Below are 59,585 nucleotides of genomic sequence, written 5' to 3' on the forward strand. Positions count from 1 at the left end.
TGTGTCAGTGCAACATGCAAACAAGCCTATTGATTTGCGATGCCCACTCTCACTATTCTTCTAGGACACCCTTCCAAGGGTAAAAAGTTAGAGTAGAGGCCTGGTGTGTCAGAAAAACAACAAGGTGACCACTTTCCCCATCTCTTCCTGCCACTCACCACTGCGCCATCTTGCTTCGGGGAAAGGCCTGCAGGCAGCTCAGCAAGAGAGTCGCTGCCTTGATGTGGGTCAGGACAAGAGAGTATTCTCCTCCTTTCATCGCTCAGCTTGCAGTACATCTCTCACCATGGCAACACCTCTTGACCAAGCTATTGGTCTGCTGGTTGTCACCTTCCATAAATACGCGGGCAAGGATGGCGATAAGAGCAGCCTATGTAAGAAGGAGTTGAAGGAGCTGATCAAGAACAAGCTGGCCATTGGACTGAAACTGCAGGACGGAGAGATACAGGCACTGCTATTTATCATATGTGGTGGGATTGTAGCAAAATTAAAAATTTTGGGAAATGATATATAAGGAATTGAAGAAAATGTTCCAACTAACATTTGTTTAAAAACCTGAAGCATTTTTGTTAGGGATTGTAGGGAAAGACCTGCCAAGGAAACTGCAAAATATCTTCATGTATGCGACAATGGCGGCAAGAGTTTTAATAGCACAAGGATGGAAGAATGAAGAAATCCCGACCAAAGAACTGAGGAACTGATGGACTACGCAGAATTGGCAAAACTGACACATAAATTACATGACAAGGATAACTGTGACTTTAAAGATGAATGGGAACCCTTTACAAAGTACTTAGAGAAACAACAAAATGAACTGGACTCCTTGGCAGGTTTTGAATAAACATACACAAACTTTTTACTGATAACATTTAGATAGATAAATTAAGGATCTGTACCATTCTGTAACATGCAGAGAATAACAAATGCTGAAAAAACAGAGAGAGGAACTGGGGGAAGTCTGGGGGGAGGGGAGGGGAGGTAGGGTTTCCTGTTTTTCAGGGAGGGGGAGAAATGAGGATGATGTATCTTTGAAAAACTGTTAATTTGAAATTCCTAGTAAAAAAATTTTTTTTAAAAAAAGAGAGACAGAGAGATACAGGCACTGAATAAATATCTGAGCCACAATGGGGATGAACTGTTGAACTTCCAGGAATATGTCACTTTCCTGGGTGCCTTGGCAATGATTTACAATGAAACTTTGGCTTTGTAAATGTACCCCCCAGTGGGGTGAGGTGCTGTGGTTTGGAATCATACCTCTGTAGGCGGTTTCACATCCAATAAAATTTAAGTTTTGTAAAGAAAAGAAAAGAAAAGCAATAAGGCAATACTTTTCCTACTGCTAACCCTGCTCAAACAACCCAGTGAATGTAGCCTAGACCACCAATACATTGTGGTTGACACATATTTCTGGCATAGTCTTTAGGTGTTCCCGCTAAAGTGTTAGCAGGAATGGAGCTGTCCTTGGTGCTATAGGTTTGAGACAGAGGGAACGCTGCACCCTAATTCAGTAACAGACAAGCTTGTGTGCAGCGAGAACTCAAGCAAGTCACGAGAGATCTGCTAATGTGCATTGAGACATAAACAGATCAAAGTGCCCACTGGCAAGAGGTGCTGCCCGCTGTCTCTCTGCATAATCTATTGCTTTGCCTTTTGCCTTTACACGGTGACGTTCTTCCACATCAGGTCGTGTGGCTCATTCAATCCCTCCTCTTGCAAAGATGCAGTAGAACAACCTACCCTCTGAGAAGGCAGCCTAGTATTAGCAGGGGGCACTGGGATCTAAACCACTGAGCCTCTTGGGCTTGCTGATCAGAAGGTTGGCAGTTCGAATCCGTGCGACGGCGGTGAGCTCCTGCTGCTCTGCCCCAGCTCCTGCCAACCTAGCAGTTCGAAAGCATGCCAGTGCAAGTAGATAAATAGGTACCACTGTGGCAGGAAGGTATACAGCATTTCTGTGCACTCTGGTTTCCATCACGGTGTTTCTGTTGTGCCAGAAGCAGTTTAGTCCTGCTGGCCACATGACCCGGAAAGCTGTCTGTGGACAAACGCCGGCTCCCTCGGCCTGAAAGCAGCATGAGCGCCGAACCCCATAGTCGCCTTTGACTGGACTTAACCATCCAGGGGTCCTTTACCTTTTATCTTAATGCAATTAAATTTATATCCTTGCCTACAGCTGGCTTACAGGAATAAAGACAACAAACTGGCAACCTAGTGAAGCCACAGCTTCAGAAACAAGTCCCAGCGGCCTGTCTCAGTGAAGCATTGTCATATTCCTCCATTATATTCTGTGCCTCTTTTTACAGAAATTTCTTGCCTTACACAGAAAACAGCTTCCAAAATGGGGCTTTAAAAACTTGCTTCCTGGTCCTCACTAGCAAACTTCTCTCTCTTTTTGTGAACAGATCCACTCCCGCATAAAGCATTATTCCTTCGTGTGTTATGCAAACACTGTACCACCTGAGAATATGACATTGAGATCTCAGATGGTGACTTGGCCTCTGGGCTTAATTCAGCTGTTCCCATGACAGTCCCCTCCCTTATCACATTTCTCTGCACTGACATAATTTACATTACCTTTAGCACCCTTGATCGGCCACGGGCAATGTGCCAGGGAATTTAGACCTCATTTCTGAGAACAAGAAAAACAGGACCTGTGCGGTTCATGAAAAGCAAACTACTACAATCTCCTAAGTCTCTTCATGCCAAAGTAGAACTCAGAAAAACAAGCCAGTTCCATGCTGTTAGAATCATAGAATTCCTGCAATGCAGGAATATGCAGCTGTCCCATTGGGGGTTTGAACTTGCAATCTTGGCATCATCAGCACCAAGCTCTAACCAGTGGTGAAGCTTTTCCCAGCACAGAGCAAAAGTTTGCCATCTTCCAGTTGCTCAATGCAGTTGCACCAGCTGCAGTGAGAAGTGGCAGACATACAGTCTGCTTCAAAAATTGGCAAAATGTACCGCAAGGGAAATTTCCACATACAGGCAGGCGTTGACAGTGATATCAGGTGAGTATCTCCCCAAAGGAGGGGGAGCTGGGCTGAGACAAAATGGAAAACACCGGTGACACAGCACTCTTTTGTTCTTGCCAACTCCTGATGAGCATGTAAAGACGGGAGCCGTCTGTTGCAATGATTTCCTGTATGTTTTTCATGTCTTCAAAAGCACCAGGAGGCTTGGCTATGTGCACCATCCTCACAGAAGCCTGGCTGCAGTAACCAGTGGCAAGCCAGTTGACCTCCTGTGCGGCTGCCATCATTATCTCCTAGCACTGGGATGTGGAACCTGAAGCTCTCCAGAAGTTGCTGCACTACACCCCCTCCGGGTCATCCCTGGCTGTTGACCATACTGGCTGGGGCTGAGATGGTTGCTGGGAGTCCAATAACATCAGGTTCCCCATCCCTGTTCTAGCAAGCTTCTGATGTCTCTGAAAGCAATTACATCAGCCTGCCTCAAGTTGCCCAATGGAAGGGCTAGCTCTCCTCACACGGATGGGATCTTGAAGCACCTGCCTTATTTCCTATCACAGTGGGGGGTTTTCCCCTCAGGTAATTCATGAGCTCACCTCCTGTGAGCCTGATGTTAGAGCTTCATTCTTTCTTTTTACAGTGGTACCTCGGGTTAAGTACTTAATTCGTTCCGGAGGTCCGTTCTTCACCTGAAACTGTTCTTAACCTGAAGCACCACTTTAGCTAATGGGGCCTCCCGCTGCTGCCGTGCCACTGCCGCGCGATTTCTCTTCTCATCCTGAAGCAAAGTTCTTAACCTGAAGCACTATTTTTGGGTTAGCGGAGTCTGTAACCTGAAGCGTATGTAACCCGAGGTACCACTGTATTAGTATTTTATTATTTATACCCAGCCCATCTGGCTGGGTTTCCCAGGTGGGTGCCTTTCATTGTAAAAAGCCTATCCCTCTTCTGTGCTCTTTTGAAGAGTCATACAATCGTAGCTTTGGAAGGGACCCCAACGGTCATCTAGTCCAACCCTCTGCAATGCAGGAATATCCGCTCAAGCTTCCATGACAGATGGCCATCCAACCTCTGAGGAAGGAGAGTCCACCACATCTTGTGGGAGTCTGTTCCACTGTCTAACAGCTCTTACTGTCAGAAAGTTTTTCCGTATGTTTAGTTGGAATCTTCTTTCTTGGAACTTGAAGCCATGGGTTCGAGTCCTACCCTCCAGAGCAGGACAAAACAAGCTTAGTCCCTCTTCCATGTGACAGCCCTTGAGATATTTGAAGATGGCTCTCATATCTCCTCTCAGCCTCCTCTTTTCCAGGCTAAACATCCTCAGCTCCTTCAACCATTCCTCATCAGGTTTGGTTTCCAGACCCTTGATCATCTTGGCTGCCCTCCTCTGCACACCTTCCAGCTTGTCAACATCCGTATTAAATTGTGGTGCCCAGAACTGGACACAGTATTCCAGTCCTTACCCTGTCACCATTAAGGATCACTTTGTAAAGTCGTGTGACTTGTCGAAAAGCATGCTTAAGCTGGCAGGTGTAAAGGCTGTGTACAATTAAAGCACACTTCTTCCTCCAGAGAAGACGGGAACTGTAATTTATCACTCAGAGAGCTACAATTCCCAGCAGCCTAAATGAACTATAGGATTGTTTCATGGGTGTCGTGTGCTTTAAATGTAGGGCGTGTAGCTGCTTAAGTCTGAAGAAAAAGCACCTGTGAGTCCACATGCCAGTTTCCTTCTTAAAAAACCGTATTCTTGCCCTTATAGCTGTTTTTATTGTAGGGGTGCCACAGCAGTGGAGAATTCTACCTGTGATACTACTGAGTGAAGCGCTGCCAGCTGCCAGTTTCTAAATGAGTTCCCCTAGGGCAGGCATGGACAAGTAGAGCGGAGGACAAGTACAAGTATATTCAGAGCTGATGAAATGGCTGGGCCAAAGCTGAAACGTCGCTCAGTTGCGGATATGCCTGGAAGCGAAAGGAAAGAAAATTCTTTACAATGCTGTAAAGAAAAATATTGCATAGGAACCTGGAATGTAAGATCCATGTACAATGGTAAGCTGGGTGTGGTCAAAAATGAGATGGCAAGAATAAATATTGACATCCTGGGCATCAGTGAACTAAAATGGAAGGGAATGGGCGAATTCAGTTTGGATGACCATCATATCTACTACTGTGGGCAAGAATCCCATAGAAGAAATGGAGTGGCCCTCATAGTCAACAAAAGAGTGGCGAAAGCCATACTGGGATGCAATCTCAAAAATGATAGAATGATCTCGATACGAATCCAAGGCAGACCTTTTAACATCACAGTAATCCAAGTTTATGCACCAACTACCAGTGCTGAAGAAACTGAAATTGACCAGTTCTATGAAGACTTACAACACCTTCTAGAAATGACACCAAAGAAGGATGTTCTTCTCATTACAGGGGATTGGAATGCTAAAGTAGGGAGTCAAGAAATAAAAGGAATAACTGGCAAGTTTGGCCTTGGAGTTCAAAACGAAGCAGGGCAAAGGCTAATAGAGTTCTGCCTAGAGAACAAGCTGGTCATCACAAACACTCTTTTCCAACAACACAAGAGACAACTCTACACATGGACATCACCAGATGGGCAGCATCGAAATCAGATTGATTATATTCTCTGCAGCCAAAGATGGAGAAGCTCTATGCAGTCAGCAAAAACAAGACCTGGAGCTGACTGTGGCTCAGATCATCAGCTTCTTATAGCAAAATTCAAGCTTAAACTGAAGAAAGTAGGAAAAACCACTGAGCCAGTACGATACAATCTAAATCAAATCCCTTATGAATACACAGTAGAAGTGAGGAACAGGTTTAAGGATTTAGATTTGGTGGACAGAGTGCCTGAAGAACTATGGATGGAGGCTCGTGACATTATACAGGAAGCAGCAATGAAAACCATCCCAATGAAAAGGAAATGCAAGAAAGCAAAGTGGCTGTTCAACGATGCCTTACAAATAGCGGGGGAGAGAAGGCAAGCAAAATGTAAGGGAGACAGTGAAAGATACAGGAAATTGAATGCAGGTTTCCAAAGAATAGCAAGGAGAGACAAGAGGGCCTTCTTAAACGAGCAATGCAAAGAAATAGAGGAAAACAATAGAATGGGAAAAATGGGAAAAACCAGAGATCTGTTCAAGAAAGTTGGAGATATTAAAGGAACATTTTGTACAAAGGTTACCACAACAAAGGACAAAAGTGGAAAGGACCTAACAGAAGCAGGTTGGCAATAAGAGGTGGCAAGAATACACAGAGGAATTATACCAGATAGATATGGAGGTCTCGGACACTCCAAGTAGTGTGGTTGCTGACCTTGAGCCAGACATCCTGGAGAGTGAAGTCAAATGGGCCTTAGAAAGCACTGCTAATAACAAGGCCAGTGGAAGTGATGATATTCCAGCTGAACTATTTAAAATTTTAAAAGATGATGCTGTTAAGGTGCTACACTCAATATGCCAGCAAGTTTGGAAAACTCAGCAGTGGCCAGAGGATTGGAGAAGATCAGTCTACATCCCAATCCCAAAGAAGAGTAATGCCAAAGAATGCTCCAACTACCGCACAATTGCGCTCATTTCACATGCTAGCAAGGTTATGCTTAAAATTCTACAAGGCAGGCTTAAGCAGTATTTGGACTGAGAACTCCCAGAAGTGCAAGCTGGATTTAGAAGAGGCAGAGGAACCAGAGACCAAATTGCAAACATGCGCTGGATTATGGAGAAAGCTAGAGAGTTCCAGAAAGACATCTACTTCTGCTTCATTGACTATGCAAAAGCCTTTGACTGTGTTGACCACAGCAAACTATGGCAAGTTCTTAAAGAAATGGGAGTGCCTGATCACCTCATCTGTCTCCTGAGAAATCTCTATGTGGGACAAGAAGCTACAGTTAGAACTGGATATGGAACAACGGATTGGTTCAAAATTGGGAAAGGAGTACAACAAGGCTGTATATTGTCTCCCTGCTTATTTAACTTATATGCAGAATTCATCATGCGAAAGGCTGAACTGGATGAATCCCAAGCCAGAATTAAGATTGCCGGAAGAAATATCAACAACCTCAGATATGCAGATGACACAACATTGATGGCAGAAAGTGAGGAGGATTTAAAGAACCTTTTAATGAGGGTGAAAGAGGAGAGCGCAAAATATGGTCTGAAGCTCAACATCAAAAAAACTAAGATCATGGCCACTGGGCCCATCACCTCCTGGCAAATAGAAGGGGAAGAAATGGAGGCAGTGAGAGATTTTACTTTCTTGGGTTCCATGATCACCGCAGGTGGTGACAGCAGTCACGAAATTAAAAGACGCCTGCTTCTGGGAAGAAAAGCAATGACAAACATAGACAGCATCTTAAAAAGCAGAGACATCCCCTTGCCAACAAAGGTCCGTATTGTTAAAGCTACGGTTTTCCCAGTACTGATGTATGGAAGTGAGAGCTGGACCATAAAGAAGGCTGATCGCCAAAGAATTGATGTTTTTGAATTCTGGTGCTGGAGGAGACTCTTGAGAGTCCCATGGACTGCAAGAAAATCAAACCTATCCATTCTGAAGGAAATCAGCCCTGAGTGCTCAATGAAGGGACAGATCCTGAAACTGAGGCTCCAATACTTTGGTCACATCATGAGAAGAGAAGACTCCCTGGAAAAGACCCTGATGCTGGGAAAGATTGAGGGCACAAGGAGAAGAGGACGACCGAGGACGAGATGGCTGGACAGTGTTCTTGAAGCGACTAACATGAGTTTGACCAAACTGCGGGAGGCAGTGGAAGACAGGAGTGCCTGGCATGCTCTGGTCCATGGGGTCACAAAGAGTCGGACACGACTAAATGACTAAACAACAACAACAGGGCAGGCATAGGCAAACTCAGCCCTCCAGATGTTTTGAGACTACAACTCCCATCATCCCTGACCACTGGTCCTGTTGGCTAGGGATGATGGGAGTTGTAGTCCAAAAACATCTGGAGGGGCGAGTTTGCCTATGCCTGCCCTAGGGCAGGAGCAGCCAACATGGTGCCTTTCAGATATTCCAGCGATGGGGCACCTGTCGTCCTCCAGATGTTCTTGGACTACAACTCCCATCATCCCTGACTATGGACCAGCCCATCTGGAACTGATGGGAGCTGTAGGCCTCAACCTCTGGAAGGCAATTCCCAGTAAACTGGCTGAGAAAACAAATGCATGAGACAAAATCAGATAAGTTAGAGCAGGGGTAAGCAAACCTTTCCAGCAGGGGGCCGGTCCACTGTCCCTCAGACCTTGTGGGGGATCAGACTATATTTTTTGGGGGGGGAGGAACAAATTCCTATGCACCACAAATAATCCAGAGATGCATTTTAAATAAAAGCACACATTGTACTCATGTAAAAACACGCTGATTCCTGGACTGTCTGCGGGCCAGATTTATAAGGTCATTGGGCCGGATCCAGCCCCCCGGGCCTTAGTTTGCCTACCCATGAGATAGCACCTTCTCACCACCACCAATGTCAGAAAACACAGGCTTACTTAAGTGAAGCATCAGGTTTGTAAACAAATAAACAAACACAAAGAAACAGAATCACAAGACAGGCCTGCAGCCGAATATTGCAGTATGGAGTACTCCTGAATAGAATGTTTCATTCTGTTCCTTGTCTCCCCTCCTTTTCTGTCCTTTGCCTTCCCCTTCTGTGGCCAACTGAGCACAGCTCTTGGGCTATTTTTATTTATGTATTTCTGCACACCTTGGGATTTGCTGATACTTCTGCCATTTTTGTGTGGGTAGTACTGTTTTGGCTGCTTAAACAACAGCACTCTGAACGCTGGAAAGAGAAGGAATGATTCTGCCCCATCTTATGGGCAAAGGCAGCAGCTCTGAGTAAAAAGCCCAAGTCCCCGTCTGTTGTCCTGGAAGAAGATGGAGTTCAGAGAGCACAGCTTTTGCTGCAGCCCTAACAAAAGAGTCAGCTGTATATTTATAGGAGTCTAGAAACTGACTGCTCAGCACAAGTCAGTTTCTGGGAATGAATCTGTAGCATATGACAGGACAAGTCTAGGCTTGTTCTGAGAGGGTTCCCTGTTACGGAACATACTAAATGGAGGCAAGTCTAGGCTTGTCTAGTGAATACATATTCTCTGTCTGGAGTGAAACAGATGACAAGGAGCTTTGCCACTTACAAATGGTTCAGAGGCTTCAAACGCAGGTGACATCTCCCAAAGAATTCTGGGGATTTTAGTGGACCCTTCACAGAGAGCTACAACGCCAGGTGAGCACCCTTAACAAACTTCAGTTCCCAGGATCCTCTGGGGGAAATCGTGTACTCCAAACATATGGCGCCTACGCAGCCAGGTTTGCAGAGAAAGTGGGGTGTCGCAGGAGTCAGAAAGTAGAGAAGGAAGGGAAAGAAAAGAAGAGTCTGAGCGCACACATCTTGCCCAGATCTTTTTTCTTTTTTTTTTTTTGGAAACAAGATACTTTCTTCACGGGTTCCCTCCCCGCGCCCCAACCACCATCAAATCACAGAGCACGTCTCTCTCCATCGCTCTGAACCGGTCTTGCGCTGCCCAGCCGGGCTATGGTGCAAAAGCATAGATCGAAGTCCTTGTGGGTCCCCATTTATTTATTTTTTTAACAAACTGCCTCCTCAAAACCACCATCAAGTCACCGGTCACCCGCTACGGCCAGAGATGGGTTGTGCGCTTTGCAGCCATGCTGCGTAAAAATCGTACCTCCGATCAGTCTTTTTGTGGTGCTTGCCAGCAGCGGATCTTTGAATTATTATTATTTTTTGCTATTAATGTAAATCAACTTGCTTCTGACTTTTGGGGCGGCGGGGTGTAAAATCAGAGGGATTCAACATCACAGCAAACGTTTTGCCAGACCCTTGTGGAAAAGCAAACAATGACTGCATAAAAACTATACATTTAGAGCACATCCTTTCCCACAACGTATCCCGGGAACTGCAGTTTGTTAAGGGTGCTGGGAATTGTAGCTTTGCGGGGGGCAAACTACAATGTGATGCGTGCACAGCTAATCTGTGTGTGTGTGTGAGAGAGAGTGGTGTTCTTATGAAGACTTTCTTGTATGTTTGTATGTAAAGAATGCCAGAACGGGATGTGGGGGGAGGAGAGAGAGGCCGTGGGGGGGACGATGCTGCGCAGAGCACTCTCAAAATGCCAGATACGCCCACAGCTTGGCGACCCCCTGGACTGTGCATGCAGAAAAGCAGCACCTCAGGGTGGCAGGCTTTATGCTAGCTTGCTACAGGCGAGGACCTCTTCCCAGAGAGCCCTTAAGGGGGAGCGGATGCACAGACCGGTCGAAAGTCCAGCTGTTGTTCTCGGAGTGACCCACTTTTGATGGGGAAGTTCCTGCACATTCGCCTCCGCTGTCCCGGTCCTACGCTTGTTCCTCATCGTGACGTCGGGCCGCCGAGAGAGGGAGCCAGCGGGCCTGGATAGAGACCTGCGGATCCGTGGGAAAGGAGGAAGGGAGACGCAGCCCAGCGCAGGAAAAGAGTGGACTGGACGGCTCCGCCCGCCGGGGAAGGTCTGCTCGAAGGGCGTCCGCGCCGTCGGGAAGCGGGCAACGTCGACCGAGAACCGAGTCCTGGTCACAGGTGAAGGAGGGGAGATCGCTGCTGCGTCCTTGCGCGGGCGCCGGGAGGGATACCTCTGATGATCTGACGGATCCTGGAGGGAGCCCGGCAGCAGGGCACCAAGGGGCCCGGCTGCATAGATGCCCTACTGACTCCCCGTGAGCTCTTCGGCTACGTGGGATGGATCCTGCCCTCGGCTCGGACATGGATGGAGGGGGCGGCCGCGGCGAGGCGGATGAGCTGGCCAACGCCGCGGCCCGGGGAGACCTGGAGACCTTGAGGCGGCTGCTGGATGGCGGCGCGGACCCCAACGCGGTGAATCGCTTCGGCAGGGCCCCGATCCAGGTAGGTCCGTCCGGGGACAGCAGGAGGAAGGCCGGAGAGCCATAGATAGGTGGGTGAGAGACTGCCGGGGGGGGGGGAGTAGCCACCCACCTGTCGCCATTCTCTGTCGACCAAATTCGGAATGAAATGTCTCCACACCAATTGACTTGCTTTTCACTCTAAGTGGCCAGGAAATAAATGGTCAAAACTTTTCAAATATTCTGATCATTTCTACTTTAAGTTAAGTATTTTTTATTATTATTTGATTTAGGTCAGGGCAGCTGACCCCCTGATCCCGCCCATGGCTGAAATTTTAAACGTGAGGTTTAGAGGTGCGGAGTATGAGTACCACTCGGGGGCTAAACTAGATTTATTGGGGGCTTTGCGGAGAGGGGCTTATTTTGGGGAGGGGGTTAGTTTTAACAACCCATAGTCAACCCGTGTCCAGTGAGAGTCAGATCCTAGTAGCTGTTCATTCCTAGCTATGCGCACGCCATACATTTAACGCGCATCCATCCCTCTCAAAGAAACTTGGGAACTGTAGTTTAAGGGTGCTGAGGACCCCGCATAGTACCGTGGTTAGAGTGCTGGACTTGGACCTTCGAGTCCAGGGTTCAAATCTTCACTCAGCCCTGAAGCTCACTCGTAGTGACCTTGGAGTTAGTCACTGCCTTCTGTCGACCTAACCTACCTCACAGAGTCCTTGTGAAGATTAAACAAGGAGGGGCAGAACCACAGAGGCCGTTTGAACTCCTTGGAGGAAAAAGGTGGGATTTAGCTGCAGTAAATAAATACACAAACTGAAGCTCTGGGAGGGGGTGAATTAAGGTTCCCAGGATTTGGAAGGGGTATGTGTGCTTTGAACTGTATGGCGTGCACGCAGTAACCCAGGTGTGCTTTAAAATCACCTTCCTGGAAGTAGAAGGCTTATCGGCTCGATGCAGGGCCCTGATCCAAAACACGTTTGCTCGGAAGTCCCCTCGATGGCACTGGAATTTACCTTCCTAGGCTCAGCCCACGATGGATCCTATAAACTTGGCCCGTTCCAAAACCCAGGGCTGATCATCCCCCCACCCAAAAAATAACCACACCCAAACTCAGGTGGAAGAGGAGGAGTCAAACCAGATTACACCCAGATCCGAAATACAGCAATTAATCACAGTTTGTGTGTGCTGCTGACTGACCTAGCGAGCGAGTAGCTTGTTTAAAATTGGGGGGGGGGGGAGCAGGATTTAACGTCCACCCTTTTAACGTCCATCAGTGGCAAATGGATCCATGAAAAGTTAGAAAAGTTGTTCGGATGAACCCTAAACGCTGGAGGATTGGCTTCGAGCCACCCCCAAGTTTGGGTCCATGTTGCGCAGCTTGCCCTGTCCGAGGAAACTAAAAATAAATAAAATAAAACAGAAAGGTGAACAAAATGATTGGAGAATAAAATTATTGGAGCAATCGCTGCCCCAGGTTCGGACTCTCATCCCCGCGCCCACCGCCAAACAACAGCAACCACAGTGTCGTCTTTGGAAAATACTATATTTAAATAAGGATCTTGTTTCAGTTTATGTTTATGTGATAGAAGTACAGTGATACCTGTGGTTAAGAACTTAATTCGTTCTGGAGGTCTGTTCTTAACCTGAAACTGTTCTTAACCTGAAGCACCACTTTAGCTAATGGGGCCTCCTGCTGCCGCTGCACGATTTCTGTTCTCATCCTGAAGCAAAGTTCTTAACCAGAGGTAATATTTCTGAGTCAGAGGAGTCTGTAACCTGAAGCGTATGTAACCCGAGGTACCACTTTACTGTATAGAACAGATCCCCACTTCGGAAACAGATTTCAATACCAAATATTAACATTTCAAGTGAGGGGAACCAGCCCTCTAATAATACATTCAGTTACCAGAATGTGTCCTGTTTTATTCTCAAAACGATTTGAGACCCTCCCAAAGTCCGTCTTCTCAGCCTTATAAAACGCAACCATTTAAAACACATGACATCCCCAACCCCCGCCCAAGAATCCTGAGATGTGTGGTTTACCCCTCACACGAAACTACAGACTGGGGGTGGGGGGTGGGCTGGAGTCGTGTGCTTCAAATATATGGTGCCTGCCTAGACTGAGAAGAGAGAATGAAAAATCACTGCAACCCCGAAATGACTGAAGACATTAGACTAAAATCTAGAATTAATCATCAACCATATACATATTCATCTCACTCTTATTCATAAGCTGTCAACTTTTCCCCTTTTTTCAGGGAAATTCCCTTATTCCGAATAGGATTCCTCGCAAGCAAAGGGAAAAGATGACAGCTGTACTCTTATTTAATCTCACTGGGGTTTGTTTGTTTTTCACAATGGGAAAAGCTGCTTTTAAAAGCCACCTGGGGGGGTCACACATCTCTCGAAAACTACCTCCCCTTTTCTGTTCTGGGTTTTATTCTAACTTTTTGATTCCGTAGCTGGAGATCGAGAAATCCAGCTCAGATTTCGACCGATGGCGGCAACTCGGCCACACTGACCGATTAATTTAAAGTTCTCTGCAGGAACACACACGAAAGCTCATACCAATAACTAAATTAGTTGGTCTCTGAGGTGCTACTGGAAGGAATTATTTCATTTTATTTCATTTCGACTACGGCAGACCAACACGGCTACCTACCTGCCTGAAAAGAGCTAGCGAAACAGAGAAAAGACTTCGGGTATGAAATGCCATTCGTGCCTACTCAGAAGTAAGCCCCATTGAGGTTAACAGAAGCCCTGCGCTCATGTAAAGTGAGTATTACATGCAATCATGAGAGCCAACTCCTAGGGGCCGAGGTCCCTTCGGGGCCCCCCATAAAATATTGAGGGGCCCAGGCTGCCATGGACGTAGGCAGGGGGAGGCAGCGAGGGGCCAATTAAGTAAATAAATAAAAATACTTAACTGACCAATTGTGTCACAGATAACTGGGTTCTGCCCCCCCCAATAAATCGTTGCTACGCCCATGGACGACACCCCCCCAAGTTGAGGGAAATTCTCATTCAAATGGTGTGTGTCACTTGTGATCGATTATGCGGGGCAGGGCTTAGTTGCCCCCCCCCGCAAATATTTTAATCAAGTTGCCCCCCCCCCGCGATCCTAACCGCATTAACCTGGGAGTAAGCCCCGCGCTGGATTTTGTAAGGCTCCCTTCCAGCCTTGCGTGTTTTTTAAACTGAGGCTTGCAAGCCCATCTTCGGCAACCTGAGTTGCCCCCAAACTTCCAGCGTTTTTAAGCTCAATGGAGCTTACTTTCGAGTGATCACGGATGATACGTTCGCGCTCTTAAGCCGCTGCACTTAATCGTAACTCTTCGATTTTATTAAATCAAGCAGAGAACGGAATTGTCAAGCAGAAAACGGGTATGACATTTCGAAGCAGAGGGAGGCAAAAAGAGGACCAGAGATATCAGTCCAGATTTGGGTATAATTAGAATTACAATAAGTCTGTTTTAAAATAAAAACACAACCCGCACGGATATCCTTTCTTTTACAGCGGAGTGAGCAATAGGTCCTGCTTTTTCATTTTAAAAACAAATGCGTTGTTTTTAAAATGGTGCCGTTTTAGCACAATCAGGCGGTTAACTCCGTGCAAGAACCGGAGTTCCCATCATCCCTAGCTAACAGGACCAGTGTTCAGGGATGATGGGAATTGTAGTCCCAAACATCTGGAGGGCCAGAGTTTGCCTATGCCTGGTTTAAAGCCTCTGCTGAGACGCGTCTTCACTTTTCCTCCTCGCGTCTATAGTTTGATCCGGCTTCCGGGAAGAAAAGTGAATTCTGGTAGACTTCTATTTCACTGCGCCTCTTTTGGAAATAATACCTTTGTTACTAATGCCAGTCAGTCCTTGTATTAAACTGAAGTGGGGTGGCCCACATTTCCTTGATGATGCTAGCCCGACTGAATGAAAAAGGGCAGCTTTCATGTTTCCAATTGTAGCAGCTCGTTCCCTCTCCAAATCATGACCACGCATCACCGCGAGTTATTGCATTGCGTTTGTGAATCGATTTGCTCTACCTACTCCGCCTCAGCTGGGCTGTGAACAGAGAGCAACGCGGAAGGATGCAAAAAATAAAATAAAATAATACTGCTTTTTAGTCCTTTTAGGGTCTGAGGCAAAATTGTTCGTCAAGCAGAGGTTTCGTTTGCGTCCGTCCAGCTTCGCACTCGTCCCTAGAGATGGCTGCAGCTTTTAATTTAGCATTAGATTCAAACGTCAACCTTGCAGACATAAAGAGCCCTATTTTATTTTATTTTTTTAAAAAGACTCCGACTTCCCTCCAAGAATACCACCACTTGAAGATCCAGGCCTTTGGTAAACATTTATTTCTTATAACATTAAAAATGTCAATATTTGGCATTTGATAAGAGTGGCTGCGCTCAAACCCCGCTGCTAGTTCAGGTTTCCTTTCTTCGCTTGGTTTCCTCGCTCGTTTCGTCTCTCCGGTTTTCCTTGCTGCTCAAGAACTGCCCCTCTCACTACAGCCCATCTGGAGAGTTTGCAGACCCGCCTTTCCGAAGCAAGCGCAACGTGCGCGCCAGTTTGGGCTGAGATTGATTCCGTGGGAGCCGTCCTTCTCGATTGGAAAGAAGCGGCAGAAGCGAATACATTCGCCTCGGTGGAGAGAGAAGACATGTACCCTGTTATCTCCAGCTGGGATCCTTCTGAATAACTCCCTCGAAAGAAAGAAAACTAATAATAATAATAATAATAATAATAATAATAATAATAATAATAATAATTTATACCCCGCCCATCTGGCTGGGTTTCCCCAGCCACTCTGGGTGGCTTTCAACAAAGTATTAAAATAAAGCCGAGCGTGCTTTATTATGTATTATTATTATTATTATTATTATTATTATTATTATTCGGAAGCATGTCCCACCATTTTCAGTTTTATGGGACGCGTTTCCACCCCCCAAAATTGAATGGTATGCACCGTTCGTCTTTCTGGGTGTCACGCTATGAATGACTCAACCGGATACCACCCTTAAAAATCTTATTACTGTTATTAAACTTATTAAAACTACTACTACTACTTACTCCATCCCTGAGAGAGAAAGGTCTATCAGAAACATTTCCGTTTCTTGAGATTTGCCCAGTTCCAACAAAGAGGCTCTTGCCAATTTCTCCGAAATGGTCCCTTCGAAGGGCGCGGAGTAAACGGAGCTTTGGCCGGATAAAGTCTAGCGGTGTCCTCACCAGACTTTCCGAGGCGTTTGTGGGATGCTTCGCCTCAAGGAAACACTCTTTACCCCTAGCTTCTGAAACTTGACGTGTGTACTTTTAGGACTCGCCTTATTTTGTGTTTGTAAGTTATTTTAAACTCTCTTTAATATCGCTTTAATGTTGGAACCCCCCTGGGACCTTAGACGGAGGGGCGGGCAAATAATAATAATAATATGATCGTATGACTGACTTTTCAACTTTTACCCTTTGACACTGCGCCTTTTAAAGTTCAGATCCAATTTAGGGTACAACAATTCAGGATAAAATAGGGGGGAGGCAAGCCCCGCCCCAATAATCAGTCACATAATCCTATGACGCGGTGCGCACACACCATTTGAATGGCAATACCCATCAACTTTAGGGGGCGGCCCCCTCAAATATTTTATTGGTGGGACAAAGCCGCCTCGACCCATAGGAGTTGGCTCCTATGAACAGTACACAGATTAGCCCCCCCAAAAAAAATTAATCAGAATTATTATGAGCTAATTAATGCAGAGTGGTGGTCAGGATCTTGGCCATTTCAGCCCGCAGAACATGGCCGCTCCAAGCGCCTAGACGGAAAGCGTAAAGATGCACAAACCTTGACTTTCCTCTCCTCTTTTCCCTCCAGGTTATGATGATGGGGAACCCCGGGGTAGCTCAGTTGCTTCTGCAGAGAGGAGCGGATCCCAACCGCCCCGACCCGTCCACGGGCACGTTCCCGGTCCACGACGCGGCCCGCGGGGGCTTCCTGGACACGCTGCGGGTCCTGCGCCGAGGGAGCGCTCGCTTCGACGTGCGGGACCGCTGGGGACGCCGCCCGCTGGACTTAGCTGAAGAAAGTGGCCAGAGCCGGGTGGTCGCTTACCTCCAGGCGCCATCGGGCTGAAACTGTCTTGACTTGAGATCCGGGATGAAGTCAGAGGACCACGCGGAGAGCTCCCCACCCCGCCGCCGCCGCCAGAGGAGAATCGCGGGTGCGTAAACTTAAGACCCTTTGGCTTGGCTCTTGAACGCCACCCGTCAGAGACAAGGGAGATGGAGCTACAATTTCGACGCCAGCATACTCTACGATTCTGCTTCGTTTGAAATGTGGCTTGTTAGATGTTTACATGCTTCCACTACGCATGGAGAATGGGTATGTCGGTTCGTGGGACAGTGTCTCCTGGTCTCTCACCCATGCCAGTCTCCCATGTACAATGATGTTCTAAAAGGAAACTGAGACAATAGTCCAGGGGTTGGAGATTCATGGCTGCCCAGATTTTGCGGGATGAACAATTTCCATTTATCCTTGACCGTGATTCCCCACAGTGGATGGGGTTGGTGTAGCAGTGCTGGATTTAGGGCAGTGTGGGCAGGAGACACACACACCCCCACTCCACCCACAGGGCACTGAGCCAAGGGGGTGAAAAATTGAGAAGATCCATTTCAGGGTGCCTTGCACAGGGTGCCATAGAACCATAGAATTGTCGAGTTGGAAGCGACCACAAAGGCTCACTTAGTCCAACTGCCTGCACTGCAGAAATCTTTTTGCCTAATGTGGGGCTCCAACTCAGGAGCCTGAGATGAAGAGTCAAGACACACACACCCCATCTGCAAGAGCCCCAGTCTCAGATTATGAAGCTCTGCTCTGGTTTGTGTTATGGATGTTAACAGTGTTCCTTGTGTGAAATGTAAATAGCACTTTGAAATGTAGTATTGGGGAGTATTGGGGACGCGGGTGGTGCTGTGGGTTAAACCACAGAACCTAGGGCTTGCTGAGTGGAAGGTCGGCGGTTTGAATCCCTGCGACGGGGTGAGCTCCCGTTGCTCAGTCCCTGCTCCTGCCAACCTAGCAGTTCGAAAGCACGTCAAAGTGCAAGTAGATAAATAGGTACCGCTCCGGTGGGAAGGTAAACAGCGTTTCCGTGCGCTGCTCTGGTTCACCAGAAGCAGCTTAGTCATGCTGGCCACATGCCCCGGAAGCTGTATGCCGGCTCCCTCGGCCAATAAAGCGAGATGAGCACCGCATCCCCAGAGTCGGTCACGACTGGACCTAATGGTCAGGGGTCCCTTTACCTTTACCTTATTGGGGAGAATGAAGATTGTGCCAACCTGTCACCTCTTGCCTAAATGCACTCTGCTTCGTTGCCATGGTTTTTCATTTGCACAAGTTATGCCTGTTAGTTTTTCCTTGAAGGCCCCAAGGGAAAAATTAACGGAGGAAGGAAAGGATGCATCGCCTTTGCAATATAATTGTGAGGCTAATGCTAATAACACACACATCACCCTTTTTTTTAAATTCATCTGCCAATTTCTTTTTAAGAAGATCACACAAACACTTTCGAATTCTTAAAATGTCAGAATGAATCCTTCAATCTGACTATATGAGATAGATAATCCATATTAACGCCATGCAATCAGGTTTCAAGGAAGCAATGCCTGGATAAACGTGTGACCCTGAAAATGTTAAATATGCAGTCGGGGTGCTTCCAGACAGAAATTGAATACATTGCAAATGGGTCATTGGCAACAAGTTTTAGTTCTTTCCTTTTCACTTATCTGGTTTTTCCTGGAAAAATCTGGATTAAATGTGAGCGAAGATAGAGATTGCCATTTGTATGCCAACAGCATTGTGTTTCGGGACGCGGGCGGCGCTGTGGGTAAAACCTCAGTGCCTAGGGCTCGCCGATCGCATGGTCGGTGGTTCGAATCCCTGCGGTGGGGTGAGCTCCCGTCTTTCGGTCCCAGCTCCTGCCCACCTAGCAGTTTGAAAGCACCTTAAGTGCAAGTAGATAAATAGGTACCGCTTTATAGCAGGAAGGTAAATGGCGTTTCCGTGTGCTGCGCTGGTGCTGGCTCACCAGAGCAGCTTCGTCATGCTGGCCATGTGACCCGGAAGTGTCTCTGGACAGCGCTGGCCCATGGCCTCTTAAGTGAGATGGGTGCACAACCCTAGAGTCGGACACGACTGGCCCGTACGGGCAGGGGTACCTCTACCTTTTACTAGCGTTGTGTGACCACTATAAAAAAACATGCATACTCAATAGGTATTCTGGAATACCTTAGTCAAACCGGCTGAAATGGGAGAGAGTAATTCATTTTATTTGCATTTGTACTGCTTAACTGCTTAAATTGTAATTCATTTAAGCAGATAACTTTATTAGCATAGTGTGGAATCCAGAGAAAGTTCAGGACTGCATTGAAGCTATGGACAAAGTTAGACATTTAATTCCCAGTTGTTTAATAAAGATTGGTACACACCTAACTTGCACTGGGCTTTGTCTAGGAAAGCAAATCATTGTACCCTAAGCCTTCCCTGTAAAAGGAAATCACCGCTAACAACTATTTAAGGCAACCTTTTGATTCAGGAAGTGTAAGTTAGTTGTTAAGGAGATATCTAGGAATAATAATAAATTAATAATTTTTTTAAAAAAATCTATACCCTGCCCTTCCCGGTTCAGAAAACCGGGCTCAGGGCAGCTAACAACAAATTTAAAACACTTAATTGTAGAAGCAGCATAAAATACAGTATAAAAACATGAATAACAATAAAATTCAAAGTTCAAAAATTAATTTGGGGAAAATCCATCCAATAAGCATTAGATAGTCACCAGGGCTAGCTGGCTGAATTAGTCCTACTTGTGCCTGCGAGAAGGCCAGGGGAGAATTAGCTGTGGGGTCTCAGAACGGGTAATCTTCATAAAAGGGGAGGGGGAGGGAAGAGAAGGGAAATAAAAGATCAGGCTGAATTCAAATTAAAGGCCAGATGGAATAGCTCTGTCTTACAGGCCCAACAGAAGGAGGTTAAATCCAGAAGAGCCCTAGTCTTATGGGACAGAGCATTCTACCAGGTCGGAGCCATCACTGAAAAGGCCCTGGCCTTGGTGGAGGATAGAGCTAATCTCTCAGGTACACTTCAAAGGGAAGCCCCACAAAAACTAAATTAATATATAAGCAGCTTTTGATACCATTGGCCATGGTATTCTTCTGGAGCAGCTGTTAACAGGTACATGAAACTGGTGAATGGGTTATCTGGAGTTTTTATGTATAGTGCCAGCAATAAGCTGGTGACACACACCTCTACTTCTCTGTTAGATCTGCAGATGTAGCAACAGTTGTGTCTCTAGGTCAGGCTTCCTCAACCTTGGCCCTACAGATGTTTTTGGCCTACAACTCCCATGATCCCTAGCTAGCAGGACCAGTGGTCAGGGATGATGGGAACTGTAGTCTCAAAACATCTGGAGGCCTGCGGTTGAGGAAGCCTGCTCTAGACCAATATCTGGCCTTGGTAATAGATTGGATAAGAACTAATGAACTGAAGCTTAATCCAGACAAGGTGGTTCCCTAGACCAGGTAGAGGGGATGTCACCTGTTCTGGGTGGAGAACTACACTTCCTTGGAAGTAGCAGGTACATAGCTTGGTGGTACTCCTGGATCTGTTACTTGAAGCTCAAATGACCTTGGTGGCATCAAGGGCCACCCAACAGCTTTGAGTGGTGGCCCATCTGTACAGAGACAGCCTAACTTCTGTAGTCTATGCTCTGGTAACCTCTAGGCTAGATTACTGCATGGGGCTGCCTCTGGGGACTGTTTGAAATCTTTAGCTGGTGCAGAATTCAACAGCCAGACTGCTGAACAGGACAAGATGGGTCTGAGCATATAAAACCAATCCTGGCACAAATGTAATAGCTACCAAATAGCTTCTGGGTTTGACTCAAACTGCTGGTTTTGACCTATAAAACCTTAATCAGGATCCAACTACCTAAAAGACATGAACCAGTACATGAACCAAACAGGATCCTACATTCAGCATCTATGTGCCCCCTTCAAGGAAACTGTGGAGGGTGGGAACATGAAAATGGGCCTTTTCATGGTGGCTCCCCACTTACGGATATATATATCACAGATATGTATGAATGAAAATGGTTTTTTCCCATGTTTTGTGTTGTGCTTTTAATCTTTGCACTGTTTTGTATATTGCTTTGGGTTACATGTTGCAAAAGAAAGCAACTAATAAGTGCAATTACTAATAATATTCTGGGAATATTGAAGTGTTGTACCAGCCAGGGAGAGGCAGGCCCTCACAGACGTCTACAGAGGCCTGGGCCTCTTCCAGATTTTGAGGCCTTCAGTCATAATAACAATTAAAAATGATGACACATTGAAACATAACAAGGCCTCCCCCAAAACAGTGAGTTGCTTGCTTATATATAATCAGCTAATTATATGTCAAGGGAGCCCCACTAATTACAGTCTAATCTTGTGCCACCATAACCAATATATATTTATGAGTATTTATGCAAAAAATTAAGTTATTTAATATGAAATTATTCTTTATAAGTTAAGAAACCAAGTCTTCTACCAAATCACATCTCTTATTAGCTTAAATTTGCAGCTCTACCCTGAGTGGGTATGTCTCATTTTCATCTGATGTGCACAAAAACAAGTTATGAAACTTATCACGTGCCAAAAAATCTTCAAAGTGGCGCCTTTGAGCTTGAAGCCCAGGTCAAATGGCTTTCCTGGCTCCCTTTCAAATTGGCCCTGGGTAGGAGTATGTCATCTGTAGTCAGAGAGCTACTGCAGGTTCTGCTTGCTGAATAAGGAAGAGTGAGATTTCTTCAGCCTCCTTGCTTAGAACCAAAACACACACACTCTCTCTTTCTTTCACTGGCCATGAACCAGAAATAGTGAAATTTCCATTCACAGGTTATGATCCACAGAATGTGCCGTGTACATGATTGACAGAGACATCCATGGGTGACGGCTGAGAAATTCAGACATATGAGGTGGTACTATATTCGAGTAAGTTGGACTCAGAGTAGACCTGCTCCAATTAATGAACCTAACTTAGCCATGCCCATTGATTTCAGTGTATCTGATAAAAACTTACTTGAATATCTCCCATAGTAACAGACTCTTTTGCTACTATTCATGTGCAGCTTGCAAGTTGAAAACTAGCCTCTGTCATCCCATTTTCAGCAGCATCTGAATGTTAATATGTGTAATATGTGCTCCAGCTCTGGCAGGTTTCAGTGGAAGGGTCACTGCTGAATTATTCTATAGTCATTAAGTATAGAGGATGTGGGTAGAAAATGTTTGATCTGTAGATAATCATGGAAGCATATTCTAAGTGAAGGAATTAACGGTTGGACCAGAGAGCCCAAATGGGATGGTTATGATGCTACCTTTCTGAGCCCATTGAACTCAATGGGACTTCTGAGTAGAGCTCTGTGAAGGATCAGGCTCCGGGGGAAGTGAATCTGTCAAGTACTTGGACTAGTTAGCATTTCTTAGCCTGTGACAGATTACCACTGGGCTTTACTGACTTGTTTTACTGCTGTTTGGTATTCATGTTATTTAAATAAAAGTATCAATGGACCGCTCACAAGAATCCCCATCTGTTTTTATCCAGTGCCTCTCCTCTTCAGCAGTCAAGTAATTAAAATCGGGGTGAACTATAAAATCAATTTTATTAGATGAATTTACAGTAAAACAAGTGCTTTATTAATTAAATGCAGAACAGAAAAGCAACCTTTTAAGAAGTTGCAAGCTTCTTCTTCTTCTTCTTGTTGTTGTTGTTGTTGTTGTTGTTTAGTCGTTTAGTCGTGTCCGACTCTTCGTGACCCCATGGACCAGAGCACGCCAGGCACTTCTGTCTTCCACTGCCTCCCACAGTTTAATCAAACTCATGTTGGTAGCTTCGAGAACACTGTCCAACCATCTCGTTCTCTCTCGTCCCCTTCTCCTTGTGCCCTCCATCTTTCCCAACATCAGGGTCTTTTCCAGGGAGTCTTCTCTTCTCATGACGTGGCCAAAGTATTGGAGTCTCAGCTTCAGGATCTGTCCTTCCAGTGAGCACTCCGGGCTGATTTCCTTCAGAATGGATAGGTTTGATCTTCTTCCAGTCCATGGGATTCTCAAGAGTCTCCTCCAGCACCATAATTCAAAAGCATCAATTCTTCAGCGATCAGCCTTCTTTATGGTCCAGCTCTCACTTCCATACATCACTACTGGGAAAACCATAGCTTTTACTATACGGACCTTAGTTGCAAGCTTACCCAACTGTTAACAATCTATTTAACTAGAGCTTCACATTTTTGCCTGTTACAAAAGCAAAAAGCCCAACCCCTTTGATTTCCCCGTGGGCTCAGAGCAGCGAACCACATACTGTATATTGTGAACACACAATCCCCAACATCTCCACATAGGGCTGGAAGAGATTCCTTCTTTAAAACCCTGGAGAGGTGCTAGCAGTCATTGTAGACAATATTGAGCCAATAGGCCTATAACACTATAGAAGATAGCTCATGATGATCTCCAGGTGCTGGCCTGCTTTTTCACTGTACTTTTAAAAAAAGTATTTTAATTGGTGGTTCCAGTTAGATCATTTTAGCATCTGGACTTAGACTCACAGGGCAGGGTCCTTTTTAGGTAGCAATATGTAAAACACCAAAGGGACGTGGGTGGTGCTGTGGGTTAAACCACAGAGCCTAGGACTTGCCGATCAGAAGGTCGGCGGTTCGAATCCCCGCGACACGGTGAGCTCCCGTTGCTCGGTCCCTGCTCCTGCCCACCTAGCAGTTCAAAGGCACGTCAAAGTGCAAGTAGATAAATAGGTACCACTCTGGCGGGAAGGTAAACGGCATTTCCGTGCGCTACTCTGGTTCGCCAGAAGCGGCTTAGTCATGCTGGCCACATGACCCGGAAGCTGTACGCCGGCTCCCTCGGCCAGTAAAGTGAGATGAGCGCTGCAACCCCAGAGTCGGTCACAACTGGACCAAATGGTCAGGGGTCCCATTACCCTTTACCTTTATTATGTAAAACACCACTTACTTCGAAACGAGGGGACCTTCTGCTCTTTCTGCTGAGAGGTTCCCCAGAATCTGACCCAAAGTCACAGCTTTCAACATGTTTGGGTTGGTTCTTTCCATCTTTATCCCTGTTGGTGGGGAAAGATCAGAGCATGAAGAAATAATACATGAAGAACACAAATTAATAACCCTGGAAGGATGCTCTAGAATTCTTAACAGCTTTTGAAATAGGCCTTTTCTCCCTAACGAAAGTGCATACATAGTAATTCAGTGTCTCCCCAGCTTCCAGAAATCCTTCCTTCAAACCCAACTTTTATGTGAGACCTTCGGCTATTAAACTTTCACCCTCATACCAGCTGTGATGAAGGCTGAAGTGCACAGAACTCTTTGAGCCAAAAAAAGATGAAGAACCTTTCGCTAAAGAAGGGTTTGCTCACAGTTATCCGTGATACCCTGGTCTCTTCTGTTCCCCTACATTTTCCCCTTGATCTATTCCAGGGGTGGGGACTGTCTTTTTTATTTTGCCCAATAATCTGCAAACCACTCCTTATTTTAATTGTGCTATAATAAACCACATGATCTTAGCACTTTTCAAACAGACTAGCCCTTATGAGGTCTGAGAAATAAAACCATGCACAGTTACCAGAGTCAGGACTTTCTCCTAGTGAGCCACAGGGCTTGTTCATCCTGGAGAAAAATGTATATTTGCACCTTTCTGTCTCCCCATTAATGCAGGGGCCTCCACATGACACCCCCAATCTCATTGTTGTCTTGGACCCTTCCCTCTTTAAATGTAGGGTTTCTTTCATTGGAAGGTATGAAATCGCTGGGATCAACAAACTCTAAATTTAAAAGGAGGTGGTCAGGTGCAGGGCTGTGAGAATGTTGAGGAAAGGTAGGAGAGGATATATTGATGAACTATTATCTCTCCTCACTCAGGCTTGTGAGTAAGTAGCAGAGCACATTTCCTTGCACATTGCTGGAATCTAGTTGATGGATTAGTGAGAATCATTTGAGTTAAGCAATCCAATCTGGCTTGCCCACTCTGGATATTTCCTGGTAAATGTTTCCCTCTTAAAATAATAATACAACAGTCTTCATTAAAGGTAATAGTAAAGTTTACTTACATTCAGTTCATAGTTTCCTGAAGGCAAGCTTTAGCTTATAGTTGCAGTTACATTTATAGAGATACAAAGTGTGGCTTCATCCTCTGTAAGGATGAGCCATGTGCTGTTGGCTAAGAGTCAGCAGAAAGCAAAAGGGCAAAAGTGAGCAAAATGAAGAAAAGAAGGGAAGATGGCTGCATCACTGACCCTTTTACAGGGTCTGCCAGGGTCACACTCATCTACCTGGTCACACACAGGAGGAAGAGGCTCCAGACCAGGTGTGACAGGAAGTCCTCCTGGCTGGAGCAACATTCCCCTGTGTGTCCTCTCTGGGCAAACAGGAAATGTTGTATTTGGCTGCTTCAGTGATAATACATCCCTCAAGGGCAACACTAGGATGAGTAGGGCATCGTGTGGATATCCCTACATGAATGGGGAAACAGGAAAATGCAAATACAAGACCAGGTGCAGACCAAAATACCAAGGGCAACCCACTTACTTGACCTAAAGATGGGTCCTTTTTGCTCCAAAATAGTAGGGACGCGGGTGGCGCTGTGGTCTAAATCACTGAGCGTCTTGGGCTTGTCAATCATAAGGTTGGCAGTTCGAATCCGCACAACGGGGTGAGCTCCCATTGCTCTGTCCCAGCTCCTGCCAACCTAGCAGTTCAAAAGCACACCAGTGCAAGTAGATAAATAGGTACCTCTGCGATGGGAAGGTAAATGGTGTTTCCGTGTGCTCTGGTTTCCGTCATGGTGTTCCGTTGCACCAGAAGTGGTTTAGTCCTGCTGGCCACATGACCCAGAAAGCTGTCTGTGGACAAACACCAGCTCCCTCGGCCTGAAAAGCAAGATGAGTGCCGCAACCCCATAGTTAAATTTGACTGGACTTAACCATCCAAAGGTCCTTTACCTTTTTACCTTTACCTGCTCCAAACTATGGTCAGACAGTATGTCATGCACACAGGGAGACAACTTGATGTGGGATGTGAAACACATAGCAGTCAAGTACAACATTCCTAGAGTGGACATGCAAGGGGATGCTTGGTCCAGCCAGTAGAAAACTTCCTGTTTTCCCCTGGGCTGGGACAAACTTTCTCTGCATGTGACTAGAGGTGGGCTTGATTTTACCTGCCCAGGTACCAAAAGGGGCAAGGCAGGCAGCACACTCTCTCTTCTCCATCTTGCTTTCGACGTGTGAGCAACAGTGACTGCCTATCTGCAGACACTTGGGACTAACTCCCATATGGGGTACTTCCATGTGTATTTATTATGTAACCAAAGTCTGCCTTCAGGGATTCATCTGTGAACTGAATGTGTGTGAGTAAACTTCTTTTATACTTTTTACACAAGATTGTGTCATGTCTATTCTTTTTAAGAGTGATATAAGGGAATTACCAGGAATCTTATATTGAGAGGCTAAAACTAGCCTGCAACAAACTAACCGCTGTAAATTTAAAGGGGGAATGTTATAGAACTTGCTAACTGCTTAGAGCTGAAAACATATTTTTAAAATGGCAAAATGAACTCAAAATACGACAGCCATTTGAAATGTGTTATTGTTTCACTTTTGTCTCCCATGTGAATGGGTATTTTGTTTCCCATGTGAATGGGTATTTTCCCCATCCTATACTTATTTCACTTATTATTGCAAGTTATTTAACACAATTGTGTGTCCGCTATCGATTACTATTGTATTTTTACATTGTTCTGTGGTAAGTTACTATAGGACTACTATTGTATTGGTAAGATAGGCCCTCCTCTTTGAAACAGGGCCACTTCGATTTAAAATAGAGCCCTTTCCATTGGAATCTCCTTGAGACATCAATAGTTGCTATATCACATTTTGCAGTACTGGGATAAACTTTTTCTTAGAGTATTGAAATTCATACATGTTTTTAACCCTAGATTAAAATCCTTTATATTCATGTTATTACATCACAATGCCTTACAAACAAAACAGCCAACAAGTTGTTATAGAGAAAGTCATCTCAGAGGAAGAATGAGAAGAGAAACTGCTGCCTCATTTCCTACCCCAGTGTAAGATCCTTAGGACAATGCAACAACTCAGGGAGAGGAGGAGAGTCAAACAGAAACATATTTTTTTAAAAAAAATGCTACTAGCCATCTCAAAAGTAACAGCTTATTAGCTAGGTTTTGGTTATTTGTATTGTAATGTTATGTTGTGAACCGCTCTGAGATCTATGGATAAAGGGCAATATACACGTTAATATTAATAATAATAACAACAATAATTTGAGTTAATTTTACAATGAATGATTTTGGTATGTGGTACTATTTTATTGTTGTTAGCCGCCCTGAGCCGGCTTCGGCTGGGGAGGGTGGGATATAAATAAAATTTATTATTATTATTATTATTATTATTATTATTATTATTATTATTATACATCAGTTATGATTTAGTAATTTGATCATATTTGGACCCTGTCATTCTTCCAAGGAGCTCATCCACAGGAGTCTCAATTTTATCTTCACTGCAACAGACTTCTGGGTAGCCTTGATTTTCCTGAAAAGTGACAGATAGCAGTTACCAGAGTAAACTATCACACATGGACAAAACAGCAGCAGACAAACTATGGTGGACTTAACGGCTTAATATGAAAGCAGGAGGAAACATAATGGAAGAGGGTGGAGGAAGTTGTGTCAGGCCTTCCTCTGCTTGCATAATGTGGCTGACTGGTTGTACTCCAGCATGCAGGAACTATGTGGCTGCAGCCTTCTGTGAGACTTTTAGAAGACTTCTGAAGGCAGCCCTGTTTACTAAAGTTTTTAATGTTTGATGTTTAATTGTATTTTTAAAAATTTGTGGCTGGGGACACCCGGCCAGATGTTTGGGGTATAAATTATTATTATTATTATTATTATTATTATTATTATTATTATTATTTATTCCCCTGACCTACACGACCTACCCAATATCTGCAGACAGTCTGGGCTTGAATCCTCACTAAGTAAAATGAAAGAGAGCCTGCTACTCAGAAGGGAAAGAAAAGAGACATGAAAGCAAAGGTTGTGCAGGTGATCAGAAGGAAAGTTTAGGAATGTAGCAGGTGAGACTTTTTAAGTACTGCTAACTCATGATTATTTTTATTATTAATAATAATTGAATTTATATACCGCCCTATACCTGGAGGTCTCAGGGTGCTTCACAGAACAAAATCAGAATATAAAACCACAAAATATATCATCAAAATAAAAACAACAGCCCAATAACTCCCCTCCAAAAACCCCCACTAATTCCTACAGAATTAAATGTGTTTATTGCATTTATAGCCCACGTATTTCTGCAATGAGACCAAGGTGGTGCCTCGTTCTTCCTCTCCTCATTTATACCCCACAACAACCCTGTGAGGTAGGTTAGGCGGAGAAGCTGTGACTGGTCCAAGGGCACCTAGTGACCATATGAATGCTGGTCTCCCAGATCCTACTCTGACACTCTTAATCAGTCCGTCCCACGAGCTCTCCAGTAGTTCCAATGTGCAGAAGCAGATTATTCCATAGATAATGGAGAGACAGGACAACTGACAGTTATTCCTCAAGGAAAATAACCTGGGATGAGCAGCAGAAGATGTTTCAGATCCCTCTCCTTGTAATCATTTAAGTCCTGGGATCTACTGCTGGCAGCTGAAATGGCCCTTCAGCCATTAGACACGGAATGAGTTTCCTCCGTGAGGGAGATCGCACCCTTCCTTCTGTTTCTGTTGCAATTTAACAATGAATACTATTCTACTAGAATTAACAATAATCGCTTCGGGCAAACCGCAGGTCTCATGGGGGTGCGGTTGGGGCACGCAAAATCTTTTAGAGCGGCTCTGAAATATTTTCTTTTGTGCGCCCAAGCTACTGTCGTGGGAATAGAAGACAGATAAAAAGGAGGAGCAGGAAGTTATTCGGTCCTGCCAGTATCGCTTAATTCTAAAGCAAACCTTTTCTGAAAGCGATCGGACGGATACCGGACTCCACGGGTTTCGGGGCTGTTTTTGAGATTCACCCGAAACCGAAACGGACGGTGCAGCAGGAAATGCGCTGGCTCTCATGCTAACCATCTTGCACGAACAGCTTGGGCCTTTTTTTTGCGAGCTGCGGTATCTAAACTGGCGTTTTCGCGACCCTTACCTCCACAGAGAACGGGGAAGGATTTCTTCACATTGCAGTCGAGACGGCTTGGCGATCCTTCAGCGTCCCCCTTCGGATCTAAGCAAGGAGACAGTGTGGCTTGGGGAGCCCGGGCGAGGTAAGGTCTCCCGAGAAGAAGGCTGAACCTCAGGCGACCAGAGATCTCTCTCGGGCTCCTTGCGAGTTTACCACCAAGTAAAAATCGTTTTATTTTTATTTTTAACAGGAAAAAAGCTTGGCCAGCTTCCCTTGCTTTCCGTTTCAGCTAGCGGGATGCTGACGTCCCCGGGGCTCTGCCGGCAGAAGCTGACGCCGCCCCGGGACGAAAACACGGCTGGGGAGGCCGGCTTCCAACGGAAAGCTAGACTAGCCCAGCTTGGCAAGCGCCCCCGCAGCTCCTGCTCTACCCACCCACCACCAAAGGAGCCAACTTCTAGGGACCGAAGTCCTGTTGCGCCCCCATAACATATTTGAGGTGGCGACGCTCTCCCAAAGTTGATGAGCATTGCCATTCAAATGGCGTGCATGCGCTGCATCTTGTGATCGTTTATGTGGAGCGGGACTTTCCTGCTCTCCACCCCCCGCCACGTTTAATTCAAGGTGGCACCCCCGCCCCCCACCCCAAGAGAAGATCTCACTCTTATCCGACCCGGGGAAGCGAAAGGTGGGCTATTGCGCCGCGTCTGCCGCTCGCCTGACAGCAACAACGTCTCCCTTGCCAAGCGCCGCCCTCAACGCGGAAATGCGCGCAGCGGATACGCGCAAGCGAGCTCTCCCGTTCAGGCTGCCCGCTACCCGCAGCCTTGCCCCGATAGGGCCGCTCTCGGCCCGCCTCCCTTCCCTCCCCTTCACCGGCGGAGACCGGTTTGGGCCGAAAAGAAGCCGCCCGCTCCCTCTGCGCCACGCGCGCCTGTTCCCCGGCAGCGCAGCGGGCCGAAAGCGAAGTGGCTTCAGCTGCAGCCCCGTTTAAAACAAACAAAAACGCCGAGCGGCTTCCTGATTGGCTGCACGGTCGGGTCAGATGGTGGTGCGTGTTTTCCACCTAGCAATATCTCCTTTAACGTTTCGAATGGAAACAGAAGGGGAGGAGAGACAGTGGCTGGAGGAGGAGGAAAGGGGATGGTGATGATGGTGATGATGGGGGGGGGGGACAGTGCAGAGCGATCTCCTTCTAAAGCTCTTTTTCTCCTCCTCCTCCTCCCCTTCACTGAAACATGGTGTGGCCCAAACCAACAGGAGGAGGACATCTGCAGGGAACGGCGGGGAGGAACGGAAGGGGAGTAACTTTTTGCGCCTGTGGGGACGCGGGCAACGTGAAACCTCCTTGGCAGAGTGCCAGGGAGCTGAACCTGCTTACATTAGGCTCTGGAGAGAGGAGCTTCCCTCCCCCAGCCACCCTCCCTCTCCGCCTCCCCCCCCCCCTCGCCACACGCTGCTCTTCTCCCCCGGATGCCAGCAGCCAGCCCAACCCCCGGGCGCCAAGGAGAATCCGCGTGCGCTCTCCCTTCCAACGGACCCCTCGCAGCTTTGCCCCGGAGCGACGGGCCCGATGGGCACCCGCGTCAAATGCACCATCCGCTGCGCCAGGCCCAAGAAGCTGCCGCGTCTCCTCAAGCCCCTTCTGGTAAAGCTCATCCGAGATCTCCTGAGGAACCCGGGCAGGAGAAGGCCGCTCCACCATTCCTTGGTGCTGATCGTGCGGAAGAAGCCATGCCAGCCCGCCGAGCCTGGATCCTCGGCCCGGAACAGGTAAGGGAATGGCGAATCTCTTTTAGACGCCTGCCTGCCTCTCTCTCTCTCTCTCCATCTCGCTCGCTCTCTCCCTCCCTCTCTCTCTCTGTTTGTGTGTTCTATCTATTCTATAGAACTCCTTTTCCTAGTAAACAAAAGCCAGGAAATTTCCATCTGCCGAGTCTCCCCTTCTTCCCCCAAGTGGTGAGCGCACTGTTAGAACTCCTGGAATCTGTTTGCCCTGGTTAGGTTTAGAACTGCGGACATCTTTAATTCGAAAGTAACTCCATCATGTCCCTGGTCTGGAGTCCTGAAAGGAGCAGATAGCTCATCCGTAATCGATCTGTCTTTTGTTGGAGGCTAATTTTACCTTGAAATGCCCCTGAGTATGTATGTATGTATGTATGTGTAGAAAGAGATCTGGAGTATGCTTATTTGTGTGCTTTGTAAATGAGAGATTCCATGTGTTTTATGTATTGGGGGGGGGCTCATTTCGGTGAAAGATGAGACTCGCAGGTAAAACAAACGGCAGAAAGACAGATGAACGGCATATATGTTTGTGCATTAGAAGCAGAACAAATAATTGGTCGGCACATTCAACTGCATAGAAGGCTGCTTAAATGGGGACAAATCATTTTGAGAGAAGAATCTCACAAAAACACGCTTCACCACCAAACATTCATATCGAGAAATCTCCTTAGGGTTGACTAAAGAGTGAAATGAGACTGCAGATAATTTGCATAATATTTCAATGCAAAACAAATAGATTGCATTAATAAAATAAAAAATAGGCCTCGAAGATCCGGCCTGCTTCTTTGTTTTCTCTTCCTAGATTAGGTAGGCCTATGCACATTAAAGCAGCACTGCACATTCTGAAATTTTCGGTAGTTGTGGACCACGACATTTAGCCTCTTGCGATAACCACAATCGTTTATATTCTAGGGGGCTTTTTGTAAACTTAGTACTTATTATTTGGCTGTGAGGGCACAATAGGGAGTTACTGAACTGTGCAAAGCTGAAAGTGTGTATGTTGCAACTGGTGTGTGTGGAGAAATCTTCTCCGAAATCCAGTATCTATCTTAATTACATTTTTTAGGTGTTCAGCTAGGAATAGATCTGAAAATGTCAACTTTTGCCACCCCCTCTGTTTAGATTTGTTGCTATTAAGTACAATTGCATGTTTGTTTGTTTTCCAAAGAGCTCATTATATTGCATGTTGACTTTCACTTTGCGAAACTCCTTATTGTACGAAAAATAAAAACTCAATACTGTCCAATGTGGGGGACACTATATAATATTAGAAATGGTTTTTTTAATGGGGCAATATTTATTCCCAATGACATCTGGGCATTAGCTGCGCGAATTAATTTGCTAGAAGACAGCAAAACGTTATCCTTGCCTGGTGTGTGTGGGCTCCTTCGGAGCGTGGCCTCCTTCTGCGAAACAAAGGAACGTGCAGTATTTTGAGGTTTATTTCGCTGGAAAGCCGACCTCCGAAATTAATTGCCGAAAGTATGAAATTCTGGGATCAAAATAGAAAGGCAAATTGGGAAATGCAGCGGATGGACAGACGCCTTGGAGTCTAATTGAGAAGAGTTTAGCACTAACACAGGATATTTTGAAAGGGAACTGTCACAGCTATTTTACACTGATCTTTTTGTGTGTGTGTATTACTATTGTACAACTATTTCTAAGTTCAAATATGCACCATAGATATTCCTTGAGCAATAGGAAGATTTATAGATAAAGGCAGATGCATTTTACAGTCTCGACCCGCGTTTTTGAAGCTGCACTCCTTTTGGGTAGTTTTTCAAGAACTTTCTTGAATTTCGTAAAGTAATGACTTCTCTATTCCACTTTAAATAAACTCTTTCGTGCTTTCACATTTTTTTAAAAAAAATAGTTGTAATCATTACGATCGTTTGCAGAGAATCTCTGGGCAGTTTTTATGGGCCCGAGCCTGCCAAAAGTATATCATGTCGAGCAACACCGTTGTTGAGGACAAGGCAAAATTAAGCACTTTGGCCCAGTTTGAATATTAAAAAATAAAAGTAAAAATCAACAGGCACCTCCCACGGACTTCACTGTGCTAAAATTGCAAGCTAAAGAGCAAAGCGAAGAGGGAAATGGTTGAGCTAAGAACTTGGAATAGCTGCATTGGTTCGTGGTTGCCTGGTTCGCCTTCTGGCAATTGTCGCTTTAGAACAGCAATGCGGATGGTCTCTCTTCAACCCTCTCCCCTCTGCAAAATATTTTATTATAATGGAGAACCGTTACTTTCTCAACTCTGACTAGAATTAGAGGTCACAAAAGCGGCAAGTTTGAGGCACAATCCTACGCGCATCTACTCAGAAGTAAGTGGTACTGAATTCATTCGGGTTTTCCTGCGCGGATCATGCTACGAGGCGTTTATTGCACCCCACCCCTGTGCACGCTTACGCTGTACCCTATGCATGCAACCCTATGCGCATTTACACGGGAGTAAGCGCTGTTGAATGCCATAGGCCTTCCTTCAGATTAAGCACATAGGAGCGCAGTAAGCATTTTAGAGTGCTGCGAGATTCTTCGCTGCAGTAGAGGAATTGGGTTTCCTCCGTTGGAATCTACTGGATTCCTGTTACAGCTATGTCTCTTCTCAGAATTCCAACGATGGTAACCTCCTCAGAAAAAAGCTGGAATGCAAACCAGATGCGTTTGCATCCGCTGTAGCTCGGTGCGCTCTGGTCAGACCAGATCTCTACAAATTTAGGCCATCCTTAACGCCCTCACCCCCAACTAGAATCTTCGGATCCCGCCCAGTTTGCCCGCCTTACAACGCAATCCTGAGCGACGATCCCAGAGTGTTCAGTGAGAATTACTCCCTCGTAAGCCTAGGTTGGGCCTTTGCAGTCCTGAGAAGTAAGGCTGCAATCTTACTCCTACGTAAACAGGGTTAAAACTGCAGCCTTAGCGCTGCTCACCCAGGAGTAAACCCGCTTTGACTTCAGTAGGAATTACTTCTGAGTAAACATACTTCTGAGCGCAGGACCGGGCTCCACTCGCCTGCGTCCCGCAAAAATTGAACCAACAGTATAGCTGCTGCTGATCAGCTGGAGCGGCTGGCCCGACGAGCCCTCCTAATGGTGCCGATCCAAAGTGCGCGCGCAGAGCATCCCGCGCACGGAGCGCAAGCGGCGCGTTTGGAGCAAACACAGCGTCACCCCCTTCACTTCTGTAGAGTGCTCTCTAGTGGGGAGAGGGCTCGAGGGGGGCTCGTTGCAGGTGGGAGAGAGGGCTGCGCGGCTCCCTTTGCCAGCCTCGGGAATCTGTCGGAATTCCGGGGAGCGGGGCCCAGCATTTGGGATGTAGGGAGGCGAGGAGCGGGTCTGCACGCAGAAGGAGCCACAGGTAAAAGAAACACGCCTGCGCGCATCCTTCTGGTCATTCCTCTATAAGGCCTTGGAGAGGCGAGGGGCGGCGCATGGCCTTACAGGAGGTATTCTGCAGGAACACCCGCACCCAGGGGACTTAGCAGTCCCCGCCTATCCCCACCCAATCATTCTATGACACCTGTATGGGGAGATGGGGGGGTTGTTTGGGGACACAGGCAACCGGCCCTGCTCCTGGTTTTTAAGAGGGTTGCTCCTGTTAGCAGAGGAATTGAAACCAGGAACTTGGAGATTTCATAAATGAAGTCGTTGCTGAACGAGGTAGGCGAGTGAGCTCCTGGTAGAATAAACACCACTATCACATACCGTATGTGTGTGTGTGTGTGTGTGTGTGTGTGTGTGTATATATATATATATATATATATATATATATATATATTCTTAAAAAAGGAAGTTGCGCAATCCTCTCTTGCAAGCGAGATGTCCTCCCTCCTTGCCTTCAGGAGGATCAAAATGGAGCACAGCTCTTCTTTTATTAGAATTGTTTTAATATGAAAAACAAAAGCAAGGTTTTCGAGAGTGGGCCTGGAACAAATCTTGGGACAATAAACTATGAAAAGGCAGGAACGGATCCCTTCTTAAACGTACAGGGAGTGGATTTTAATTAATTAATTTACTTATTTACTCCTAGAATGCATTAAGCTGGTTGTAGCGGTGTGCCTCAGTTTCCCCGTCTGTCAATGGCGAGAGAGGAAGAGGCCATATTTCAACGGCACCTGCATGAGTTTAAGGAGATGGTCAGCGAATCCGCCTTTGTCTCGGATCCTGCATACACTGAAAAGCAAAGGCTGCTGATTTTACTCTCAAGCGAAGGTGGCAGAGAAGGTGGCAGAGAATTCTGTTGTTGTGAAATTCTTCCCTCTCTGGCTCCCTTTCTCCAGAGTAGTCTCGATAAGGTGAATCGCGTTAGCTGTGGGATTCAGAGAAGGAAGATCAGGTGAAATCAAATGAGTCCCCGCCTTGCCACCCAATGAATCGCAAAGAAGAGGGGCGGCCCTCGCCCCTCAAAGGAGCTCCTTCCAATACACACACACACAGCGCGCATCGCCAGGTGAAACCCCGGAGATCTGCTGCCAGTCAGTGTTGGGCAATACTGACCTATATATTGACCAGTGGCCTGACTCTGTATGAGGCAGTTTCTGCGTTCCCAGGTGTCTGTCCTCTTTAAAGCGCAATTCAGCATGGATGGGTAGGTCAGTGATCACTGTCACCTGTGCCCTGACTCTTTACACCCTGATCCAAACCGACACGAGCAGGGCGCTGGGCGACCTGGCTGCGAATGAAGGGCATTTTAAACCAGTGCCGTTCGCTGCGGAGCGAACGTGGCCTGGATCGGGGTCTCAGAGTCTTTACGTTCGCTCTGGTCCCAGCAGCCCCACTGATTTCAATAGGGCCCTTTCCTATGACCGGCGCGCAGACGGCAGATAAACTCTGCCTTCGGAGTAGCTTGACGCGCCAGGATCTCTCTACCTCTACAGTCGCTTTAAACACCATTTTTGTAGGCCCGGAAAGTCTAAACACTTGGCACGAGTTTTCTTTGGGTGTTCATGCCATTTAATGATAATGATAATAATAATAAATTGATAGCAAGCTGGGAGGACTCAAAGTCACCGTCTTTCCCCCCTCCCCTGAAGATAATATTTCTCTCTTTATTACAAATTGCATGCTCTTCCTTAAATTTATACACTGTTTTATAATAAAAAAGCTCTCAGAATATTCCACAATTAAAAAGATTTAATGAAATAAAAATATAAAACATCAAATAATCAAACAGCATTTAGAAAGCAGGCAGTAAATAAAGAACAATTTGTTTTAAAACATTTCAGTAGAGGCTCCACCGTCTTTAGCGCTCCTGTTGAACTTGACCAGGCTTAACGCGTTTGGGGGCTCCTGTTAATTGACAAGGCGGACCATTCTGAATGAAGGCACTTCGGTTGTTTCGCATGGGATGCCAGAAGACTTTTCCTTTCCTCTCTCCAAAACCAAGGCTGTGTAGGGAAGCGCTTGTTTTTGCTTTCGTTTTCTTTTTTCCATTTTAATTTTAAGCTCTCAAACTCATTCGGCTTGAGAGAGGCCTACTGCTTCAACTCAAACCTTTCTCTCCAGGGAGGCCTAGGAGCTAAACTACATATCGCACCGCATCCCGGGAGTGCCGCGCTCGTTCCCACAACCCCTTTTTGGAATTCGCTGTCAGGCCATGCCGGTATGGCGGTTGGGTTAGAGGAGACGGACTGAGACTGGAAAGGCGCGAATTCGTAGGAGACGGGCCTCTTGACCATGTTTATCTCAATGGCTCGGTTTAGAGAGTTCAAAGGCTGCCGGGCTGCCAGCGGTTGGGACACGCAAGTGGCAAAGGGTGGATCTTCTTCTTCTTTGGCAATCCTCGTAGAGGAGTAAGATTGTCTTCCATGAACACGGTTTTAACACAGTGTCCGTAGTCACCTACGGACTGGATCCACACCTCCTTCTGGATCCACACCTCCTTCTACAGTGGGACATAGGTTTCCAGGCGGGAGTTGACCCCGGTGAGGATTTGCCAAGCATGCATTCCTCTTAGCACATTTCTCCCTTCTGTCCTGAGTTCGAGTGTCTTTAAAGTCCATGACACCTTTGGTAAAGGCTGTTCTCCAATTTGGTAGGCCTATGTTTCCCAATTGTTGGTGTTCATACTACTTTTTTTTTAAAAAATTGCCTTTTGTTGACCACCAGCATTACGCTTTCCATTTTTAAGTTTGGAATAGAGTAGTTGCTTTGGAAGATGATAATCAGGCATCCGAACAACATGACCAGTCCACCGAAGTTGATGTTGAAGAATCATTGCTTCGACACTGGTGATCTTTGCTTCTTCCAGTACACTGACATTAGTTCTAAAGGGTGACTATCGCTTCCCTGACCTGTTGTTGTTTAGTCGTATCCGACTCTTTGTGACCCCATGGACCACGCCAGGCACTCCTATCGTCCACTGCCTCCCGCAGCTTGGTCAAACTCATGTTGGTCTCTTTGAGAACACTGTCCAACCATCTCGTCCTCTGTTGTCCCCTTCTCCCAGTGCCCTCCATCTTTCCCAGCATCAGGGTCTTTTCCAGGGAGTCTTCTCTTCTTATAAGGTGGCCAAAGTATTAGAGCCTCAGCTTCGGGGTCTATCCTTCCAGTGAGCCTCCCTGACGTATTTGTGGGTTATTCGCTGCTGGAAGCGGATGCCTCTTACTTTAGAGATGCTAAACAGCTCTTCATATTCTTCTTCCATTTATTGATTGGTTTTTGTTTACTACAACTGCTGACGAAAGTGTGAGTGGGAGCCCCCTCGAAATGTTGAAATATGAAGTGCACCTCCTGTTCAGTGTGCCAGCCAGCCAGCCCTGCCCTTTTCTAAGGCACGCCATTCCGCCCCCTGATCCAGCCATCCTTTTTGCCTCCCCTTGCCCGCCCTTTAAGAAGCGGGAGGCATTCCGTGGCCAATGAGCGTGCGCTTTCTTCCTCTGCGGAGATTCCACTCGAGGGTCCCCCCACAGTCAAAATATTATTTGATTGCTTGTAGTTGTAGCTGTACAAACTTTTGGGTCCCCCCAAGCTTGTTGCTTCCTTTGTCGTGTGTCTGGATGGTGCCCTTTTGGCTAGCTGGGAGAACCTGCCTGTTCTTTGTATGTAGGTATGGCGTTGCCAGGCTTTATGTTGGGATAGGCGGAGGAGACCCCTTCATGGATCACTGCCTTGTCGTGGCGAAGGGGCTTGAATAACTTAGAGAAGCTATGAGCTATGCTGTGCAGGGCCACCCAAGATGGACAGGTCATAGTGGAGAGTTTTGACCAAACATGATCCACCTGGAGCAGGAACCGGCAAGCCACTCCAGTATCCCTGCCAAGAAAACTCCATGGACAAAGACAACAGGCATATAAAGTTTAGACTAAATGTGATCCACCTGGAGAAGGAACTGGCAAACCACTCCAGTGTTTTGCCAAGAAAACTCCATGGACATAAAAAAGGAGAGCTTTGAGAAAAAAGTGAGAGTTTCCAAGGCATGCTCTAGTTCATGGGGTCACGAAGAGTCAAACACGACTAAGACAACTAAACAACAACAACAACAACAGGTGGAGCAGAACCTCAGTTAAGTATTTTTATTGATTTGCTCGCACCCGTCGGCTACGCCAAGTATGTTGGGTGATAAAGATCATCATATTCTGCCCACTTCCTCTCGGGAGCTGAAGAGACCTTTCAGGCCTCTCTCATTGGCAGATGAGCGTTTCAGATGCCTTAGGAAATTCCCCAGTAACTGCCACTGCTTGAGGGTCCCGTCTCAGCTTTAACCATAGAAACCAATAAAATATTTGAGGGGGCCGGCCCACCCCCCTTGTTAATGGGCATTCCCATTCAAATAGTTTGCCTGTGCCATGTCATGTGATTGATTATGTGGGGCGTTGCTTACCCGCACCCCCCCCCGATATTTTATTGAAGTTGGCACCCCTGGCTATAACTCTGCATTAGTGTGGGGTGTGGCTGGGGGGGGCGTGCGAACGAGGGGGATACTTTTTTCTTTTGGCTTACTGTTGAAGCGCCCATCTTAAGAACCAAGGTGAAGTGGTTTGAGTTTCCACAAAAGGCAATTGAGAGGTGTCATGGGAGAAGTTTTGTGGAGTTTAACGTGGCATGGAGAAAGGGAAAAAAGGAAGGGTTTTTTTTCCTCGCTCTCTCCTTGACACCAGAACTCGAGGACATGCAATGAAGCTGAATTTGGGGCGGTTCCGGGCGGATGGGGCGCGCGGTCCGACTAGGGAACTGGCTCCCGCAGGAGGCCGTGAGATCGCCACCAACTTGAATGGCTTTCAAAGACAATTGGGCAAGCCTAGGGAGGAGAGAGCGATAGGCGGCTAGCTGCCACTATGGCTCGGCTCTGCTTCCATCATCAGAGGCAGCAAAGCTTCAGAAGACCAGTTGTTGGAAAACACAGGAGGGGAGAAGGCTCTGGTGCTCAAAACCTGCTTGAGGGTTTCTCATTGGCTGGTCAATGGCAGGGGTGGGACATTGGTCTGATCTAGCAGGCTCTTTTTTTTTTTTAGAAATATTTATTAAGATTTTACAAAGACAAATATACAAAAACACATAATAATAAAAGGAAAAAAATAAAAATAAAAAGATAAGTAAAACATACAGAAACAACAAGAAAAATTAAAAACAATTGTTTTTCATAACATAAAACTCATTTGCTTGTTTCTTTGACTTCCTCACACCTCCCCTTCTTGTATTCCCATTTAAATAATCAAATCAGCAAATCCTTACCCTCTTTCATTTATCTTATCTCTATAACTTAACATTTTATAACTCAGTATTTTCATCCATTATCAATTCATTTTTGCATATTCTTATTAACTTTGTTGCCAATACCACTTATTTCCAATCCAACACCATTTTAATTATTTTTTTTTACCTAATTATACTCTTCTTCCATATTCTTAAAGCATTACAGCTGGAAACCACTTAATTTCTATCCAACATCATTCTAACATTCATTAATTTTGCAATATTTCTGTAAATAGTCTTTAAATTTCTTCCAATCTTCTTCCACCGCCTCTTCTCCCTTGTCCCGGATTCTGCCAGTCATTTCTGCCAGTCCCATATAGTCCATCATCTTCATCTGCCATTCTTCCAAAGTGGGTAAATCTTGTGTCTTCCAATACTTTGCTATAAGTATTCTTGCTGCTGTTGTAGCGTACATAAAAAAAGTTCTGTCCTTCTTTGGCACCAATTGGCCGACAATGCCCAGAAGAAAGGCCTCTGGTTTCTTCAGGAAGGTATATTTAAATACCTTTTTCATTTCATTATAAATCATTTCCCAGAAAGCCTTAATCCTTGGGCACGTCCACCAAAGGTGAAAGAATGTACCTTCAGTTTCTTTACATTTCCAACATTTATTATCGGGCAAATGATAGATTTTTGCAAGCTTGACTGGGGTCATGTACCACCTGTATATCATCTTCATAATATTCTCTCTTAAGGCATTACATGCCGTAAATTTCATACCGGTGGCTGATCTAGCAGGCTCTTATGGTGGGTGTGGGTGTGGGTGTTTGTAAGCTACAAGTACAGTGGTACCTCGGGTTAAGAACTTAATTCGTTCTGGAGGTCCGTTCTTAACCTGAAACTGTTCTTAACCTGAGATACCACTTTAGCTAATGGGGCCTCTCGCCGCCGCGGCGCGATTTCTATTCTCATACTGAAGCAAAGTTCTTAACCCGAGGTACTATTTCTAGGTTAGCGGAGTCTGTAACTTAAAGCGTCTGTAACCTGAAGCGTCTGTAACCCAAGGTACCACTGTATCCCTTGGATAACCCAAGCCACAGGTCCAATGACATGGGCGTAGCCAGGATTTATTTTAAGGGGGCAGGCTTTATCTTGGGGGTTGGGGCAGAACCGAGTTATCTACGATGCAATCGGTCAATGAGTTAAGTATTTTTATTTACTTACTTGATTTTTTTTGGGGGGGCGGGCAGCTGCCCCCTGCACCCCTGGTTATGCCCAAGACCTGTGATCCGCCTGGCAATGGATGTGATCCTCCTCCTCTCCCCTCACCCTCCTCTCCACGTGGAGCCCCTGCAAAGTCCTGGAAGATTCCGCCTTCGAGACTGCAGCAGGAGGGTGGGAGCTGTCCGGACGCCACAGGAGAGCACGATTTCGAAAGGGATTTTCTACTCTTAATATAGGCCTACTTGGAAAAAAGCTGCAGGATCCTTCTGTCACAACAACACACTATACAGTTCTCTTGCAGACACACCAGTGTGGGACAAGCCAAGTTTGGGAATTACTGATTTAAGAGTATTAACAAAACGCGTGAACGCCACATTAGCCCGAAAGCGAACTCTATTCCACAGAAGATCTTAGCTGCTGATGACAACGTATTTCTAATGCAACCTTTTGAGCAAAGAATGCTAAATTAACGAGGACAAATCATTTATTTATTTATTTATTTATTTTGCTGTTGGCTAAGGACTTTGCAAGTTTACTTTGGGTGTACATTCAGAACCCGCCCCAAATGTGTGGCAGAGTAGACAATTCATTTTACTTCGGGACAGTCTTGAGAAACTGCATGGTTTATAATTCATCACCTCCCTGCTCTCCCCCTCCCTCGCCCAATTCTCAGAAATGTTCTCAAAGCAAAAATTTTAATACGTAGGAGCTTCTCAGAGGTTAAAAAGTGCAATTTCTTCTATCACGCTTGAAATTTGCGTGTGAATTCACAGAACCAGAGAATTGTAAGGTTGGAAAGGACTCTGAGGGTCATATAACCCAACTATCTGAAATGCAGACGGCCGTCCAACCTCTGTTTAAAAACAATCCGATGAAGGAGAGTCCACCACCTTCGGAGGAAGTCCGTTCCGCTGTCCAACAGCTCTTACTGTCAAAAGGTTCTTCCTGATGTTTAGGTAGAATTGTTGTTGTTGTTTAGTCGTTTAGTCGTGTCCAACTCTTCGTGACCCCATGGACCAGAGCACTCCAGGCACTCCTGTCTTCCACTGCCTCCCGCAGTTTGGTCAAACTCATGCTGGTAGCTTCGAGAACACTGTCCAACCATCTCGTCCCCTTCTCCTTGTGCCCTCCATCTTTCCCAACATCAAGGTCTTTTCCAGGGAATCTTCTCTTCTCATGAGGTGGCCAAAGTATTGGAGCCTCAGCTTCACTATCTGTCCTTCCAGTGAGCACTCAGGGCCTATTTCCTTCAGAATGGAGAGGTTTGATCTTCTTGGGTTGATTTAGATGAGATCAACTCGAAAAGCGCACGTGGCCTTTCCGGCGGGTAAAAGGGAAGTCTCGATTCATTTTCTGCCCAGAGCCCAGAGCCCGAGCAGGATTTGAACTATGAGCAGCAGAAGGAATTAGAGATTAAAGTATTGTTGTCATGCTATAAGAGATAGAAAAGAAAACACCACGGGAAACGGGGTGGGAAGTCCACGAAAGAGAAAGAAAAATTATTATGTATTGGAGTGTATATCATAGAATCATAGATTTGTGGAGTAGAAAGGCACCCTGAGGATCATCTAGTCCAACCCTCTGCAAGGCTGGAATATGCAGCTGTCCCATAAGGGGATGGAACCTGCAAACTTGACGTCATCAGCACCGCGCTTTAACCAACTGAGCTAACAAGAGGATCATATGTTAAACTTTTGAAAATTTAATAAAATATAATTTTTAAAAAGAATTGCTCAATGTAGATGATAGATAGAGATAGAGATGATAGATAGATAGATAGATAGATAGATAGATATAGATAGATAGATATAGATAGATAGATAGATAGATATAGATAGATAGATAGATAGATAGATAGATAGATAGATATAGATAGATAGATAGATAGATAGATAGATAGATAGATATAGATAGATATGCAAGGGGTGGGGATCAAGTTATGAATGGAAGTCGGATTCTCCCCTACTCCCTTCCTCTTCCTCCCCCCAGAAGTGTTGAGCTTCTAGCCGCTCATTGGTAAAGCAAAGCCATTTTAGACACAAGACATCTTATAGTCTCATGCACTTGGACCCAAGTCTTAGAGCTGGGAGTTCTTGCCCCGGAGAGCTCCCTCAATATGAAGCAGCGGCCTAAATCTTTATGTTTGCTTTAGCAGAAGCAAGTTCAATGAGGCTTACTCGCAGATCATGTACAGGTTATGCAGCTGATATAAAGAGCCATATTCCTATGCCGTCAGTTTCTCTCCCGCCCCCCTTATAAGGATTTTATGTTTAAATGATTTCTTCTGTTCTAAAGGATTGTAGTTTACCACCCTGGGGGAGTTCTGAGTGAAGGGCTGGACTATACGTCTAAATAATAATAGCACCATGCATAGAACTGAGAACCTCAGAAAAAGACGCATCAATGTCCAGAACATCCTATATGCATGGCTATAGTTCTATGCGCGATGATGTCGGAGGAAATCTCACGGAAGCAGGCAGCGAGATTCGCTTTCCAATCAACCAGACGCAAGGCAACGGCCTAAGCGCCAAATAGAAGGCGCCTGAACTGAACTCGGCGATATTTACCCCGAAGTAAACTTGCTTAGCAGGCCGAGGAGGGGCAGCCTCTGACCCTGAAGGTGTACCACCCCCACCCCCACCCCCACCGCGTCCCTTGGTCATGCTGGATGGGGCTTAAGGGCGTTGGGAGTCCAGACAAATCTGGAAGGGCGCCGTCCCTCATCCTGGGGACTTCAGCATGCAACAGTGTCCCAGGACCCAAGCCCTGATGCGCACAGGTGGTGGCCGCTCAGGTTTCCATGGAGCTCAACGGGACTGTTTTTTCTCTCTCTCCACGAGCGTGCCTATCCCTTCTCTCTAAATCTCCCACTACTCTTTCCACACTGCGCCCCTATTTGCTTTCCTCCCTCCTTTCCTTGACGGCTGGGGGCGTGGAGAGCTTCTAGGTTGAGGAAAAGCCGCCACTCCACGAAACCACGTTGAATCCCAGCTTCGGAGAACGCCAGGATATAATGACTACTGCTACTAATGTGTATTTGTGTGTACCACTTGACCGCTGCTTTTCACCCTAGCCTACCCCGCAGGGTTTTTTGCGGATAAAATGGGGCAAAGACCAAGGGCGACTGCTAGAGAGCTCCATTATTAGGGTCCACAAATGAATCAGAAGTCCCCAAGTTCTCAGTGGCTTTCCCTAGTGTTTTCTCTTTGTCTTTGTTAAATGTCTCTCCAAGGCTTCCTTGTGGTAAATGCATCTCCAGGCTTCTCCACACGCTGAGTGATTTCAAAGCAACTTCCTTAGGCTGAATGGTATGCGCACTTACCTGGGAGTAAGTCCCATTGAACACAGTGGAGCTTAGTTCTGAGTAGAGGTGTATAAAACCGCGCTGTGACATCCGTGAGCAGGGTGGACTCGCTGGAGCTCCTTTCTTGAAGAGCAGAGGAAAAGCCGAGGGATTTGCTGACAAACGGGGACAGACAAAGCAGCACAGGCTTTGCTTCAGGAGCCCAAGGGATGAGACAAGATTTCATCGCCCACCATGTGGTCCCGTGTGCTAGAGACCGATTAGGGTGAAATGTACCTCAATACCCTTTTGCATTTTTGCTAAAATAAATCTGATTGCCTGACTTTTTCGTTGTTTAGCTTTAGGCTGGAGGGGGATTCCAAAGTTTTGTTTGTGTTTACTTATTTAATCCCAAATTTTGGATTGCTTTCCATAAAACACCTCGGAGCGTTTTGAGGGGTGATATGATAACCATCTCCAAATACATGAAGGGCTGTCAGATCGTGAATGATGGAGAAAGTTTGTTTTCTGCTGCTCAGGTGGGTAGCAATGGATTCAAATTACAAGAAAGGTAATTCTACCTAATTTTAATTTGGTGACAGCACTCACGAAATTAAAAGACGCCTGCTTCTTGGGAGAAAAGCAATGACAAACCTAGACAGCATCTTAAAAAGCAGAGACATCACCTTGCCGACAAAGGTCCGTATAGTTCAAGCTATGGTTTTCCCAGTAGTGATGTATGGAAGTGAGAGCTGGACCATAAAGAAGGCTGATCGCTGAAGAATTGATGCTTTTGAATTATGGTGCTGGAGGAGACTCTTGAGAGTCCCATGGACTGCAAGAAAATCAAACCTATCCATTCTGAAGGAAATCAGCCCTGAGTGCTCACTGGAAGGACAGATCCTGAAGCTGAGGCTCCAATACTTTGGCCACCTCATGAGAAGAGAAGACTCCCTGGAAAAGACGACTAAACGACTAAACAACAAGAACAACAAATCAACCCATATCCACAAAGCTTTTCCCCTCGCCCCAATGCATCTAGGCGCGGCAATGCAAGGAGACTTTAAAAAAGGCCCCCTACAGTTTGCCACTATAGTAAATCTAACGGTCCGAACGCTCATGTAATGTGTGTTAACATTTAAGCTCAGGCGAGACGACCCAGTAACTCTCGCTGCAAAAAAACAGCTTGGCAATGCCGCCCGTCTCCCCTTTCCGCCCTCGAGCCGAGCTCTTGCAAGCTTGGTGCGCGGCCAAGCAGCACCAAGAGCCCCGCCCCCCTCTCGCTGAAAGTGCGCCTGTCATTTGTTGTCCGGGGCGGGGCGGGCGCTGGCTATAGTTCCTGCACCCAATTGGATCAGCTGTGCGCGCACGGCAGCCGCGCGAGATCTAGGTGGGCCGCATCGCCTCGGTCTGCAGACAGGGCACGCGTGGCGCACGGGATGGGGACGCAGCAAGCCAACGCGCTCACTCGCGCGGCCGCCGAAGGGAACTTGGCACAAGCGCGCAGGCTGCTGGACGCGGGAGCGGACCCCAATGGCCTGAACTGCTTCGGCAGGAGTCCGATCCAGGTAGTGGTCAGGGCGGAACGGGCTGCCTGTTTGACAATGAAAGGAAAAAAAGTGCTCAAACCGCGGCTTTCCGTCCTAAGTGCGAGCACGCATCTGGTGCGCAAAAGCGGGCTTGGAGACGTTGCAATGGAACCCCGGGGGATGGGTCGGTAATAGGAGAGCGAGAGAATCGGGGGGGGGGGAGGGGGAATCTGTGAGCTTACCTCTGCTGCTGTAAAGAAAGATTTTGGAGAACAGGACAAATAAACTTTCCTTGTCGTTGTCAAGGTGACAGATTTAGGAAATTGCCCATGAAAGGATTTCTCTTCTCTTTCGCACCATTTTTCTCCGTCTGCAGAAGGGTTTGCACACGCGCCCGCACGCACACTCCTATAACGTTTCTGAGTAGCCAAGCTCTGCTAAGCACCTTCTGAAATATATTTCCGCTTCAAGGGATTCCTCCCTTTTCAAAGTTATATATCTGCTTTCGTTTCTGGCGAGAGATATCCTCTCCTCCTCAACGAATCCCCATATTAAATAGCAATTATCATCTTCTCTTAAGGAGCCGTTTAGGACGTGCGCTTTCTCTAACTTACATTGGTCTTCAGCACGTGGCTTTCCGGGGAGGGCACGTACCCAGGAAATAAATAGAATTTCTTAACTGCCGGCGTGAATGGAGCGTCAAACTCCGGTCGCAAGCGTGAGGCGATCGCGCCTTTGAGCGATTCGGGTTGCTTCGCAGCCGTCCCGACGGACCTCCATTTTAATCTGCATTATTCTACATCGCAACAAAATGCTCTTGCCCACCTCCCAAAATGGCTGGCTTCTCTGCGGATGGCGACTGTTAGAAACACCCAGGAATTTGTGTGAAACCTATTTTTTTGCAAAGCTGATTTCTGTATTAATTTGTTGGAGGAGGAACAGACACTTTTACAAAAATAAAATTAAAGGGCGGGGAGCCTCTGAGGCGCAAGACTGCCCGCGAGGTTTAAGCACTGGAGAAAAGTATATATTATATTTCCTTTATAATAATAACCAGAAACCGGAAATGCTCCTAAGAAACATTATGAGCAGAAAGGGGAAGGGGGTGCCTAGCTCTCGATCAACGCTTTGTGCAGAAGAGCTGATTCTTAGGCTGCAATCCTGTGCGCACTTAGCTGGAAGCAGGACCCTACTGAATTCGGTAGCACTTGCTTCTGAGTAGACATGGATAGGCATGCGCTATGAATGATCTTTTTCTTGATTCTGTTTTGTTTTTTAAAAAGACACCTTTAACAACGCGAGTCCGTAGCTGGGAGTCAGCCCTATTGAATTTAATGGTACTTACTCGTGAGTAGGACAGTGCAGGTCAAATTATACGGGACTCAACTATTTCTGAGAAGATATGGCTAGGCTTGGGCAGGGCTGTAAATTATTTACCGATTTTTATTTTCATTTTTGCTCCTCACCGTTCTTGGAATTATATAGCTACCGGCGTTGCCAAATGGATCCCTCAACTGTTTCCGTCTTTCAAATCTGATAAATGTTCGACCATATAGTCCCATCAGCATGTGTTTCAGTATGGAGAAAGAGTGTCCCTCGGTGGTACAGCACAATATTTGCGTGGCGGGGTTGACTGTCCTGGAGAGATCCCCTGCCTCAAATCCTGGAGAGTCGACTCCAAATACACTGCGATCTGCTCACAGTACAGTGGTACCTCGGGTTACATACGCTTCAGGTTACAGACTCCGCTAACCCAGAAATAGTGCTTCAGGTTAAGAACTTTGCTTCAGGATGAGAACAGAAATCGCGCGGCGGCAGCGGGAGGCCCCATTAGCTAAAGTGGTGCTTCAGGTTAAGAACAGTTTCAGGTTAAGTACGGACCTCCGGAACGAATTAAGTACTTAACCCGAGGTACCACTGTATAAAAAACCTGACAGTGGACCAAAGTTGTTGAGCTTTTGTTAGGAAGCCCAAGTTTCCCCCCTATTTTTATTGGTGGGGGGGAGATCACTGAGGGGCCAAAGATCTACCAGGATCTACCGCTAGATCACGATCATGCCAGGTCAGTGTAAAGAAAGGCTTCGCTAGATGGACCAGAGGTTTGACGGAGGATGGACCAGCGCCCGGGCAGGTTCCTAGCAGTGAGTAAGACCAGCACCCTCCGTTTCCTTCTCAAAACAGCGACCCTTGCAAGGCAAACTGCTCACCCGCTCCTCATCACAATCCATCTGAATTCAATTGTGGTTTTCAGTTCGATTCCTTTGCGGATGAGGGTGTAAAACGGAGACTTGACATAAATAAATCAACTCAATAAATCTACTCAATCTAACGTTGAGATTCTCGCGTTAACAAAGTCCCACTAACTGAAACCACTCTTAAGTCAATTATTTCGTATTATAACTTTTTTTTAAAAAACGTGTTACTTATTTAGAAGTACAGTGGTACCTCGGGTTACATACGCTTCAGGTTACAGACTCCGCTAACCCAGAAATGGTGCTTCAGAACTTTGCTTCAGGATGAGAACAGAAATCGTGCTCCGGCGGCTCGGCGGCAGCAGGAGGCCCCATTAGCTAAAGTGGTGCTTCAGGTTAAGAACAGTTTCAGGTTAAGTACGGACCACCGGAACGAATTAAGTACTTAACCCGAGATACCACTGTAGGGGGAAAGGGTCGGCTGAGCGATCCTAAGCCTCCTCGGCTCCGACGGCAGTCGAATCGCCCATTGAGGTTACCCCGATTGACACAACGGAGAGACAGCGGTGGATGGATGTTGTTTCTTGATTTCAGTTTGATTATCCAGTTAGTACAAGTGAGATACCCAAATTACTACCGTAAGAGACACGCGGTGCTTTCAGAATTATCAAATGGAACTGGGCAATTGTTCTTTTTGACAGTGCTCCAGGGCAGGATCCCTCTAAGGTTGCGCTAAGGTTATCCTGAGCCGTAGCTGTCAACATTTCCCCTTTTTAAAGGGAAATTCCCTTATTCCGAATAGGATTCCTCGCAAGAAGAGGGAAAAGTTGACAGCTATGTCCTGAGCCTGTCCACTTAGAGGTAAGACTCGCTAGGTCTCCGCTCCTTCCTCCCCGAAATACCTATGCCAAAATATTCAGGTAGGTAGCCGTGTTGGTCTGACGCAGTAGAAATATATATTAAAAAAACAGGTCTACCACACCTGTCAGCCAATCACCCATTCCCACCACCCTTCTGAGTAATACCTCTCCCCACCCTTTCACTATATATAAAGGTCTGGTGACTTCTGTTTCAGTGTATCTGCAGAAGTGTGCATGCACACGAAAGCTCATACCAAGAACAAACGTAGTTGATCTTTAAGGTGCTTCTGGACAATTTTTTAAATATATATATATATTTATATGCCAAAAGATTAATGAAATTTAAGGTTGCAATTCTGCCCTTACAGACCTGGGAATAAGTCCCACTGAATTTAATAGGATCCTGAATAGACCTGGTTAGGATTCTGCTGTAAATCTCATTGAACTAGTATACATTTGCCTGGGAGTAAACCCCTTTCTGCTTATTTGGAGAGTGGTTGTCTATTATTATTATTATTATTATTATTACTACTACTACTATAATTACTATTATTATTATACCACTCTTCATCTGTAGATCTCAGGGCAGTTCACAACATAAAATTACAATATTAAAAGCCACAAAGTACACAATAAAAATAAGAACTAAACCAAACCGATAATCCCCACTCCCACAATTTTCATTTACACCCCTACTTTCCTCAAAGGACCTCAAGGGTGAAGTACATCTCCTCCCTGTGAGGTAGGTTAGGTTGAGAGGGAGTGACTGGCCGAAGGTCCCCCAGTGACCTTCATATATATGTGTGTGTGTGTGTGTGTGTGTGTGTGTGTGTGTGTTTGTGTGTGTGTGTTCTATCGTGACCCAAGAAAATCATTTAATAAAATCGTAGATATATAGATATATAGATATATAGATATATAGATATATAGATATATAGATAGATATATAGATATATAGATATATAGATATATAGATATATAGATATAGATGATGATAGATAGATAGATATACACACATACACACACATACACTATGTATATATATGTGTGTGTCTGTGTATATACATATATAAAAACATATATAAATATATAAAATATATATTTATATTTTATACATATACATAAATACATATATATAAAATATATATAAAATATGTTTTTATTAAATGGTTTTCTTGGGCCACAATAGAACATACAGAGTCTTTGTTTTCAGAGACTGATTCAAACAAATCAGTCATATTCATAGTGAGACCTTCCTGTTACAGGCAATATGGGCTTGAGGGAAAAGAGAAGAGGGGCGGAAAGGGGAAGGAATTAAAATTTCATTCCTGTACATAGTATATCAGGAAAGCTTTTGTGTCAGCATCACATAAACGCTTACTTTATTTATGGCTGGCTGGGGCGGGGGAAGGGGAAACAAGAGGTCCCACGCGTGGTTGGTTTGCTGTGTGCTTTGTTTGGTGTAGGGGTTGCCTTAATGGGGATTTAAGGCCTCCTTTCCCGGATCCTAGCCTAACACCCTAACCACTACACCACACTGCCTCTCTTGCACTGTAGCATTGCACTCCCAATCTGCATCCAACCCCAAGGGCAGAATTATTCTGTGGCGCTGGGTGAGCTCCCTTCCACCTCTTCAGTCCTGTATTATTATTATCTCCTGCTATTATTTTGATGCCACGTCTGGATCCATCCCTTAAGGAGATGAACCCGGAGTAGCTTACAGCAGCCCCTTGGCCGTGGGGGTGCTGTTGTTTTTTAGTCGTTTAGTCGTGTCCGACTCTTCATGACCCCATGGACCAGAGCATGCCAGGCACTCCTATCTTCCACTGCCTTCCAGAACACTGTCCAACCATCTCATCCTCTGTCGTCCCCTTCTCCTTGTGCCCTCCATCTTTCCCAACATCAGGGTCTTTTCCAGGGAGTCTTCTCTTCTCATGAGGTGGCCAAAGTAGTGGAGTCTCAGCTTCACGATCTGTCCTTCCAGTGAGCACTCAGGGCTGATTTCCTTAAGAATGGATCGGTTTGATCTTCTTACAGACTCTCAAGAGTCTCCTCCAACACCATAATTCAAAAGCATCAATTCTTCGTCGATCAGCCTTCTTTATGGTCCAGCTCTCACTTCCATACATCATTACTGGGAAAACCATAACTTTAACTATATGGACCTTTGTCGGCAAGGTGATGTCTCTGCTTTTTAAGATGCTGTCTATGTTTGTCATTGCTTTTCTCCCAAGAAGCAGGCGTCTTTTAATTTCGTGACTGCTGTCACCATCTGCAGTGATCATGGAGCTCAAGAAAGTAAAATCTCTCACTGCCTCCATTTCTTCCCCTTCCGGGTCCTGGGGGTACCTCCGCTTTAATTCAGAACACCGAAAATGGAATTCGAAAATGGACCACGCAGCTAGTGGCAATCCTAGGCGGAGCGCGGCGCTGGCGCCTGACTCACGGCGCATCTCTTCTCCTTTGCCTTCCAGGTCATGAGGATGGGGGACCCGCGCGTGGCCGAGCTGCTGCTTCGATGGGGAGCGGATCCCAACGTGCCCGATCCCTCCACCGGCTCCTGCCCCGCGCACGACGCGGCCCGGGAAGGCTTCCTGGACACGCTGCGCGTGCTGCGCTCAGGCGGAGCGCGACTCGACCTGCCCGACCGCAGAGGGCGCCTCCCGGTTGACGTGGCTGAAGAGAATGGGCACCGCCACGTCGTGCGTTATCTGAGCCGGCTGGCGATCGGGGAATCCTGGAGATAATCCAGCAACGATCTAATGCTGCATATGCTTTTGGTAGCACTTCTCCCTTGCATTATTTTGCATGGGTCTTCTTTGCCAAAAAATAAAGTTTTTTTGCAGTAAGTTGTCTTTCTTTCTTTCTTTCTTTCTTTCTTTCTTTCTTTCTTTCTTTCTTTCTTTCTTTCTTTCTTCCTTCCTTCCTTCCTTCCTTCCTTCCTTCCTTCCTTTCTTTCTTTCTTTCTTTCTTTCTTTCTTTCTTTCTTTCTTTCTTCCTTTCCTTTCCTTTCCTTTCCTTTCCTTTCCTTTCCTTTCCTTTTTCCTTTCCTTTCCTTCCTTCTTTCCTTTTTTCCTTCCTTCCTTCCTTCCTTCCTTCCTTCCTTCCTTCCTTCTTTCCTCCCTCCCTCCCTCCCTCCCTTCCTTTCTTTTTTCCTTCCTTCCTTCCTTCCTTCCTTCCTTCCTTCCTTCCTTCCTTTCTCAGCAACAGCCGAAGGGTCTACTCTTCCCAATGCCTGTTTCAGAGCATGACACACATGTAGAGAGGATTCCCCCCCCTCTTTAAACGCTGCAAAATATATTTTCGGGGGAAACATCAGGCTCACGCTGTTCATTTGCTCTCCTTTGTGCGTGCAGTTGCGATGCAAGGCACACACACAAAAAGAGTGCCATTTAAGGGGCAGGAAAAAGGAGGAGTTTATAATACTTAAAATAACTCAGTTGGAATAAGACGTTTGTTCTCCACACCAAGCCTGACGCGGATTTGAATTGCAGAAAGTAGAGTTTGTAAAATTGCAACCGCATAAGCATTCAGGGGCGAGCAAACTCCTATTGGCAGTCGAAGGGCCTTACCTGTGAGTAGACATGTATAGGATCCAGCAATGCAAAACACGCTTATCTGGGAATAAGCATCTTAGTAGAGAGGATCTCATTGTCTGGCCTTCCAAGGTCCAGATCATGATTAGACGGAGAGGAAATCCAGGCGGTGGGGAATTCGAGTCCTACAGGTCGTTCTGGTGGGAGCATTTCCTTGTGGATTTCCTCTACAAATTTATCTGTGGACGGCTTAGAGAGCTCTTTGCACAAGCGGTTTAGAAATCATCTTAAGTACGTCAATAAAATTAGAGAGGATTTATTTAGAATACAGTATAGTTTCTCCCAGAAAGCCTTTATTTAGGAGGCACCACTGACCACGAGTAGAGTGATACATATTTAACACGTGTCGCTCTCCCCTCTCTGCTCGCATGGGCCGAAGGCTGCTAACTGTGCTAACCTTAGTCAAAATAGAGGCCACATACCAAACTACGCGCACTTAAGATTTCTATTGAAATAAATGGTTTCAACGCGCGTTTCTGAATTATGGCTGTGGCGTGCATGCTATTTCCTCTTTATTTAATTTTTTTAAAAAATGTCTGTACTATGCTATTTTCACTTCATTTACTTAAAAAACCCCTCTTTACTGCGTCTTGGGCTTCAGGAACGCAACGCAGAATAAGTGGAGGGGAACTGCCTAAGTATGATGACATCCGATGTCCTTTTAAATTGAGGGTTGTTCTTCTTCTTGTTTTTTTTTTTATATTATGTATTTTTTATATTGTGAACCGCCCTGAGCTCTAGGGATATACGGCGTTATCTTAATACAACAACAACAACAACAACAATAATTAATTTATTATTATCTTAACAACCACAACAACAATGTCACACAGCCCTCCACCCCGCCGCCTCCCACTCCTCCCTCCTATTGAGCATTCCCACGTTATTATAATTCTAGAGAAGTGCCGTGTAAGGCGAACCAGCAGCAGATGACAGTCGCTGGATGAGCCCCTTCACACGATCAAGAAAAGGATGAATGATAATTTCACGCTAAGCAGCTAACGTAAACATACACTGTCAGTCTCTAGACTATGGTCAAGTGCAAGAGCGACAAACCATTGTCGAGAATGAAGCTATTTTGTTACTTATTATCCTTCGGCAGGATAAGTCAATAGCCCCGTCCCTTTTCCAGCCAAAGGACTATCAAGGAATGATTGTTCACGCGCAAGGATCGGACAAGCGAAGGGATTGATCCCTTTGAGCAGCCAGACTTTCATTTATTTTTTTAATAATATATTTATTAAGGTTTAGGAATTTATATAAAACAGAAAAAACAGAACAATAAAAAACAAAAACAATAAAAATACATACAATCCAAACAGAACACATACAAAACAAGTATATTTTCCATCCCTTATATTCATAAAACTTACTTTCCCGACCTCCTCATACCTCCCCTTTCTGTATTCCATTCTCTAATCAAGTCAATTCAGCAAATCCTTCCCCTAATTTCTATATAATTTTTAGCCTTTCTTTTCTTAATCACATAATCATTACAGCTTTTAACCCCTTAATTTCTAAATCAACATCGTTCTAGCCTTCAATAATTTTACAATGTTTCTTAAGATAGTCCTTAAATTTCTTCCAATCTTCTTCCGCCGTCTCTTTTCCCTGGTCTCGAATTCTGCCGGTCATTTCTGCCAGTCCCATATAGTCTATCACTTTCATCTGCCATTCTTCCACGGTGGGTAGATCTTGTGTCTTCCAATACTTTGCGATGAGTATTCTTGCTGCTGTTGTAGCGAGCAGCCAGACTTTCAACCAGAGTGGCATAAAAACAAAACAAAAAAAGTGGGACTATGGATACTTCTGATAGTTATGGAAATCTAAGAGCCCTGTTTAGGGAAATCTTTAATATTTAATGCTGTATTGTTTTTAGCACTTGATTGGAAGCCGCCCAGAGTGGCTGGGGAAACTCAGCCAGATGGGCGGGGTATAAATAATAAATTATTATTATTATTATTATTATTATTAACCTCGTTAGGGGCGAAAAAGATGTCTGCCACCACGCTAATTAATTGATCCAACTTCGAATGGGTTGCTTTTAAAGAAAAAGAAAGAGAGAAAAAGAGAGAAGTCAACCGTTTCTTTAGGGAAATATACCTATCTATCATCTATATCATCTATCTATCTATCTATCTATCTATCTATCTATCATCTATCATCTACCTACCTACCTACCTACCTACCTACCTACCTCCTATCATCTCTCTCTCTCTCTCTCTCTCTCTCTCCAGCCAGCCACACACAGATGCATCAGGCAAAAATATCTCACCAATTTTGTTTAACTAAGAAGGCTAACAAAGGCCTGCATTTTTGGCAAATGAATATATGTAGCTCTATAGGTTGACAGGTGTGTTTTGCTATTGGGTGTGAACAAACTAGAAGTCGTATACAGGCTCCTACTTCTCACTAAGCTTTTTATTCAAGGATGGGGAAGACCAGAAGACTTGAAAAGGATATTTGCATTCGGAAAGATTATTGGAAACAGAGAGGGGGGAAATGTCAAAATCTGGTTAAGAGTGTGGTGTTGATAAGGCCAAGGTCGCAGGTTTGATCCTCGTCTGGCACAGCTGCATATTCCTGCATTGCAGGGGGTTAGACTAGATGATTCTTAGGGTCCCTTCCAACTTTACAATTCTATGATCTTGCAGAGAGAGCTCTCATTTTCTCCGTGCTTGATAAAGGTGTTAAGTTGTGGGTGAACATATCAGACGACACAGTGATTCTTCAAACAGCTCTTGTTTATTCACAGGCCAGAACTGAACTGAACTGAAGGGTTCAGCCAGCCTGCTTATATAGAGCTCCACTAGAACGCAACAGTAACCATTTTCTGTAACTATCCAATCACTGAACGTCACTTTCAATCCCTTATTTGCATATGTGGACCTGAGTGAAAACTATCTACAGTATCATATATATATATATATATATATATATATATATATACACACACACACACACACACACACACAGGGCCACTGCAGATATCAATCTTTCTTGTTCTCACGCACAGGTCTTGCTTCCCACATGGCGTTTCCACACTCATGGATTCCGTTGGCGAGCGGTGGGTACGGAGTTTTTAAAACTTCGCAACCACCAATGACCGTTTTTTCGTTTTGCCTTTCCACCAAAAGGAGCGGCTGCGATTGCCAAGAGGAACGAGGAGGGCTTTGGCACGGACCCTCGCCTCCTTCCTTCCCAGGCTTTGAGAGACCACGATTCTCTCCTCCTTACTTGGGAGATGCGCTTTTTTTTAAGGCGCTACATGTAAACAACAACAACAAGAAAGCAGTGTAGGAGGAGGGGCTTCCACAGAAGCCCCGCCCCCTTGCCTCTATCTGCGCGCTCGGCGCAAACGTCTGAATGGCGACAGGGCGCCTCCAGGAGGGTCCCTCTCATTGCAGGCGAAGGATCTCTTCCTCCTTTAAGATGGCAAGCGGGGAGGGCGGCGGTTACAGGTGCGTCCCCGCCCTCCCTTTCATTTTAACGACATAGAAACAATACCAATAATACAATTGCTAATAATACACGCAAGTCTGAAGAGAGGAAGGCGGTGCTCAGTTGCAGAGGGGAAGGAGCGGGGCTATTTGGCGTCCCATGCCGGGGAAAGGAGGAAAGGAGGTGGGGGATGCGGAAAAGGGGTGCAGGGGCGCAGCCAGGATTTAAGTTTTGGGGGGGAAGCAGGACACCCTCCTTTCGCCATCCTCTATCTGGCTCTGTGTAGTGGATTCGGAACGAAATGTCTCAACAACAGTGGTTTTACAGTGGTCCCTTGGTTTTCAAACTTAATCCGTTCCGGAAGTCCGTTCCAAAACCAAAACATGCCAAACCTCAGCAAAGATCAGTTAAAAGAGCTGAACATAGCAGACCTAGTAAAAGAGGCAGAAATATTTTATCCCACCACAAAAAAAGGCTCTGCTCACCTCTTGCTCAGCCATGCAGCTCAGCCATGCACCACTTGTTCCATACAGCAGTCATTACGTACCTTCCGGAGAGTAAGGAGCTGGCTAAGGCTTGACACCATCCAGGAGAAAGAAAACTCTGCCCCATAAACTCTGATGCCTTGCAGCTATATTCCTTTGTGAGAAAGCCTTCAGGAGCAAACCCGGAAGAAAAAATTGTACCCCCTGCCTTGTGGGGCATCTCTGGGAGAAGAGGCTAAGGAGTAAACCTGACACAAATCCCGAGTGGAGTTCCAGATGGGTGGATGGCGTCTTGTATGCCTCCTTCCAGCAACTTCTGCAGCCAAGTTGGTGCCACATGTACTGCTCTGCTTGAGGCTGGGAGGAGGGACTGGCCAGTGTCAGGCAGTGCCGGATTTACGTATAAGCTAAACAAGCTATAGCTTAGGGCCCCACTCTCTTGCCCCCCCCAAAAATATACTTCTTAATTGTATTTCACCATTACTATACTTCCTCTTAATTGTATTTCAGTTCAACAATTTCTTTGATAAAACACATATTTTGTTATGTGCAAATGGCTTGAGATACCTATGAGGTCCATAAATTACCATATAGCATATATTCAACACAAAAAACAGTGACCATTTGTTGTTGACAAAGGACAGCTGGACATAGAAAGGGCCCCAGTACCTTCAGGAGTGTAAAGGTAAAGGGACCCCTGACCATAAGGTCCAGTCGTGGCCAACTCTGGGGTTGCGGCGCTCATCTCGCTTTATTGGCCGAGGGAGCCAGCATACAGCTTCCGGGTCATGTGGCCAGCATGACTAAGCCGCTTCTGGCGAACCAGAGCAGCGCACAGAAATGCCGTTTACCTTCCCGCCGGAGCGGTACCTATTTATCTACTTGCACTTTGACGTGCTTTCGAACTGCTAGGTTGGCAGGAGCTGGGACCAAGCAATGGGAGCTCATCCCACCGCGGGGATTTGAACCACCGACCTTCTAATCGGCAAGTCCTAGGCTCTGTGGTTTAACTCACAGCGCCACCCGCGTCCTCATCAAACCTAAATCCAGCTCTGGTGTCAGGCTTCATGGAATCCTATTTCCCTCCCTCACAGCAGGCTACCAGGACAAGGAGTTCTTACCAATGTCTTTTATTCAATATTCACAGAGAGAGGCTTAGAAATGTCGCTTCTTGGGGGTAATGGTTCCAAGTAATCTCCTCCCCGCTTCCCTTCTCAGTCATCAACAGCCCCAGCCCCCTTACAGAGGCTACTGAAGGCCAAGTGCCTCTTAGCCCTCTGTTCTCCTACTTTCACTGCTCACCATGTTCTGGGAGAAGGGGGGTCTGGAATGCTCCCTAGTGATAACATGTCAACCAGCTGTTCCGACTCTGCTCCTCCCCTCCTCTTCTCCCATTATTTCCCAGCTTTGCCCCTCTTCAGTCTCTGAGCTGTGACCCTCTGCAAACCACTGTTGTAAATCTATACTGTCCTCCCCTTCTCGGGAAGGTTTCCTTCCCCAATGTCCTGTCCCTGACAGGCAGCCTAGGACCTTCAGGCACACTGCCCAGGCTTGCACCCTGGGGAGGTCCCTTCAGCGCAGCTAATGCAGCAAAAACAGGGTGAGAGGCAGCAGTTATGAGTTACCAGTCTCTACAGCCACAGCAGGCGCTGCGATTCTCCAGTTTGACTTCATGCCTGGATGCACACTCCATTCTCTCTCAAGACAGATAGATGCCAACAAACAACCTGTAGTACATTTATTTCCTCTTGTTTAGCAAATAATGGCAGGTGAGTGAGAGATTTTACTTTCTTGGGCTCCATGATCACTGCAGATGGTGACAGCAGTCACGAAATTAACAGACGCCTGCTTTTGGGGGGAAATGTATGACAAACCTAGACAGCATCTTAAAAAGCAGAGACATCACCTTGCCAACAAAGGTCCGTATAGTAAAAGCTATGGTTTTCCCAGTAGTGATGTATGGAAGTGAGAGCTGGACCATCAAGAAGGCTGATCGCCGAAGAATTGATGCTTTTGAATTACGGTGCTGGAGGAGACTCTTGAGAGTCCCATGGACTGCAAGAAGATCAAACCTATCCATTCTGAAGGAAATCAGCCCTGAGTGCTCACTGGAAGGACAGATCCTGAAGCTGAGGCTCCAGTACTTTGGCCACCTCATGAGAAGAGAAGACTCCCTGGAAAAGACCCTGATGTTGGGAAAGATGGAGGGCACAAGGAGAAGGGGAGGGGAGGGGGAGGAGGGGGGGAGATGGCTGGACAGTGTTCTCGAAGCTACCAGCATGAGTTTGACCAAACTGCGGGAGGCAGTGGAAGACAGGAGTGGCTGGTGTGCTCTGGTCCATGGGGTCACAAAGAGTTGGACACAACTAAACGACTAAACAACAACAACAAGAGCCAGCCTACCTCCCCCAGACTTGCAACACTCCACCCCCTCCCGCAGAAGAAGACTAAGCAACATCAACAATCACATTGGAAGATGAGGGTGAGGAGCCCCTGCTGTTGTGGGTTGCATTATTGGGTCCTATAAATGGTGATGCCAGAGAAGCACAGAGGCAGAGTTGGCACTTGTGTCTTCAAGTACAGCCCAACCCCAACCAAGGAGAAGGAAGTTTCTGAAGGTCCAGGATGGTTTGCACTAGGCTACGGTTTAGTGGCTTTTTTCTGCTACCGACGACTCAGTGAATATTTCTCTTATGATGAGTGCACCAGCCCACAACTCCACAGCTACTATCATCCCAGCACACTTTTGGAGAGTGTACAGACACACCTCAAGGGTTGCTTCTACCTACGCTTAACATCCTTTGCCAGAAGTTAAAAATAAAAATAAAAAATATGCAAACACTGGAAGTCCTTTAAGCCTCTTAAGGCCTCTCTTTCATACATGGATTTCCCCTTTTATTTTCTTTTGGTCACACAAGGATTGGCACTTACTCCTGAACTCAACAAACAAAGGAAATTACAGATGTTTCAACTTTTGAAAACTTTGCTGGTCCCTCAATAGCCCTGTTTTGTCTACGCAGACGTATTAAATCAGCACCTTCAATCAGTATAGAGAGAATGGTTTTAGAACTACTTCCATCAGAGTAAGTAAGACTTAAACACAATGCTTTAAAACAGTGATTTTTAAACCTTTTTCACATTGGGTTGTATGTCCTTAGAACAGGGGTCAGCAAACTTTTTCAGAAGGGGGCAGGTACCCTGTCCCTCAGACCTTGTGGGGGCCGGACTATATTTTGAAAAATAATAATGAACGAATTCCTATGCCCCACAAATAACCAGAGATGTATTTTAAATAAAAGCCCACATTCTACTCATGTAAAAACATGCTGATTTCTGGACCGTCCGCAGGCTGGATTTAGAAAGCGATTGGGCTGGATCTGGCCCCCAGGCCTTAGTTTGCCCATCCATGTCCTAGAACTCTTGCCACTGTAGAGGATTCTGAGGTATGAAATA

The 59,585-nt window shown here is 46.0% G+C and overlaps 2 protein-coding genes and 1 long non-coding RNA gene across 5 annotated transcripts; 2 read left to right on the plus strand and 1 right to left on the minus strand.

The window, feature by feature from the left end:
• Nucleotides 1-8,992: 8,992 nt before the first annotated feature.
• Nucleotides 8,993-22,466, plus strand: CDKN2B (cyclin dependent kinase inhibitor 2B). Of its 2 annotated transcripts, XM_083594174.1 has the most exons (5): nt 8,993-9,216; nt 10,143-10,893; nt 16,722-18,704; nt 19,080-19,691; nt 19,839-22,466. In XM_083594174.1, the coding sequence occupies exons 2-3, from the start codon at nt 10,729-10,731 to the stop codon at nt 16,977-16,979; spliced, it is 423 nt and encodes a 140-aa protein (XP_083450300.1). In that variant the 5' UTR covers nt 8,993-9,216; nt 10,143-10,728; the 3' UTR covers nt 16,980-18,704; nt 19,080-19,691; nt 19,839-22,466. The 2 variants fall into 2 exon arrangements, with proteins under 2 accessions (XP_083450300.1, XP_083450299.1); XM_083594173.1 differs by having other exon boundaries at nt 8,993-10,893.
• Nucleotides 22,467-23,460: 994 nt separating this feature from the next.
• On the minus strand, nt 23,461-29,246 carry LOC310753086. Its single transcript, XR_014543167.1, has 3 exons — nt 29,129-29,246; nt 23,854-24,014; nt 23,461-23,565 (listed from the first exon to the last, which is right to left on the minus strand). It is a non-coding gene; the product is annotated as an uncharacterized lncRNA (long non-coding RNA).
• Nucleotides 29,247-29,359: 113 nt separating this feature from the next.
• LOC310752939 (cyclin-dependent kinase 4 inhibitor B-like) lies at nt 29,360-51,459 on the plus strand. Of its 2 annotated transcripts, none has more exons than XM_083594119.1 (2): nt 29,360-30,877; nt 51,085-51,459. In XM_083594119.1, exons 1-2 carry the CDS (start codon nt 30,578-30,580, stop codon nt 51,355-51,357), a joined length of 573 nt encoding a protein of 190 aa, XP_083450245.1. In that variant the 5' UTR covers nt 29,360-30,577; the 3' UTR covers nt 51,358-51,459. The 2 variants fall into 2 exon arrangements, with proteins under 2 accessions (XP_083450245.1, XP_083450246.1); XM_083594120.1 differs by lacking the exon at nt 29,360-30,877 and adding an exon at nt 45,434-45,597.
• The last annotated feature ends 8,126 nt before the right edge of the window (nt 51,460-59,585 follow it).

The sequence above is a fragment of the Podarcis filfolensis genome (genome assembly GCF_964270895.1).
Source record: "Podarcis filfolensis genome assembly, chromosome: 17".
In the NCBI taxonomy this organism is placed as follows: Eukaryota; Metazoa; Chordata; class Lepidosauria; order Squamata; family Lacertidae; genus Podarcis; species Podarcis filfolensis.

What these genes read in the sequence shown, in the direction of transcription:
- CDKN2B (XM_083594173.1), top strand. Translation starts at nt 10,729, where the DNA reads ATGGATCCTGCCCTCGGCTCGGACATGGATGGAGGGGGCGGCCGCGGC. An exon ending in TCGGCAGGGCCCCGATCCAG is followed by an intron (nt 10,894 to 16,721) that starts GTAGGTCCGTCC and finishes TTTTCCCTCCAG; the next exon opens with GTTATGATGATGGGGAACCC.
- LOC310752939 (XM_083594119.1), top strand. Translation starts at nt 30,578, where the DNA reads ATGCCAGCAGCCAGCCCAACCCCCGGGCGCCAAGGAGAATCCGCGTGC. An exon ending in GGATCCTCGGCCCGGAACAG is followed by an intron (nt 30,878 to 51,084) that starts GTAAGGGAATGG and finishes TTTGCCTTCCAG; the next exon opens with GTCATGAGGATGGGGGACCC.